The 60,895-nt window shown below is 45.4% G+C and overlaps 1 protein-coding gene across 1 annotated transcript; it reads right to left on the reverse strand.

Moving 5' to 3' along the window:
* Positions 1-12,577: 12,577 nt before the first annotated feature.
* SLC30A9 (solute carrier family 30 member 9) lies at positions 12,578-54,613 on the reverse strand. Its single transcript, XM_060246329.1, has 18 exons — positions 54,367-54,613; positions 48,413-48,589; positions 42,008-42,064; positions 40,556-40,655; positions 39,054-39,146; positions 37,660-37,742; positions 35,819-35,877; positions 33,600-33,667; positions 31,358-31,460; positions 30,708-30,763; positions 29,839-29,974; positions 27,365-27,404; positions 25,654-25,725; positions 24,638-24,745; positions 21,673-21,838; positions 21,308-21,437; positions 15,144-15,257; positions 12,578-12,904 (listed from the first exon to the last, which is right to left on the reverse strand). Exons 1-18 carry the CDS (start codon positions 54,482-54,484, stop codon positions 12,860-12,862), a joined length of 1,725 nt encoding a protein of 574 aa, XP_060102312.1. The 5' UTR covers positions 54,485-54,613; the 3' UTR covers positions 12,578-12,859.
* Between the last annotated feature and the right edge of the window lie 6,282 nt (positions 54,614-60,895).

The raw sequence follows: 60,895 nt of genomic DNA on the forward strand, positions 1-60,895 counted from the left end.
TACTAGCGGATCCAACTCCCTAGTGCTGAAGTGACACAGTCCAAATTACTACATTTTTCATTGCATTCAAGGAAATCTGTCATGGCACTGATGAGGCCTAGACTCACTGCTTTCCAGTCATATTCCAGAATCACTCTATCTACCTGTTAGCATATACTAGGCCTCAAAACCAAAGCTCTTGGGTTAATGGAGCTACAGAAAACAGCACCTTATTGAACTGGTCCATGGTTTACTTTCTGGGTCTAAATATCACAGGTTGAATAACTGGCAATCCTTGATTTTAATTAAGATGCTGTATTCTGTCAGGGCCACCTCACTAGAATCTCATGGATACCACATAGATTTTTTTTTAAACTCAGGTTCGCTTCACCCAAAAGACAAATGCCATCCATCCTCACCAACTCTTCCTGAACATCTTATACGCACACCCCTTACTTTGTCTAATCTACTGTATACATAGAGAAATCTAAAATAGATTCTAATACCACATACTACTTCCAACACCCTTCTGGATAATATATCATTGCCTTATACTCTCATTTCTTTGAAAGTTTGTATTCCGCTACTGCACACACACCAGTACCACATGCCTTCATTCTATTTTCTATGACAAAATAATTTTGTGGAGATACTGTGATCAAGAACTCATGCCTCCTAATATTTTTATTGTTATAGTGCTGTTAATTTTATTAACAATTTGTCCTGTGTAGAATAAAAACTAGGGATAAGTAAAATATCTGATTCTGTACAAAGTGAATAGTGTAATACAGGCTAGTATGTTTTGGTGAGAATTTCTATAGGACCTGTGAATTGTTTTCTATGTGACATCAGGACATAACATTTCTTTTAAAGGAAGCAAAAACAGAGTTAGACCGTTTTTTAAAAACAGTGATATTTTCTGATTCTAAAAGATGCATTTGTTACTAGAGTTTACTATTTCAGGCATTAACTCTTATTTAAATAATGGGTTTTATTACTACATACCTCCAAATCCATGTGTTCTGTTGCACAACCGATGCACAATAAAATGTTACGCCTCTGCCTGGTATGGGTTTGATATCGATCGATCAGGGACTTGGATAGAGTTGATTAGATACCAGTTTGCTTGCAGAAGACAAAGAGAATGCAGTGTAGCCGACTATCTGGAGACTTTGAAGAATAGGATTTTCCACTTTCCCGTCCCGAACTCCCAAAAACTTTGTTCCTGGTGGCAAAAGAAGAGGCTGCAGGAGGAATTGGGGGAGGGAGGGGAAGAGAAGGCAGAAGAAAACAATGGCAAACCACCTCTTTTCCTCTCTTCCCTTGAAGGATCACCGTAACTCAGTGGGGGCTTGACAGCACTTTTATTTCAAGACTGAAATCTTCAAAAATGTGCGACAGAAAGCATACTACAAAGATAGCTACACTTCAGTCATTGCATTCTCACCAACGTGAAGAAAATTCAGTGCTTTAGACTACTAGCACATGTTCTTCCTGAGACAAATGACATTTGGGTAGCCCCTTTTTATACTCTTAATTTCAAGAAGTGTTTGCAATAGTGCGACCCCTGGGCAGAATTTTTGCTGATTGGGGTCATCTGATGGTGAGGAAGTTTATCTTTTCTTTGCCCCACCCTTCTTTCTTTCTTTCCCTGCAAGTGATGCTCTGTCTGTATTCTTGGTGCTGGGGGGGGAGGAAGCAACAGTGGGAGGGCTTCTAGTGCCCTGGCCCCACTGGTGGACATTCATGGACACTAGTGGGCTTTTTGGGCATTGTATGAGGAAATTTTGGACTGGATAGTCCACTGGCCTGATCCAACATGGCTCCTCTTATGTTTATGTTCTTTCTTTCCATGTCTTTCTTTTCTTTTCCTTTCCTTCCATTTCATTCTTTCCCTTTCTCTTTCTTTCCTTCCATTTTTGCTGGATGAAACTTTTCTGTTCATTATACTGTTGTTGCAGACATAGGAGCTCTGCCAATGAAAAGCTGGCACCCTCAGTTGTAGCCAGGTGGCCTTCTATGAGATTTCTGTGTGAGAGTAAGAGGTGTGGGGCAGAAAGAGATTGAATATTACGGCAGTATATCTCAACAGCACTGGAAGAGATGGTACTATGAACATGGCACCATTTTACTGGTCCTGCTTTACTGGTCCAGCTGTCTGACACCAAAATTAAACTCCTCCTGTAGATATTAAAAAAGGATGAAAGTAGTTCACTGACTAAGTATCTGCACAACAGGTTGCTTTTAAAGGTATGGGAAACACAGCCAGTAAAAAGCTGCAAGCCCTTCATAAATATCCTTTTTGGGATAGCTGCAGAAAAGCTTGTATGAACTTGAAATTAATTCATTAATTGCAGTACAATTCTCTGCTACCTTTCACAGCAATTTCTCAGTGTTTCAACAAAGAAAAGTATGAAAAAAAAGCTGTCAAAAGATTTTCTTGAAACCAAGCAAGCTTGGTTGTAGCTTGAGGCAGGGTTCCAGTAGTAGCAGCTGAAGGAAGGGGTCAGTGTGTCAGCATATTTTGAGGTGGAGCAACTGCCAGAGCCCAGTTTGGGTGGTACACAGTGCTGGCATTCCTGATGACAATGGCAACAGCACTCCCAACTGCATACAGTGGCCAGTGCTGTTGAGGAAGGGTTGCGTAGGTGGTGCAGGCAATTGAACATGGCATGAGGAGTGCTTCCAAGCTGGAGAAGACTACACAAACAGATAGGTGCATGCAGGTGTGGGGATGAAAAGAGAGGACTGCCCACTTTCCACCCCCATTTTGGCTCAGCATGAGTTTCAGAGAGATTTTTCTGAAAATGAATTTATTTCCGAAGAAGAGGCAGGTTTGGGGGAGTGCCCTGGAAGTGACATCACTTGGTCCTTGACACCACAGGAAATGACATAATTCCTGGCTCCACCCCCAAATGTTAGTGGGCCACGAAGAAATGTAAAAATAATCGGGCCACGGGAAAGAAAAGTTTGGGAAACCCTATCATAGCAGATGCCCAGGTCCAAAAACAAGGAGTCCCAGTGCAGCTCCTTTCAACACTTGATGCAGGAAGCTGCAACATGGTCTCCACCCACAAGGCCCAGGCTTCTGACATTACCCTCATAGTGCAGGACAGAATCTAACTGCAAGAGCTCTAAGGCAACAAAAGGAACAGAAGGGCCTTGAGTTATCATCCTAGACAGTAGAAAGAAAATACCACCAATACTCCCTGTAAGCTGTGGAGTCTTGTGAACAAAAATTCTACTTCATGAGCTACTGGCATTAAAGTTGTGAACTACTACATAAATCAGTTTGCTCTGGGGTCATCCTTCCTGAGCTGAGACAAAAATGTATGAGCTGAAGGTTTTAAAACTGAGCTTGCTCACACTAACTCAGCTTAGAGGGAGCACTGATCACCACCAGCCAGCTTCCTGACAAAGTAATGAGGTAAATATTTTCCCTGACATGGAACAGGATGGTAAAGACAACTTTGCTACCCCAAGGGTAAACAATTCCATGTAAAGTGGTGTAGCCATCTTGTGACTCACGGAGGTGTCTAGGCACAATGTGGTCAGGCATCATTTACATTGACTTTGTGCCATCTGTATTTTCCAACTATGCAGCTCAGAACGCGGCCAGAAATAGTAACTTCAGACACCACAGAGTGAATGCAGCAGTCACCACTGGACAATGTTGTCTCCTGTAATTGGTCAATTGAATTTCAGTGCTTTTCATCAGCGTTCTCTGGAAGCTGCAAGACAGTCCAATGCAGCACAAAAACCCCACAGAAACGCATACAGGCCCATGCAATGGCCATTTCTTCTCAACACAGGTTTTACAATGACAAAAATAAACTCAGACGGCATTTTTAACATTTTTACTGAATATTTTACAGTAACCAGGTGGTTTTACAACCAATATTACAAAAATAAGGTAACCCACATAGGTAGCCTATTTTTTTTAATTGTTCCCCCATTTAAAACGATCATTACCAAAGATGGAAGAATGGACAACGTTTTAACAGGTATTTGTAGTTACATAAAGGAAACTTTAATGTTTAGTCCTCTTTCTCCCACCCCAAGCATTAACCCATATGTATTATTTCCCCTTACTTTGGATTTGTAATAGGCAATCTGTGCTTCTATGGCAATTACATATTTTCTTTTAAAAACTAGTTTATTACTTTTCTGCTCATTGCTCAAGATGTACCGGTCAGAGGAGCTCTAAAAAGGAAAGGCTGCTCCTAAGAAAACTGGAAAGGATCCCACTGAAGTTCCACTGAAATTAAATAATTGTATATTTGATTTGACCTGAATTGTATAATTGATTGACTTCAGGACTTCAACTGAAATTAATGTGGGATCTTAAAACTGGATGTCTTTACCCTATTATTATTATTACATTGTTTTCCATGTCCAAGAACAACACAGGGCTTAGCATTTCAGGGAGAACCAGAGTATTCCACTGATGACATTAAGAACTGGAGAAAAATCTTGGTTTTTGTTTTAAATACAACTAACAAAATGGATGAACTGCCTTGATGCCTCTTTGAAAAGTGAGGTAGCTCCAAAACAAAAACAAAAAACCCTGAAGAGATTCTCAAAATCCAGGTTGCTAGATATCTTCAAGTTTGCTGTAAAAATGGACCCGCTTTTAAAGAAATCTATTTCATCACTTTCCAGTATTTCAACAGCAACAACTCTACCCAAAGGCAGCAAACCATACAAACTTCAGGTGTTGCAGCAACACTGGGACACAGAAGCATTTCATTGCTCCAGTTTAAGGTGGCGGCCACAAGACTCCTCTCATGACGGATCTTGTGTGTGTCCTCTTTATCTAGCCAGTCTAGTGCAGGGATTCCCAAGAACAATAAAATCGTCTGTGCATAAAATTCTTAAAGACTTCTACATAAAGATCTTAACCACACCTGTTGGTGAGTGGAGCTCAACCCAGGAAAAATGTGGGGTGGACCCATCCCCTACCCATCTTTCCTTCTAGCTCAACCTTGAAGCCTTCCTCTGATCGAAGGAGGCTTCCTGCATTTTAAGTGCCTCTTCTGCTAGAGCAGGGGTGGCCGAACTTGCTTTACATAAGAGCCACATAGAATATATGTCAGATGTCTGAGAGCTGCAAGACAGGAAAGGTGGAAAAAAAACAAAGAGATGGGGAGGGGGCAGGAGGAGAGGCAGAGGTGGAAAGAAAGCAACTTTAAATGCATTCTTCAAGCTGCCGGTTGGCTTGGAGAAGTGATTTTAAAAGAGTAATGCCTTTTCCAAGCTGGCCGACAGGGCAGTGGTGGGGGCTTCGAAAGCCACACAATATCTGTGAAAGAACCACAGTTTGGCCACCCCTGTGCTAGAGGAAGAGCCACTTAAGTTAGAGAAAGACTCCTTTCGCTGGAGAAGGGTTGGACCCACCCTATCATTGGGGAGAATTCAGGATTACTGAAGACCTGTACTAGAAACAATGAACTTTCAGAATGGGAATAACATAGAATAGTATTTTCATTGTTCCGTTCCAATTCACATTATAATTCAAAATATTTACACAGAACAACCTCAATAAGGCTGCCACGGGAGAGGGGAGATAGCAGAGGTGTCATGTACACTAATCTTCCATTAGTGGCCAAATGTGTGGGTGCCTGACATTTAGCTATAAAAGCTATAATGGGAGGCCAACGGTAGCTCTCTAGATGTTTTTTTGCCTACAACTCCCATCAGCTCCAGCCATTGGCCATGCTGGCTGGGGCTGATGGGAGTTGTAGGTAAAAAAACATCTGGAGAGCTACCATTGGTCACCCCTGAGCTATAAATAAGATAAACGGTTCAGACTGTTTATCTCTAAAAGGAGCTCACTATACAACACCAAGGGGAAAACAAAATGCATGGGACATTTACTTGCCACCAAGCAACCTTTTGATTCTGAAAAGCCCAAAACTTTGAGGACTATTCTTTGCCCAGCTACTACTGGAGCTTCTAACATGGAAACAGGCTTACTAGACTGCCTTGCCCAAGCTTGTCCAATAAGATAATGGAGGAGGTAACACTGGAACCAGGGAGTGCTCTGAAGTTTAGCCAATAAACACAAAACATAATCATACTACTCTTATTCTTGAGAACCATGGGAGACAGATCCCAGATTACACTGGAACAGGCCAACACAAGGAGTGATCCACCCAGCCAAAAGCATCCCACCAAGGGTTTTGAGCACCTGGCAAGTCACCATACATGGTTGGTATGCCCCATTAATCTTGGTAAATTACAAGTGGTGCAGGATTGCACGATAGCAAAGTTTTAATCCAGTGGCTTCTTTAAGACCAACAAAGTTTTAGTCAAGGTATAAGCTTTCAGGTGCGAGCCCACCTCTTCAGATACAGTGAAACAAGAATTTCCTCAACCATTTGCTCTGTATCTCCCCACACAGAAACCACTTGTAGTATGTACACAAGAACTGATTTCCTGGATTACGTACCAACTGAACTCTCAAGAGAGTGGTTAGTGGCCTGGCTCAACACAGCCCAGCCCAACAAGGTCTCATTTATGTCAGATCCGACCCTCATGAGTTTGACACCCCTGCTGTAGAGTCATTTATGTCAGATCCGACCCTCATGAGTTTGACACCCCTGCTGTAGAGTCCATTTTCTCCAGGTAAACTGATCTATCACCCGGAGACCAGTCATAATAAGAAATCTCCAGCCACCACCTGGAGGTTGGCAACCTGAGTTTGGTGTGCTATTACTAAGAAAACGGGGAAGAGAAGAAGGGGCATTAGCTGTGAAGATGCTTTGAGTGTTAGAGAGCATCGCTGGCTGCAATCTGCAGAACACACAATCCAGGCTGTAATGACTTAGGAGGGGAAAGAAATGCAAAACAAAAGGCCGAACAATGTTACAGAGACAGCAGCAGAACAAATGACGTTGCCGGAGGGAAATTGAGGAGTTCCCATTGCCTGCAGTATTTATAGAAACCAGACTTAAAAGGCCCACACAATTTTGTGACTGGGGAGCTATGTGTGTGTGTGGGGGGGGGGGGGGGGTTGTCCCCTTTTGTAAATAATAGCAATTGGGGGGAGGGGGTGTATGTGTGCAACTGTTCGTTCGAATTTCCCTTCTAGCTTCCAAAGCTAGATCCTCAGATCACACTGATTCCTCCCTACTCCAATTCCTGCCTTTTGTTGACTAGATATATTCGGACTGTAAAAGAAGAACACTGAGAGTTAATTCTCAAATATGGGTGAGTATGAAGCAAGAAACTGCTCATACTACCTAGCAAGTTAAAGGCTGCAATCTTCTTTTCCAGGGAGTAATGCTTGTTGAATAAAATGGAAATTACTGTTGAGTAGGCCTGCTTAAGAGCTCCTAAGGTGCTTCACAGCAATGCCATGGCCGTTGCAATGTTCAGCTAAGAAAAATTACATAATAATATGATTCTGGATTTATATCCCACCCTCCACTCTGAATCTCAGAGTGTCTCACAATCTCCGTTACCTTCCTCCCCCACAACCAATGCCCTGTGAGGTAGGTGGGGCTGAGAGAACTCTCACAGAAGCTGCCCTTTCAAGGACAGCTCTGCGAGAGCTATGGATGACTCAAAGCCATTCCAGCAGCTGCAAATGGAGGAGTGGGGAATCAAACCCGGTTCTGCAGACAAGAGTCTGCACACTTAACCACTATACTAAACTGTTCAACTGCAAAGCTGAGAGGTGACCTCCTTGAATCATATAACCCACACAAATTCTGGGGAAATGACCTGGATCTGCAAAAAGAGCATCAAGAAGATAAATAAGTATGTATTTCATTCCACAAACTGTTTAAAAACCTGCAAATTGGCAATTTTATTTTAAAGGAAGGTTTTTAACACATTAGATGCAAACTGTTTGGAAGAAACTAGAAATGAGTATCTTAAAATTTGGTTATAATTGCCCTGATTGGTACACAAAAAAAGAGGGAAAGAATATCAGATGGGTCATTCTTTTAAAACATTTTTGCATAGAAACTCAATGCCACATCTCACACATGAATGAAAACAAACCAAAAAGCATGTAACTTCAAGCATGGTCATCAGACTGAGCAAAATGCTACAACTTAATTGGAGTAACACTTTCTACTTACGACTTTGAAAAATCTATTAAAATATGACATCGTATAAAGAGACACTGTTATCACATGCCAAAAGCCATCATTGTTGCCTGTCTCTACCAAAAAGGATATGGAATTGCTTCACCCATTAGCATTCTAAGTGTAGCCCATGAAGTCTACATGATAATTGTTACTAAATCATGAAAGTGGAGAATGGAATGTTAAGGAACAACCCAGATATTCCGGTACTATGCCAAGCCCTTATCATCACTCTAGCAAACCAAACCCTCTTGTGATATCAAAGCAAATAAGCCAATGGCATCAACAGAGATGGGGACAAGAAGATCTCAACTTGAGGACAATATTTTAAGTCAATGCTAGAACAAAATAAAGATCCAATCACACATACAGTCTAACACAGTGTGCCGTGTCCAGTCATCTGTCTGTACAAAAATTGCAGTAAAAGGTAAAGGTAGTCCCCTGTGCAAGCACCAGTCATTTCCGATTGGGGTGACGTAATCTGCAGAGTAATTTTTTTAAGTATAGGGTTAGGCAGGGCTTTTTTTGTAGCAGGAACTCCTTTGCATATTAGGCCACACATCCCCTAATGGAGCCAATCCTCCTGGAGCTTTCAGTAGACCCTGTACTAAGAGGTTTCTTTATGGGGAGGTTTGCCATTGCCTTCCCCAGTCATCTACACTTCATCCCCAGCAAGCTGGGTACTCATTTTACTGATCTCAGAAGGATGGAAGATTGAGTCGGCCTTGAGCTGGCTACCTGAGCCCAGCTTCTGCCGGGATCAAACTCAGGTCATGAGCAGAAATTGGACTGCAGTACTGCAGCTTACCACTCTGCGCCACGGGGCTCATTGCAGACCTCCTCACTATTGCTAAGCAGCCCACTGACCAGCATGGCTATTTCTCCACACCGGTCCTATGACCTTGGAAATCAACTTTCCCATTGACAGAGGGATAGATCTGCTAGGGAAAGTGGGTAAGATCAGGGACTATTCGCACGGGTGGATGTGGAAACAATTATATATTATTCTAACTCAGACATTCGTGTCCCAAAGTTTTCCCTGTCCACCACCGAGGCAGACTAGTCAGTAGCAAATAAACTCCCAATAGCAGGTTTATTTAATATCCCTGCATATGCCCTAACCCTAATCCCAGGGCTTTTTTGTAGCAGGAAATCCTTTGCATATTAGGCCATATCCCTCCTGATACAGCCAATCCTCCAAGAGCTTACAGGGCTCTTCGTACAGGGCCTACTGTAAGCTCCAGGAGGATTGGATGCATGGGGGGGGGGGGGAATGGCCTAATATGTAGCTGTAGTTCCAGCTACAAAAAAAGCCCTGCCTAACCTTATACTTAAAAAAAAATTACTCTGCAGATTACTAGCAATGTTCCCAAGAACCCACTCAGACATGAATATTATTGGTGTTTGCACAGACACCTCCCTTTCCCTCAGTAGGAAGACCGTTCTTGGGTTTTTTTATTCAGAGGTAAACACTATATAGATCTGTCAAGAGTAGCCAATAGGGAGGAAAATGACATCCACATTACATCCTGGTTTCCTGCCTTGAACGGACACTCTACCAACAGTCTGTTCTGATTTAAGAGTTGTATGCAACCTGTGGAATTGCACCCAACCCACTGCCGTTAATGAGGACCAAGGAAAGTAATGCCATGCTTGCCTCAGAAGACAAACCCAACAGGACATCTCTCATTTCTTTCTAAAAGCCTGCACAGCAAGACATCAGAACAATGCAGCAGTACTTCCTGGGCCAGACCGAGATGACAGGCAGCGTTCCTCTCCAGAATCCTATGTGGATCAGGAGGAAAGTTCTACGTCTATCAAGATCCTACCCCTTGGTAGAAGTTTATGGCCTCCAGACATCGTAGGCCTGCTGGAGGGGACTTCACCCTACAGTTTGAGAACCACCAGTCTCTTTCACAGACATGGAAGTCACCACCACCTTACAAGGACATGCATTTGTTCATTTAGGAAGACAAGATCGGTTTATGATGACAGAGGAGAACGGAGTACCTATTAAAGTCGCAGCTTTATACAGATATTTACAATCTGCCTTCTTCATTACGTATTTTAATAATTTAGTTGTATCTACATTTCCAATCTAAGATGCAGCTCCAAGACAGCCATGTGCATAAACCTAGAAAAGTTACTAACCTGCCTACCCATAGAAATGTAAATAACTTGTGACCCCAAAAACAAAACAAAACAAAAAACCCCTCATTATCTTCCTTACCTGGTTGCCTGGAGAATGTTACATATATCACCAGGTGACTGACTGCAATCCTATGCATGTCTACTTTGAAGTAAGCCCCAGTATGCTCAATGGTGCTTACTCACAAGTATGCACGGAACTGCACCAGTGCTATCAGGTGGAATCCTCATTCAGGGCCAGTGAAGGGACCAACCCATGCCTGAAGGGAAGCCCATCCCAACAAACAGAATACTTTTGCACACACAGGAAACTCACATGCACACGGAAGCTTGGTGTATACAAAGAATGGCTAGTTTACAGTAAGCATTGCTTAAAATGCAATTACTCCAGCCTTCGACTAGGAGCAACTGCAGAGCAAGGAAAGTCTATTTATAATAATTATACATGGGGTGGGTGGGTTTAAAGAGCTGCAAGTATTTAGCAATTGCCCTGGCCAAATTAGGACTTTAAAAGTAACTCCTTCACCTTTAAACTTCTGTAACAAAGTCATAGTTACACTAATTACAATATGTACAACAATCTGTAAAAAGCTAGAATTCGGAATGTTACTAGGCTTAAACGCTATCCGTTTTCAGACTGCCCGACGACATGTCCTCTTAAGCTCTATTTATGTAACATGATGGATTTTAAATTATTACAAACCCCAAAGCTGACATTTTAAGTCTCCACCATCATTTCCATTGGCACAGACTGCATCCGCTAGCAGGATATCCTGGGGCCACGCTGCTCTCAAGACGACAGCACTGCTGACATCTCCAAGGATCTGCCTTTGAAACACAGTTTTTCCAATAAGCAACTGAAATACATTTAAAGTGCATAAAAATATTCTCTTTGCAAAGCGGATTGATTATTTTTACTGATGTTTCAGTTACTAAAAGCCAGTTTTAAACACAAGTGTTCCAGCTGCCTTTGTTGCATAAAAGAGCTATCACAGATCAACTGCTATGCAGAAAAGCTATACGACTCCCTCCTTCCAGTCATCTCAAGAAACGTGTTTTTCAAAAGGGCCCATTCACACATCAAGCTTTAAGTAACCAAATGGGTGCATACATGTCCACTAGCCCTTAGGACTGAACGATTCATGCTCACTTTGAGCCAAGGCTACAATCTTCAGAGGACCCTTGCGCTGTCTGTTATTATGATCTTCCAAACTAAATGGTCCCAGGATTGTCGCAAAAATACAAGAATCTGGATTCCCACTTTTTCTTAGCTCCCGTTTTTCATGAACATTGAAAGTCTAAATGTCGACTCCCTGGCTCAAAGGTTATCAAACGCAACCGCCACGTTCAAGATGGCTGTTTTATGCCTCACAGCCAAGATGTTCCGTGCAATAAAAACCCATCTGCCATTTACAGACGAGTAAGCAATGCCGGTTACAAATAAACAGCCTGACGGGGACCCAACAGAGCTTACTTTAGCTGCTGCTTAATCAGATTTTGACTATTTTCATTATCGAATGGTAGGGTCAGACCATTATTGTACATGGCATTTGCAACTCCCCCCAGTTTCAAAGAGAGTTCTGCTGAGCGGCAGGCTGGTGTCTGAGAAACAAAGTCCCCTCTAAGCACAGAACTAGCTACATAGCATTAATAAATCAAGAGAGGATGCCAGATTTTAAAGTATTTCCAATGCATTTCAGAGTATGTCAAAAAGTCCTCCTTGCTGCCTCTACCAAGACGTAGCATATGGCAAAGACACACTGAAAATAGAAGGAAGCGACAGAAGGGATTTTCAGAGCAAGCACAGGGTGGATCCAAAGCTCATTAAATGGGACAACCCCATTTTTCTACTGGACACCCTGAAATTTTGCCTGGGGAGGAGGGGTAAAACCAGCAAAGATTTACCTCCCTCCCCACCAATGGAAATTCCGTTCCACTGGTGCAGAGTGTCATTGTGTCAAAAGAGCACCTTTGGAGTTAACTCCTTTTAACTAGTTAGTTTCAATTCTTGTAGTGCTATATACTACAGAGGATAAGGTAGCAAGTACAAGGTTGTCAGCTGGATACAGAAAACTAAGATTCAGAAGAGAAGGAGAACCACAGCCCAGGCCACAATGTCATCTCCGTGGCACAGCAGTTCCACTGTTGCTCTGGTTTCCCTCCCTGACACAAAGGGAATCAACGGACACAGCCAGAGAAAGGCTACAGAGCTGGCATATATCAACAAGGGCTTGAGAAAGACCTGTAGTCTTTAAAGGGGGGGGGGGGGACAGGAAAACTCCCAAGTCTCTAACTAATGCTAGGAAATAGCAGCCGAACAGGAACTGATACAAAAATGGAAACTGGACAGCAAATATATGTATACTGTATTTTCAGAAAGTGACGTTTCAATAACTTAAAAGTATATAGTCCCCAGAATTCAGTCTCCACTACAGATTCATGTGTAGAACAGAAGGCAGAAGCAGCTGTCCTAGCAATCCAGTTCAATACACGCCATCGCTCTTCTGTCAGCTCTAGGAAATTGGGAAGCTTGGGTGAAGCGGTGTCTCAAAAGCCAGGCAGGGTCAGATGCTGCCTTGCCCCTCCACAAAGCTGATCCAGAAGGAACACCTCTCTGAAGACGACCTCTGCCAAGCTTATAGTATCTCCAGGTCTACGTGTCGCACCTCCGGATTGCGTTGCTAAAACAAAAGAAGATACAATTTAAATAAACGCGTAACAGCAGCTGAAAACGGACACATGGATCATGTTGAATTCAGTCCCTGAGCAAGTTGCTAGCTCTCTAGCTAGCCCACTTCATGGGATTCTTGAGAAGACAGGAGATAACCCCAAGTATTCTGAAAATGATCCATCCCACTCCTGACACCATGTAATGTTAGTCATTCCTGTCTGCCGGACAACAACACAAAGTTGTTGTTTATAGAACAGCTTTATTGGCAGAGACGAAGCACCACAAAGGAGAGCAAAGGACAACCAACACACAGCAGGAGAGATCTGAGATCCTTCCCACTCTAAACACATTAAATACATAACAATGGGATGGAGACCCTCCTACTTAAATACATATACATCACAGGTTATGAAAGTATGAAGCTGCCTTCTACTGAATCAGACCCTCAGTCCATCAAAGTCAGTATTGTCTACTCAGACTGGCAGCGGCTCTCCAGGGTCTCAAGCTGAGGTTTTTCACGCCTACTTGCCTGGACCCTTTTTAGTTGGAGATGTCGGGAATTGAACCTGGGACCTTCTGCTTACCAAGCAGATGCTCTACCACTGAGCCACTGTCCCTCCCTATATAGGTTTGAGGGACTGGTCCAAGGTCATCCAGGAAAGTTCATGGCTGAGTCAGGATTTAACCCAGATCTCCACAGTACTAGTCCTACCCTCTCACCAAATTAGGTCTTATAGCTTCACCAGTCTCAGCCTTCATGATGTTTGGCAACTGAAGAGAAGAACTGCCCCAGGACTGCCAGCCAGCCAGCCAGTTAAAAGCCTCTTTCCAAGCCCTACACTTCAGCACGGCCGCTGTGTCCATAAGGCAACCTTGGGCTGTTGCCTACTGGCATGACCCGGGGGGGGGGGGGGGCTGCTGAATTGGGCACCCCCTCCCCAGGACAGCAGGTGGGGGGGGGGAGTGAGAAAGCAAGGAAGGGACAGCCACTGCCTTTCCTGTTCACAGATAAAGGCCCCGCAATCAGCTGATCAGCAGGCCCTTTCACCTGCACCCTCCCACACATTTTAAATCGCCCAGGAGGGAGGGAGTGACAGAGGCAAAGGCGGGGTGGATGTATCCAGCACATGCAGCCAGGCCATACTGCACCAGGCCATGGCGAGGAAGGGAGCTCCACCCCGCCTCGCAGATGCCCTTCAAGTAAGGCAGCTGAGGCGAGGAGAGGCTAGCAAAGTGCCTGTGGGGAGGCGAAGACCAGGGGGTGGGGCACTTTGCCCATGGGTGGGTGGGGGAGACTGTGGATGGGGCCTCACCTGGAGTGCCTTATAGCCTTGCACCAGTGCTGCTCTCTGGACCCCTTACAAGCCAGTGGCAAACAAAGACAGGGCTTTTTAAGTGGTGGCGCCTTCAAGTGGAACGCTCTCCATTGTAAGGTTCATCTGCCCCCCCCTTTCATTTAGACACTAAGCCAAAATGGTTCCTTTTTACCAAGGCTTTAAACTGACCAGTTTCATCTTTAAAGCCATTTTAATAGTTTGCTTCTGACTTGAGTACTGTTCAAAAGATGTGGCGGAAAGTGCCTTCAAGTCGCAGCCGACTTATGGCGCCCCTGGAGGGTTTTCAAGGTAGGAGACGCTCACAGGTGGTTTTGCCTCTGCCTGCCTGAGTCACAACTCTGGTCTTCTGGGCTGACCCTACTTAGCTTTTGAGATCTGACAAGCTTGGAGCAGCCTAGACCACCCAGGTCAAGGCCATTTAGACAGATATGCACTCTAAACAAACCACCGTCGGGGAGGGACGGTGGCTCAGTGGTAGAGCATCTGCTTGGGAAGCAGAAGGTCCTAGGTTCAATCCCTGGCATCTCCAAAAAAGGGTCCAGGCAAACAGGTGTGAAAAACCTCAGCTTGAGACCCTGGAGAGCTGCTGCCAGTCTGAGAAGACAATACTGACTTTGATGGACCGAGGGTCTGATTCAGTATAAGGCAGCTTCATATGTTCGTATGTTCAACCCTTAACCAAGACATATTCAGCTACTACCTTCATGGATCTCTTGTGCGTTTCTCCCTTTTCACTGAGCAGGCTTGGTTCAGGAGGTTTGTGCCCCAAAACCACGCAGCAACGCAAGGAAGGTCAACGCAGGTTTTCAAGGGCCATCATGAGCCTGAGCTGCTTCCGTACTGAAGTTCCCCAATTATGACTGTTTCAGATACCAATGCCACGTGGTAAACCTCCCGCCAGTCACCTCTTACCTTCAGCTCCTTCTCAAGCCGATCCACTTCAGCTCCTAGCGTGTCGATAATATTTTCACCGTGTTTAAGCATGAAAACCTCCAACTCCTCCAGAGTCTTCACCTGCTGGATTTCCTGCCATGAAAAGAATGGTAAGAGGATCAGAGCAAAATGCAGAACACAAAAGTCAATCTATTTTTTTTTTTATGCTGAGACCACAGCAGGAAATGACCTGCTCGGGAGACCCACACAGAGGTGTTTCAGTTTGTTCACTGCTTCAACCAACTAATCACCAACTACAAATCTACAAGTATCAGCTGAGAAAAAGAAAACAAGTAGGATGAGCAGTTTGATGTCTGTCATGGACAGGACACACACGAGAAAAGCAGCATCTACAAAGTGACTGCATTCAGGGCTCGGAGTTCCGGGGATGCTGCACAAGTGCAGAAAAGTCACAGTATCATGGGAATCATAGCCTTAATTTTTAAGCATAAATGAAGGCAAGTTTGTAGTCCTTATAGATAGAAGAAAAATCTACAAGTAACAACTGCTGTAATCTCTACAGCCAGAAGTGAAGCACCTTCAGCTTCCCAGCAGGAAGAAAAAAAGGGATGTATCTCTCATTGCTAAACTACACAAAGGAGAACAAATTACAAAAACCAGGGAAACCTGCACAACTTTGCAGTAAATAAAGACAGGCGAAAAAAATTTCAGTGCTTCTTCAAGCAGAATTTGGGTTATCCTGAAAACAGTTGTCATCCCTCCCCCCCTTTTTCCCCTCAATGTAAAATAATAACCGTTCGGGTTATATTTTCATTACTTAGGAACTAGTTTTAAAACATGCTTTACTTTTTAAAAAGCAATCCTTAAAGGTAGGAAAGACTCTTTTTGAAAATTAAATGCCTGCTTTTATGCTGGCAAAATATAAAAACATGGCAGAACTCCGCAAGCACGAATCTGTCAAAGTTAAGCAGTTTTTAAAGTCTGATTGGAGCAAGCACTAATTCTATGGACTCCCACTGAAAACCAGCAGAGTTTTAACGTTGCCTGAATAACACCTTAAGACAGGGATGTCAAACTCACTTTTTACGAGGGTCGGATCTGACATAAATGGGATTTTGTAGGACCGGGCCATGCAATGCCAGGTAGTGGACATATAAACTTTATAAAGGACACAGACAAAAAAAATGTGTGTTTTTTTAAACCTTAAAATAATACATGCTTAAATAAACAAAATATTGCAAGAATACTGTTTTAACAGTCTCTGATAACTGACACCTCTTGCTCTGAGGAGCCTCGGCCAATAGGAAGAAGAAAGGCTTGGCTCATTAGTTCTGCTGTGTGATTGAGGGAGCCTGACAAAGCAAGCTCCCCTCCTCCTTTCCCAAGGAAGAAGCCTCAGCCAATGGAGAAAATAGAGGCTTTGCTTTGTAGCTCCTGTGCAATTGAGCAAGCCTGGTAAAGCAAGCTGTGATGCAGAAGGAAGCAAGAGAGAGAGAAGTGTAGGATGCAGATTCAGATTTGCATTAAGAGCATGAACAGAATGCCAAATAGAACTGCACTAATCCAGATCACAGAACTCATTTGCTCTTACCTACTTTGCACTACCGTTGCATTTGAACTGTTACCTTCAAAGTATTAGATCTGCAGGGCTTGCTTTAAAAGTACATAGCGCTTTATCTCTCTCTATCCCAGGCCTGAAGTGGTCTGGAACAATGGACAATAGGCCTCTATTAAGAGTCCTTGCTAAGCATAAAATATACGAAAGGAAGCACATTCCCTTGCAAGAGAACGTTATCAGAGGTTTGTTAACATCCTTTGATAAGGGAAGCATTTCTCCTTGCCTCAAGGAAGGGCCTCCTAGTCTGAAAGGAGCCATCTTGCCCACACAGTAGAGATTGTACTTATTGACGCATTCTCTGGAACGAAACCAGAAACCGGGAGGATGCTGGATGCCAGGAAGACGGGAGATTGGGAGTAGAGAACAAAGAACAGCCTAAGGAATTACCTCACCTGGTAAAGACGGGTTTCTTTAAGCCAGTAAGACACCACAAAAGGCTAAGAGCAAGGATTTGTAACCAATCAACGAGACCTGCTTTGTTATCAGAAACTGTATAAATATGCTATGTTTTGTAAAGATAGGTTTGAGGAAAAACGCAGGAAAGATGGTGGAGATAGACAGATACGGGTCTTTCCTCTTGCCACTAGTGGTAATAAAGGAATCTCTGGATCAACTCACTTGGAACTCTGGCTGTTGAGTCTCTTAAATTGGGCTGGAGGGACTCAACTCTCGGCACAGATGGTGTGTGCAACAAAAGGAATCAGATGACAGCCAGTTGCTCAGGAGGCTGACAGGACCTCTCTGAGAGCCTGATGATACCCTCAGGCCACATGTCTGACACCCTTGCTGTCAGCTGAAGATACAAAGCTTCCCTTCTCTCACTTCCTGCCCACTTATTTGCTTCATGTATACCCCACTTTTCTCCCCAACAGGGATCCAAAGAAGCTTACAACATTTCCCCCTTCTCCGTTTTACCTTCACGGCACCCCTGGGAGGAGGTTGAGGTCTGTCTGCTCCAAAAAAACCCTACTCTGACTGGCTGGAGATCTCAGAAGAGATTCTGTGTCCCTGTTCTGAAGGAAAAGGGACTGGGAGGTGCACTGCAGCCCTGCACAGATCAGCGGCCACTGCTGAGCTGCCCAAAGTTGCCACTCTAAAGAACACACTGACCAGAGGGGCTGCAGTCACACCTCATGGAAAAGAAAAGTTGGGAGGGATGGTGGCTCAGTGGTAGAGCATCTGCTTGGTAAGCAGAAGGTCCCAGGTTCAGTCCCCAGCATCTCCAACTAAAAAGGGTCCAGGCAAGTAGGTGTGAAAAACCTCAGCTTGAGAACCCTGGAGAGCCGCTGCCAGTCTGAGTAGACAATACTGACTTTGATGGACCGAGGGTCTGATTCAGTAGAAGGCAGCTTCATATGTTCATATATACATTCAAAACAACACACTTGTTCCCCTCGTCTGATGAAGTGTGCTTAGAGAGCACACGAAAGCTTACGTTCTGAATAAAACTTGGTTGGTCTTAAAGGTTCACTTGACTCCTGCTTTGTTCCAAAAATGTTACACATTTATAGGTGGGCATGCAACAAAGCAGCAGTTTCAAATAAACAGGCATTACTAGGGGGGGGGGGGGTTGGAGGCAGGAGTATTTGTATATGTGTGCATGCCTGGAAGTCGTGGCTGACGCTTCTGGCAACCCGTAGCGAGGCTTGGACATTTCAGGGAGGTTGCTTGCTACTGCCTGCCCCTGTCCTCCAAGTACTTGCCAGGGTCGGCCCTGCTTAGCTTTGGAGAGCTGACAAGATCGGGCTTGCCTGGGCTATCCAGCTCAGAGCTCCTGCAACTGCGGTTCAGATGGAACCATCACCGGCGTTTTGTTTTGCAGGCTTTAAATCGGAACAGATTTACTTGCGGTTTGCAAGTCACCTTCAGCCACAAGGAAAGGTGGGAAACAAAGATTTAAATAAATATCTGCACTAATAACAACTTTGCCTTTTTTTAAAAAAATGAACAAAGAAACCAGCTCTGAGCGAATCATCTCATGGCGAAGGCTTCGAACTGATCCTGCCGCCACAGTGAACACATAATGCTGCCTTAGGCCAAGACGGGCCATTGGTCTGCCAAAGTCAGCATGGTCAGCTTTGACTGCCAGTGGCTCCCTCCGGGAGATGTCTTTCACCTCACCTGGGTCCTCAGAACCAGAGTGTCAGAGTGGTTAAGAGGAGTAGCCTCTAATCTGAAGAACCAGGTTTGATTCCCCACTCCTCCCTATGACACCTGCCGGGTGACCTTGGGCCAGTCACAGTTCTCTCAGAACTCTCTCAGCCCCACCTACCTCACAAGGCGAGAGAAGGGGAACGAACACGAGAGGACGTCGGAATACATGTGCAAGTGGAAAAGCATCTAATACTGCTTTGAGACTCTTTAAGGGTGGACAAAAGCAGGGTATGAGCCACCTTCTCTTGATTTTTTTTTGTTTTTGTCAACTGGACATCACGAGGATTAAACCAGGGACCTTCTGCATACAAAGCAAACCCTCGCAACCAGGGCTTTTTTTTGTAGCAGGAACTCCTTTGCATATTAGGCCACATACCCCTGATGCAGCCAATCCTCCTGGAGCTTACAGTAGGTCCTGTAAGAAGAGCCCTGTAAGATCTTGGCGGATTGGCTACATCAGGGGTGTGTGGCCTAATATGCAAAGGAGTTCCTGCTACAAAAAAAACCCCCGACTAACAACTCCTCCCCCAGCAGACAAGACAGAATCGAACAGGTAGATGCGACTCCTCCCCTCCTGGCCCCTGCAGCCCAAACTGCATCACTCTGGGCAAGTGATCTCCTGCACCTAAAAGCTAGCTCTGCATAAGTGCAAAGACAAGCTGTGGGGTGAACACAGACCACAGCCCAGTCCACAAGTTACAGGGAACCCATGTACAATCTTGGTAGAGCGTATACTTGATTTTTTCTTTATATACACATGTTGTGACTGTCATGTTACATTCAATGCACATACAGCTGAACGTGCGATTCACACCCCACGTTTAACTGGGGACTGCATATGCAAAGGAGTTCCTGCTACAAAAAAAAGCCCTGGTTGCAAGTGTTTGCTTTGTATGCAGAAGGTCTTTGGTTTAATGCCCACTGGCTCTTTCTCACAAATGGATGCACGTGTCATCTATGAAGGATGTATGTGTGTTCACTGTAATGTGTGAACAGGACCCAGGAATAGGTGGTTAAGTGTTATCTAAGTAAACTGCTGGAGGAAAAGGAGCCTGAACAGCTCTCCTACAATACCTCGGGAAACTACTTCACAGTGACACGGATCCAGTATGTTTCTAATCTGTCATCCTCGTCAAAAACTCAGGTTGGCATGACTTAGAAAACGGTGAATGACTAAGTCAATGGCTGTGAAAAACACTGCTTTTTGCCTTGAAGAACTGACATGCTCTGAATTTTCTCTCACTTTACACAATAAGCAGAATCAGAAGGCAAAGCTGGTCTTGAACTACAACATCAGGCTACAAAGCTTAGGGAGAGCCCTACATTTTATAATAATAATAATAGATTTTATTTATATCCTGCCCTCCCCGCCTAGGCGGCTCAGGGCGGCTAACAACATTTCACACGATTAACATAAATAGATAAAACTTTAAATTTAACAATTAAAAAGGAATTAAACATAAAAACCAGTTAATTAAGTTAAGATACATAATTCAAATTACATTAAATATATCTGGCAGCAATAAAATTGTTTGGCACTGGTTCTGCCAGTTTAGATAGTTCCGTGATCGTATTATAGATGGCGGTTCTTTATTCTTAGCAACTCAGCAGTCGATATCAGCATAGGCTTGTCTGAAAAGGGCGGTCTTGCAGGCCCTGCGGAACTGGTCGAGGTTCCGCAGGCCCGCACTTCCTCCGGAAGTTGGTTCCACAGTGCCGGAGACGCGGCTGAAAAGGCCCGTGTTCTGGTGTTTTGAAGTTTGACCTCTCTCGGCCCAGGGATGGTCACTTTATTTTTACCCATTGACCTCAGTGCCCTCTGGGGTTCATATGGGGAGAGACGGTCCCTTAGGTAGGCTGGTCCTCGGCCATATAGGGCTTTAAAGGTAATAACCAACACTTTGTACTGGACTCAGTAGGTAATTGGCAGCGTTTTAAAGTGTTCCCACATGCAAGATCTCCATATCAGGAGGGGGGTAGCCAAACGTACCATTTCCCGCCCAGGCCCTCCTTCGGCTTGAAAGTGGACATTCCAAGGAAAGGTTTCTTCCCCCTGATTCCCTCAGGGAAGGCACCTTGCAGATATCCTGCGTGGCCAGTCTTTATCCTCCAGCCCTTGGAACATTTGCAAACATTTGAAAATCTCACATCAGCTCAGCCCAAAGCAACAGGAGCTTTGTCGCCACCACCAAATCCTCCACCACCCCCCCCAAAAAATCCCTCAGAGTTCATCACAGTACGTGTGGAATATTGCTGCAAATGTCACTCAAGTACCGTACAGCTACACCCACGAACATGAGAGGAAGTTGAATACATGTGCAAACGGAAAAGCATCTAAGACTAAGCAAACCTGAGTGAGGGGGAGGAAAAAACACACAGTTCATAAATCAGTGTTATCTTCAAAACATACTTGTAGCAGCTGCTCAATGTCTTGTTTCTCCAAGTAAGACCGAGTCACAACCCGTCCGTCAAAATCTACTTCTGCCTTGAATCTCACTTGGCTCATCCCCATATCTGTGGCTTTAACGTCATGAATTGCTCTGAGGGAAACGTTTTGTGCGGCGAGACAAAGCGAGACAAACAAGCCATTAGGTGCTTCGGACTGACACAGAAGTCGGCCACCTGACAAAAACAGTTCATTTCACAGTAACACTTTCCCTTATTAGCTTAAAAGTAAACAGTCGCTATTCCCCACCACCACCAGACATACCTTCCGTTACTATTCTCCCCTGATTAGCTGAACACACATCCTCAGAGCTCATCAGCGTCTCTCACCTTACTGCAGGGTCACTTTCCAGTAACTCTGTCAGCCTCTGCAGCTGGTCAGGCTGGATGGATCGCCCCAACAGTGCTTCCGTGTTCGTATAGATGAGAAACGCTGAGACGGCTCCCAATAGTGTCCCCACGCCCAGTGAGCCCAGGCTGTCGTAGTACGGATTACCTGAAGGACACACAGCAAATGTAAAAAGGCAAGCCTTTGGTATACTTTGTACATTTTCTGACTACAGAGATGATCACCTAAAAGTTGCCTACATTGTACTCAGGGCTTTTTTATAGAAAAAGCACAGCAGGAACTCATTTGCATATTAGGCCACACACCCCTGACATCATCCTATTCAGGGCTTTTTGTAGAAAGAGCCCAGCAGGAATTCATTTGCCTATTAGGCCACACCCCCTGACATTACCATTGTTTCACATAGGGCTGTTTTGTAAAAAAAGTCCAGCAGGAATTCATTTGCATATTAGGCCACACCCTCTGACATCATCGTACTCGGGGCTTTTTGTAGGGAAAAATACAGCAGGAACTTATTTGCATATTAGGCCACACACCCCTGACATCATCCTATTCAGGGCTTTTTGTAGAAAGAGCCCAGCAGAAATTCATTTGCCTATTAGGCCACACCCCCTGACATTACCATTGTTTCACATAGGGCTGTTTTGTAGAAAAAGTCCAGCAGGAATTCATTTGCATATTAGGCCACACCCTCTGACATCATCGTACTCAGGGCTTTTTGTAGGGAAAAATACAGCAGGAACTCATTTGCATATTAGGCAACACCTCCTGACACCACCATTGTTTCACAGGGCTTTTGCAGGAAAAAGCCTGGCAGGAACTTATTTGCATATTCGGCCACACTTCTGATGCCAAGCCAGCCAGAACTGTGTTCCTGTGCATTCTTACTCAAAGCCGATTATACTGATTTATGTACCAAAACACCAGTTTGACTCCAGTGGCACCTTTAAGACTGACGAAGTTTTATTCAAGGTATAAGCTTTTATGCGCACGCACGCTTCCTCAGATACAATGAAACAAAACTTCTTCAACCATTACATATAGGTGGGGGGGTTAGTTGCCAGGAAGGGCTAGTTAGAATCAAGATGCATAAGTAACTGGGCGATTATAGCTGAGACCAGATTAAAGCAGTTGGTAAAATCTGTGAATAACAGTAAATTAGCATACAATTACAAGAGTTAAACAGATGTGAGAACTGAATTTGAGTCCAGTGGCACCTTCGAGACCAACGAAGTTCAGTTCCGGGAGAACTTGGAGACTTAGCATGTGTAGATGCACACTCCTTCAGATACAATATAGAGGGAGAAGCACCCTCAGCTCCTTGGGGGGTGGGGGGTGGAGGTAAAAATGAGTAACTGGGCTCCAGAAGACCAAGTGGGGACTCGAAACAAAAATACCACAGAGAATTTTGAACTGGCTGCAGTGGCAGCTCGCTTCACTTGATGCTGAAAACAACTTGGGAGTGTGTGAGTGAAGGCAGCTTGCCTCGCGAAGCCATGGGCAGTCTTAAAGGAACATTTCCCCATAACAGTGGCGCTGAGACATGAGGAGGTAAAAGCAGCTTGCTTTTGACTTCAACCACCAACACCACAAAACTGCAGCATTCTGGGGAAATTTTGTGTCCCCCCCCCCTCCCCGCAAACCCCCTGCCAGGCAAACAGCAAGCTAATTTCTTCTATGTTCTGCCACCATGCTGCCAGAGCTCCAGGCCACTGGACATTGCATATGTTTCTGGAAGGTCTCTCGCCCCGCCCCCCATCCTCCAGGTGTAGGGATCCTCCCTTCTTCTCTGTACATTTTTAGTGATGAGCCACTCATTTCCCTAGTAAAAGAAAAAGACTGCAGATTTATACCCCACCCTTCTCTCTGAATCAGAGTCTCAGAGCAGTCACAATCTCCTCTTACTTCCCACCCCCACAACAGACACCCTGCGAGGTGGGTGGGGCTGAGAAAGCTCTCACAGAAGCTGCCCTTTCAAGGACAACTCTTGCAAGAGCTATGGCTGACCCAAGGCCATTCCAGCAGGTGTAAGTGGAGGAATGGGGAATCAAACCTGGTTCTCCCAGATAAGAGTCTGCACACTTAACCACTACACCAAACTGTCTAAAAGAGACAAGCCAATGAGCAATGGGGGAGGGGGAGATACTCTGGAAGTTTTCACCTCCAGGATTCTAAAAGCTTCTAGCAGGTAAAGGTAGTCCCCTGTGCAAGCACCAGTCATTTGTTTCCGACTCTGGGGTGACATCTTATCACAACGTTTTCACGGCAGACTTTTTACGGGATGGTTTGCCATTGCCTTCCCCAGATCTACACTTTCTCTTCAGCAAGCTGGGTACTCGTTTTACCGACCTCGGAAGGATGGAAGGCTGAGTCTATCTGAACCCAACTTCCACCGGGATCAGGTCATGAGCAGAGAGCTCAGACTGCAGTACTGCAGCTTTATTTTTTTTAATTCGATTTATATCCCGCCCTACCCCCACTTTACCCCTTTGCGCCATGGGGCTCTTTTCTAGCAGCAAAGAATAGGCCGCTATCCCCCCCCCCCATTTATTTATTTGTATTTATACATAAAAACATTTATACCCCCCCCACCTTTCTGGTTGGCTCAAGATGGTTTACAGATTTTATTTATTCATAAAATTATTTATACCCCCCCCCCCACACACACACACCTTTCCTGTTGGCTAAAGGCAGTTCACAAATAATGACTGCTTTTCCTTTCACCTGCTCTCAACACTGTATGCCTCCTAAAACACGCTCAATTCTCTAGGGGCCAGTTTTGGTTTCTTTGGGTGGAGGACGCAGTCTCTTCCCTTTGTGTTCCTTTTTAAAGTCAGTTTCTTTTGCCTATCTGGGTAAGTATGTAGAAATGCCTCTCTCTTTTCCATGGGTAAAACATTTCATCACGATTAACCGTGCCAGCGTCTACTTGATATAGGTGCTCACCTGTTAAGGATGTCAGACCCATGCAGGTAGCCGCTAACATCACACCCAGAACCGCTGCAGTATCTTCTAGCAACACGACGTTTGTGCTGGGGTCCCGAGCCTGAATGACTGAACAATGAATAACTAGTTAAGCCTGTGCATGATTTCCCTTGCTCTGAAGTAACTATGTCTTTCTCTAGTCATATAAAAGCCAGTACACTTAACGGAAACAAAAGTCTGCTATGGTCTTTTACTACACAATGGCTAGGATCCTGTGGAGGGAGGGGTTTGCCAATTGCACCCTCCTATGGCTGCCCTCCAATCCTCCCCATGGTTTCAGGCTGCCGTGGGGGAGGGGAAGGGGGGGGGACATGCAGAGAAGCAACACTTTCACGCACAGATCTTCCTGACCTGATGCAGTCCAATAAGGACTTATTGTTATGGTTTATAAAGGGGTACTATGGATGCTTCTTCAGGTCACCGGAGTTAAGGGCTTATTTACTACCCAGAGAAACTACTGCAATAGCCATTTCCTGAGCTGTTACAAAAAAGTTGGGGACTGTGAGGAATTGGGCCGGGTGAAACAAAATGGTAATTTTCCTTACTTTATCCAAATCCCTTCCTTCCAAAGACAACACTTTCAGGTCAAGCGAATGGTCTAGATTGGGTTATGCCCAATTCAGCCCCTTCTACTTTCTTCTCCCGTCTTTAACCAATGCTCATCTCTCAGAATCCCATGATTCCTAGGGTTGGCACATTCAGTCTTCATCAGGCAGCTGGGGCAGATCTTTCAGTTTACAGGCTAACATTTCCCCACAAACTTGGGGAACACAAAAAACCCTGTCTGCGAATGGCCCTTTTCTCTGCCCTTCTGATTCCCATGCCCTTCTGACACTCGATACTAATTGCTACTCAAGGGGATGAGGTTGGGAAGCGTAAGGAACCCAAGAGATTTTCTTTCCTAAGTATTAAACTGCATCCATTCAAAAGGAGATAAAAGCAGACATCAGCAAAACATGTTTGCTAAGGATACATACCGTATTGATAGAAGGACAACCCTCTCGCCCGGGCACTTCTTCTGATTTCATTGATTGCTACAAGAAGGGTAGCTAAAAGAAGAAGAAAAGAACATCAAGGAGGACAACAGGCAAAGCAGGAAATTCATTCTTGTGCCCTTTCTAGCCTTAAAGTTTATCACGAGCATTGAGGGAGTGCTTTAAAATGATGCCGCAGCTCAAGACAAAGAATCTGGCCCCCATCCCCGCCCACTTATTCAAGGAAGTTTCCTTTGAGTTTAAACAGGAATGCTCCCGATAAAATGGGTTACAGACCCCAATTTAAGTTCAGACAAGCCTGTATCCAAAAGCAACTCTGACTTGCAATAAGAACAGAGCACCTGTTAAGAGATTCTGGGCCACAGTTCTGGAAGCCGCTTAAGGCAATCTGAAGGACTCAGGTGTACCCAGTGAAATTACCTTGTCCCTTGAATGGCACGGCCTCACTCCATGTCACCAACTAGGGCTGTGCTTTTGGATACTTCCTGTCCAAATATAACTTACTGACATTTGAATGTCCAAATGGTATCTGGGATTTTCTGGGATAATGGTAAATGGTTCCCAAAAATTCCTCAAAAGCAGGGCTTTTTTTGGTAGAAAAAGCCCAGTAGGAACTCATTTCTATACTAGGCCACACCCCGACATCACCATTGTTCCACACAGGGCTGCTTTGTAGAAAAAGCCCAGCAGGAACTCATATGCATGTCAGGCCGCACCCCCTGATGCCAAGCCAGCCAGAACTGCATTCCTACTCAATAAAAGTCCTGTTCAAGAATAACTAGGAATGTTGGAAGCCAGCATGTATAGCACCACAAAAATGTTTTAAATTGTATTTTATTGGTTTTAAATTGTATCATAGATGTCTGAACTGACTGCTAGCCACCCTGAGTCCACTTGTGGAGAGGGTGGGATATAAATCTAAATAAATAAATAATAAAGGCTCCCAGCACTGCCTTTTTTCTTTATTTTTATTGTGTCACTGTCTTCTTGCCAGGGCCTGGTATCAGCTTGCCAGGTTGGTTTGGCTTGGATGCTGTCTGAAGAACATAGCTGGTGCACACGAGTACAACTGGGAGATGCTGTTTAGGAGGTATGAGGGTCCCAGGTCGTGGAGAGCTTTAAAGGTAAGCGACAACACTTTGAATTGGACCCAGAAACAAATAAGCCATCAGTGCAGTTGATGTAGCCCCGGCGTGATGTTTCAAAAGAGCCCTCCAAAGAGCCTTAAAATGTATTCAGGTGGGCAGCCGTGTTGGGCTGAAGTGACAGAACCAAGTTTGATTCCAGCAGCACCTTTAAGACCAATGAAGTTTATTTCTGGGTAGAAGCTTTCATATCTGACATGCATTCAGTGTATCGGTGGGATAAATGAACCGCTGCAGTACAATTCGGCAAGAACATTTGTGGAGAAACTCCATGTCACAGCTTTGTGAAAAGCAGAGCATGTGTCAACCTGATGAGCAAGCGGAGGGGAGGCCCCCGGAGTCTCATGCAAGCAGTTCTGGACTTTCTAAAGGGAAGAGATGGATGCAAGGACAACAAGCCAACATCCTTAGGCCATCTTATTTCCTATTTTGGTCTACTTTGCATTCTAAACCTTTACCCTGAAACACAAAACTGCTTATGTGCTCAGCAGCAGGAGTCCTCGTGCTTTGGGAAAAGGCAGAAAGCAGAGCAATAAAAGTTAGCATACCTCCTTCCGATACCAACGACCCGGCTAATATGCAATAGGCCTGAAAAACAGGGGAAAGAGAAAATTTAGTTACATAAACATACAACGGAAAGTCTTGTAAATGACACAAAACTTAAATATAGCCTCCTGTGAGTCAATTCAAGTAACTCCCCTTCCATTAACTGAAGAACCTTCCACCAGAGGTGGGGGGAGGGGGAAGAGTCCTTCCTCCCTCAGCAGCAGGGAACATGGGGATCTAACGCTACAGCTGCATCACAAAAATAACCGCCACTAAACAGAAATCTGCTGGCATTAGGCAGGAACATAAGAACATAAGAGAAGCCATGTTAGATCAGGCCAATGGCCCATCCAGTCCAACACTCTGTGTCACACACCGGCCAAAAAAATTATATATATATATATACACACACACACACACACACTGTGGCTAATAGCCACTGATGGACCTCTGCTCCATATTTTCATCTAAACCCCTCTTGAAGGTGGCTATGCTTGTGGCCGCCACCACCTCCTGTGGCAGTGAATTCCACATGTTAATCACCCTTTGGGTGAAGAAGTACTTCCTTTTATCCGTTTTAACCCGTCTGCTCAGCAATTTCATCGAATGCCCACGAGTTCTTGTATTGTGAGAAAGGGAGAAAACATGGATAGTTCGCTATGTTCACACAGCTCCCCTTTTCTCTCCCAGTTTGGTGTAGTGGTTAAGTGCGTGGGAGGAATGAGAGGAGCGTTGCAAAGTCATGTTCATGAGCACACCAACAAGCCTCTGGCTCAAGTTTCTCATGATGTCTGAACACCGCTGTTATCTCAGACTGGATTAAGGTACGAGATTCAAAACTATTAAGCCAGGGGTCCCCAACACGATGCCCATGTCCCCTTTCCCGGTTTTAAGAAAGTGGGTGGGGTCAGGTGCGGCTTTTGCCCATCAAGGTTTCTGATTGGCCCCTGGAGATTTGATTTGCTGTGCAGTTTTTTAAAACACTGCTTTGGCAGCAGCCGCTATCACACTGCATGGATCTTTATTGGGGTGGCCAAACTGTGGCTTGGGAGCCATATGTGGCTCTTTCACATATATTGTGTGGCTCTCGCAGCCCCCACCGCCCTGCATTTAAAGTTAAACTTGCTTCCTTTCCACCTCTCTCTCCCTTCCATAGTTCCTTCTTTCCAGCTTTCAAACATCAGACGTTCATGTCTTGTGGCTCTCAGACATCTGACATTTATTCTATGTGAATCTCACATTAAGCAAGTTTGGCTACCCCTGATTTTTACTGAGTGACTGAATGTAAGTTGCTGTAGCTGGGCTGCCTCCTGGGGTGGCCATTTTGTGTCTGCATGCACCATGCTATCAGAATTCCGAAGGTGCCCACAGGCTCAAAAAGGTTGTGGGCCCCTGTATTAAGCTATGTTAACTGGAGACAGCCCACTTCTGGCATTCACGTAAGTATGTGTTCAGTCACAGCTGGCACTCAGAAAGGTTTCAGGGGCCACCAAGAAGCACCTGGGTCACACACACAGATGAAATGCCATAGATCCCTCCTGCCCTGGTGATTAAAAAAAGGTAAAGGTAGTCCCCTGTGCAAGCACCAGTCGTTTCCGACTCTGGGGTGACGTCGCATCATGACGTTTTCACGGCAGACTTTTTAATGAGGTCGTTTGCCATTACCTTCCCCAGTTATCTACACTTTCCCCCCAGCAAGCTGGGTACTCATTTTACCAACCTTGGAAGGCTGAGTCAGCCTTGAGCCAGGGACTGAACTCAGGTCGTGAGCAAAGAATTGACTGCAGTTCTGCAGCTTTACCACTCTGTGCCACGGGGCTCCTTCCCCAGAGATTAGGTTGCTTCATCTACTACCTGAATTTTGTATCTGAGAAATGAAGAATCGTAATTCAATGCATTGTGGGCTGAGTTTGATATCCTCATTTTGTTCTGGTTTTCAGTTTTATGCTTTTTTGTATTTGATATTATACTTCTAATAATTTTTTTGAAAAGTATTGTGGGCTGGACTGCACAGCTCTGCTGTATTAAGGGTGCTTTCCTCCAGAATAATAGTAATTATTATCATCGTATGGCCTTGTGTGTAGAATAGGCAGGAGATCCTAAGACTGGCAGCCAGAAGTTCTAGCTCTTTTAGCGTTATGAACTGCTAAGTGGTGAGCTAGACTTATTTTTTAGCCAAAAGAGATTGCAGAGGCAGGTTTGCCTGCATCACAATGACTCTGGTATTCCTTGGTCCTCCCTACACATACTAGCCAAGGCTGACCTTGCTTAGCTTGCATCAGGATTTGACGAGATCGGGCTTGCCTGGGCTACCCAGGTGAGGGCTCTGCCTCCAGAACAAAAAGCCTTCAGATCGCGTTCATGGGCTCCTGCATCAGCAAAAGGCCCCTCGCTCCAAAAGAAGGCGCCACCCTTAGCAGGACAGACCTGCGGGATCCTAACCCCGTCACGTTAATCGCACAGCAGTTCCACTTACCCAAAGGAGCGATTCTATGGGCTGAGGATGCAGCAAGCCCATCACCCCGTGATACCACGAAAGTCCTGCGCCCATCATGAAAATGCCAACGCCGCTGATCAGGGATGCGATGTAGCGCATGTTTGTGAAACCGTATCTGGATGGGGAAGGGCCAGGGAGGGGGAAAGCACTTTAGTAAACTTGAATGAAACGGAAGCAGGGAAAAGTCCCTCCCTCCCCAAAATTACCCAGTCAGCCGGGTAATTAACATGCCGTTGTGAGCTGATCTCAAGAAGAGCTTTGTAAAGACCCTGAATATGTCAAACAAGCAGCAAAGTCATAATGCTACTTCCCCCCCCCCTCCAAAAAACCCCCCTTCCATTAGTGGGAATCCAATCTCCAGTCCTTTTATTGGAATGCTTTTAAAAGCAAGCTGCTTAACAGATGCCTCCTTTGGGTACCTGCAGAATCCCCCAGGGGGCATCAGGCTAACCCCTTCAAGCCTTTCTGGGTTGAACGAAACAGCCCAAACTAGTAGGTTTTTCATCAGATTTTGCATGAGCAATAGTCATGTGCAGGGCTCACTCTGTAGTAGGAGCTCCTTTGCATATTAGGCCTTGCCCCCCTGATGTAGCCAATCCTCCAAGAGCTTACAAGGCTCTTCTTACAGGGCCTACTGTAAGCTCTTGAAGGATTGGCTACATCAGGGGCGTGTGGCCTAATACGCAAAGGAGCTCCTGCTACAAAGTGAGCCCTTGTCATATGTTAGGGTGCAAAACCAGAAGCATGCAGAAGTAAGGAAATAGAGGCTGAGGCTGTGATCAGTTTGACAAAGGCAGTAACGGCCTCAGAAACTAACACTGAACAGGAGGGAGGGGGAGAGTCCTTACGGATGACTTGGATCTGGCGTCCTCACAGACTGGCTGATTCCAAGGGCTAGCAAAGCCTGTATACAAAAAGAGAACAGATTAGAATTTCTGCATCTGCCATCACTTATGGAGAAGTTTAAATTGCTTGAAAGTAACTTTAGACTAATGCCCTGGATAGCCTGGGCAAGCCCAGCCTCGTGAGCGCTATTTTTATTTTTATTTTTAACTACACTTATATCCCACCCTCACCTGACGGGCTCAGGGTGGCTAATAGGAATTAAAATAACATAGAATTAAATCATTACAATAAAACCACAATAAAATCCTTAAAACATCTCAAACGTAGTTCTAATCCCTAGATGGAATTATTATTAGTTCTTGATTAGCACTCTTTACTATGATGTTTTTAGATGTTTAGCGCACTGCACTTCTGTTTGGGTTGGGGCAGGGCATCAGTGCTCTGTGGTAGTGAGGCACTGGTCGCCTCCATCAGATGTTAAAAGCCTGTTTAAACAGTTCCATCTTACAGGCCCTGCGGAATTGTGGCAAGTCCTTTGCAGTCACCCCCTCCATCAGAAGCCTGCTGATTTCAAACGGGTTTATACAGCTAGGAGGAGTAACTCTCCTCCACTGAATGAGAGGAGGTAGAACTGGAAAGAGAAAGTACTCACTTGATTGCAAGTGTCTGCCAAAGAGTGAATGGCTTCAGAGAACATGCTCGCGGAACCCGTGTAAACCCAGGCAAGAAGCTTGAAGAAGAAATTCAAGCCATTTCTGGAAGATGAAGAACACAAAGGAGTGAGCGAGCAATACAAAATTCAAAGGGCTAGCTTCACCAACAATTTTTTTTAAAAATGAGGGGGGTGGAATAGAAACACAGGCAATGTTACATCCGCGGCGGGCCTTGTGCTAAACTTTTCAGCCCTGGCCTCTTGCCTGGTGGAACATGCTCCTGGTTGAGGATCAGGACCCCGCAGGATCTACTACAATTCCACAGGGCCTACAAAATGGAGCTGTTCCACCAGGCCTTTGGCTGAGGCAGCAGACGTCTAAATGATACCGGCCTCCCCTGCTTTGTTCGATTAGTTGGCCCAATTTTGCCTCCCTACTTTAGGGCACTGCCTTCACTGGCTTGGCAACAGTACCAGCCTGACTAGGGTCTCTGTAAGAGAAATGGGCCCTCCCTAACATTAGCACAGCAATCACTGAAATTGGAAATTGTTAATGCTGCCATCCAGGGCTTTTTTTTGTAGCAGGAACTCCTTTGCATATTAGGCCATATCCCACCTGATGCAGCCAATCCTCCAAGAGTTTACGGGGCTCTTCTTACAGGGCCTACTGTAAGCTCTAAGAGGATTGGCTACACCAGGGGTGTGGCCTAATATGCAAATGAGTTCCTGCTACCAAAAAAAGCACCCTGCTATCAAGAAGTTAATTGTTAACGGCTGATTGTATAAACTGTATTTGCTGTTGAAAAGATTAATGATTGTTTTATTGAATATCATATGCCGCCCTGAGCCTGCTTGTGGGGTAGGGTGGGATACAAACCGAATGAAATAGAATAAATAAATATAGCTAGGAGAAAGAAGCTGGGTCTTGAGCTCCCCTTAGCTTTCCTGTGCAAATCCGCTCCATGGCTTGCTGTCTACCTGCTATAGCGTCACATCTACATCAATACCGAGTACAGCTAACCAGATTCCCTCACCATTCCTGGGGCTCATGTTTCAAACTGTGAATAAGAGGGGAAACCTGATTAATGCCAGTGCAAACACGAACACTACCCTGTAGTTAAGGCAATCAATGGAAAGGGAAGGGAGGATTCTACATGACCCTGGAATACTCCAGATCACCCAGGCACCACATCTGGCTTGGGCCAAGGAATCTGTGTTTGCAAGCATAACATAGTAACTGAGTAGGAAGGATCATGAATTGCATCTGAGTAAGGCAGGTGACTAGCAAATATGCTAGAAGCATAGCCTCAACTGAAAACAAAGGGACAGAGCAGCCATAACCCCCAAAGCTTCAATAATTAAGAGAAAACAAAGGGAATTTTTGATACTTCCTCAGTCTTACTTTTGATACTTCCCTTCAGGGCTTTTTTGTGTAGCAGGAACTCCTTTGCATATTAGGCCACACTCCCCTGATGTAGCCAATCCTCCAGGAGCTTCCAGGGCTCTTCGTACAGGGCCTACTGTAAGCTCCAGGAGGATTGGCGGCATCAGGGCATGAGTGGTCTAATATGCAAAGGAGTTCCTGCTACAGAAAAAGCCCTGCTTGTTTTCATTTTATATGGACTCAAGCAAGCACTGCTGAACTTCAGAAGTCAGGTCGATTTTAACACCTGTGATCCTCCTTGCAGGGCCACCAGGGCTCTTCCTAGCACCCACCTACTTCTTCTCCAGTGTGTAGAGTTAATCCTGGCTTTCCTCCACTTCACTGGAGAAACACATGATGGTTCAGAAGAGATTCTGAAGTCTGCAGGGAGCACCATTCTGAATCAGCCACCTCCAACACAGGTAGATGTTTGGCTTGCAACCTCCTAATGTTCTGTGGAAACGCTGACATTTCACAATTGGACCCAGCCCCCATGGCAGCCATTTTGTGACTGGTCCCACCTCACTCCTGGTGACCATTTTGTTACAGTGCACAGAACCTGTTTTCAGCATTCCAAAAAGGGCCCACAAGGTCAATGAATGGGAATCCCTCCTCTGGGGCTGAAAACTTGGGCCTAAGTCCCTCACTCCAGGTTTCCCCTTTCATTGAAATGGTTGCAGTGTCTTCATCTAGTTTTTCCAGAATATAACTGCAAAATCCACCTCTTGCAGAATAAAAATACATATATTTTAGTCCATATGCATACACCACTAAGCATCTGGTTTTATAAAATGTACATCTTTAAGAAAAAAAACTTACATGCAAATAGCAACCATCACCACTTTTCCAGGTCCCCTGAGAAATACAGCTGAGGCACTGGAGCGTGGCTGAGTAAAAGAAAACCCCAAATACATAGTTTAAAACCCTACATTCCTGCACAGATTGCCTTCGACAGCATAATGTTAAGCAGGTAACAATTCCAAGTACTATAGTTATATCCAGTGCATGGGGGGGCGGGGTGTAGAAAAAGCCCAGCAGGAACTTATTTGCATATTTGGCCACACCCCCTGATATCGCCATTGTTTCACACAGGGCTTTTTGTGGGAAAAGCCCAGCAGGAACTCATTTGTATATCAGGCCACACCTCCTGATGCCAAGCCAGCTGGAACTGTGTGCATTCCTGCTCAAAAAAAGCCCTGGTTATACCTAATTAAAGCTCTTGTCCAATTAAAAAAAATATGCAAAATTTGCTCTTAAGCGATAAAATTCTGAAAGGGTTCCCCAAAGGCTGAAGATCAAATTCAGCCACCACCGGGGTTTCCTCAACAGTAAGCAGGCATTGTTCACACAGTTTGAAGCTTATTTTTGCATGTGGAGGGGTGAGGGGGTGAGGTTGCTTGAAATCTTAAAAGAAATAATTCTTGGAACATTGGAAACTAGAAATGCTGCTGTCTTTCTCCACTTCCTATCTCAAATTAAGCTCAACCACACTTGTTCTCCTCAGAAGTGTTGCAAGAAGAGCTTTGCTCGCCCCCAAACTCTTCTGTTCTCTAATGAGGTCATTCTTTAAAAACTATGTCCATATGCTTAAAGCTCACTGTTCACATGGTGTGAAGCTAGAGGGATTCTCTGGTTTATGAAGGTTGCTAGTTAGCTACAGACAGATTGTGGTCTGAGGCTTGTTCACCTCGGAATAAGCACCAGTGAACAAAAGGGGATATACAGGGATTACGCTGAAAAGAAAGGGCATGACTCATCTTTCAAATGACAGGAAATCTCTGCTTGGTCTAGCCAGAGGAATTCTTTGGTATTTGAAATCTGACAGCTAGCTGAATTTGAGTGCTCAGAACGTCAACGGATTACACAAGGCATAAAACTATTGATCTTCAAATAGCTCCGTTTGAGATGGGGGGGCTGCCCTTTCAATCCTGATCCTCAGCGTGAGTCAGGCCCATAGCGCCCCATGGCGCCCACAAGGCCCAGCCTTCTTGTGGGTTTTACGGGCCCCCCTCCCCAAGCCTTGGCTTCCTCCTCCCCCTTGAGACCCCTCAGCACCTGAAGCAGGTAGTGGCACAGGCAAGCTCTCCCCTGAAGCACTCTGAGCAGAGTTGGGTGGGTAGGTGGGCAGATTCCAAAAGCTGGGTGGGTACGTGGGCAGCCAGCCCCACCCCTGCTCCCAGCAGCCCTTAGTCTGGCCATGAAGAGCTAGGGGCTCCATGTGCTGCCTTGCTTTCCATCGCCATGAGCCTGAATAGGAAGTTCTTGGGTGGGTGGGAAGAGAGGCCCTAGACTGCACAGGCTGCAAGGGCAGCTAGAGTCCTTTTGGGGTGGGGAGTGAGGGAGGAGGGCAGCCAGGACATGTCTCCCCCAGCCAGCGTGTACAAGCCGTGCGCATTCCCTGCTGCTCACGGTTGGGGAAGGGCGCAGGAAAGCAGGGAAATGGGGAGGCAGCACAGAGCTACAAATCCGCCTTCTTTTGAACTTCGGAACTGGAAGTTGATCACTGCAGGCTGAGCTCCAGGAAAGACAGAAGGGGAATCGGAGCTTACATGCAATTTAAATCACACTGGAGGGGAAGGGAGGGGGGTGGCCCCCAGCCTCTCCGGCTTCTTGCTCTCACCCCCATGGCCGCCCCTACAGCCCCCGTAGCCTCCTCCCCGTGATTCTGAACCCATGAGCTAGTGTGAGCTTTCCTGGGGCTTTTCCGCATCCTCATGTTCCTTGCTTGTAAGTTCCTGTTCTTTACGTGTTTTGCTCTCTCTAGTGGTCACTGTGATATTATACTGTTTTGCATCTAGTTTAAATCTTCAGGGAGATGTGTCAGACATTAACTGGTTTAATATCAACCGCTAGAGGGAGAAAACACATGTGGAACAGAGAAAAAATAAAGAAAACAGGAACTTACACACAAGGAAAACGATAATGCAGAAAAGCCCCTATTCTCCTACAAAATCCTATAATGCAGACAGCCTTGTTTATAGCTAGAACTGTGCAATAAGGGGCAAGATACAGGGAAGAATGTTTAAAAATTCTCTTACCTTAGTTTCTCCTAGGAAATCTTTGTATTCCTTCAATAACTTCTGGTTTTTGAACAAATCTGTAACAATAAATTTATTAGTGCTATTAACCGAGAAAGGGACGAGATGAAATTTGGCAAGAAAAGAACGCTACAATGTCCTGACAAAGACATCAGCAACCCAGAAATCTTTAAATTAGAAGCTGAGGGGAGGGGGGCAGTTTAACACCACACCCAGGGCTCTTTTTCTAGCAGGAGCTCCTTTGCATATTAGGCCACGCATCCCTGATGTAGGCAATCCCCCAAGAGCTTAGAGGGCTCTTATTACAGGGCCTACTGTAAGCTTAAGGAGGATTGGCTACATCAGGGGGTGTGACCTAATATGCAGAGGAGCTCCTGCTAGAAAAAGAGCCCTGACCACACCCCTTGTCAGTCAGGGTGGCATAGCAGCCAGAGTGCTGTAAAAGGTAAAAGTAGTCCGACTCTGGGACGACGTTGCTTTCACAACGTTTTCACAGCAGACTTTTTACGGGGTGGTTTGCCATTGCCTTCCCCAGTCATCTACACTTTCCCCCCAGCAAGCTGGGTACTCATTTTACCAACCTCGGAAGGATGGAAGGCTGAGTCAACCTGGAGCCAGCTACCTGAACCCAGCTTCCACCAGGATTGAACTCAGGTCGTGAGCAAGGAGCTCAGACTGCAGTACTGCAGCTTTACCACTCTGCAGCACAGGGCTGCAGATCTAATGGGACCAGGTTCAAATCCCTGCCTGCTGTGAAATGCACTGCACGTCCACAGACCAATAACTTCCAGTCTAACCTAGACCTCAAAGGGTGATTGTGAGGACAAAATGGAAGAGGGGAGGGAACGAGGAGTGCTGCCCTGAGCTCTTTGAGAGGAGGACAGGATAAAAATGCATCAAACATATAAACATCAAACATATACATAAGAAATAGAATGAGCCATTCAGCCATATGCCTGGAAGCTGGGACCAGTCAGAAGCCCTCAACAAAAGTGCACTTTGACAAAACGTATATAGCTCGCCACGAACCAATAATAATAATAATAATAAGATATTGGATTTATACACTGCCCTCGACTCCGAATCTCAGAGTCTCAGAGTGGCTGACAATCTCCTTTATCTTCCTTCCCCACAACAGACACTCTGTGAGGTGGGTGGGGCTGGAGAGGGCTCTCACAGCAGCTGCCCTTTCAAGGACAACCTCTGCCAGAGCTATGGCTGACCCAAGGCCATTCCAGCAGGTGCAAGTGGACGAGTGGGGAATCAAACCCGGTTCTCCCAGATAAGAGTCCACGTGCTTAACCACTACACCAAAGTGGTTTGAAGCAGCTCTTAGGCACAAGCAATAAACCTGAAGGAAAAACAAGTGGTCCACCACAACTACTCAGAACACAAATGTGGTAACACCATCCTCTTTGCGTCATAGCATAGGTGGTGTTTATAGCAGTCATCGTGTTGTACAGGGACAACTGAAACCCAAATTCAAAACCCTACTCAGCCATGAAACTCACTGGGTCACAATCTCTCTTGCTCAGCCTCACCTACCTCACAGGGTTATTATAAGGGCAAAATGGGGAGAGGAAGAACCACAAACATTGCCCTGAGCTCCATGCAGCAAGGGAAGAATAAAAATGCAATAGATAGGAAGAATAAAAAAGAATGCAACAGATTGGTTGATATCGAAGTGATAACAAGCTACAAGAAACTTCAACCCCAATTAGATTATCACAGAATTCATTTTGATGGAAGTATATTGTTGTCCACCCGCCTCCCCCACCCCCAAAGTGATTATTACAGGCATTAGAATGATTAAGAGTTCTCTGAAGTGTTTCAGCACTTACTCTCTCGATATTCTATTTCTGCTTCTTTACGCTTTTTTCTCTCTCGAGCAAGAGCCTCCAGGCTTCCCCAAACTTCTAGAGACCTGTATTAAGGGGTGGGGGAGGGGGAGATCAGAAACAAAAAGTTTTCCTCAGTGGATGCTTTCCCAATCACTACAATTTGACTTCCAAGAATGCTAAGCAAACGGGCTTCCTTGGGGTGGGGGAGACGGTGGGCTCTCTTTCTATGGAAGTTTTTAAACAGAGGCTAGAATCTGACAGCAATGCTGATTCCGTGAACTTAAGCAAACCATGAGAGGGAGGGCAGGAAGGGTTGCATCGATGCTTAGTTCTCGTGGCCCCTTCTTACATGCCCAGAGAAATGCCAATCAATCACCACTTTGAGGTAGGGCAGCAATTTTTCTCCAGGCCAGTTTAGCCAGGTATCCCAGAGGGTTTTTTGCCATCTTCTGGGTGTGGAACAGAAGTCACGGGGTGATGGGGGGGGAGGTATTTGTGAATCTCTTGCACTGTGCAGGGTTGGACTAGATGACCCTGGAGATCCCGTCCAACTTTATGACTCTATGATTCTAAAACAGAACCGTGTCCAACCCGTACTTGAGATTTTAAATTCAGACAGAAACATGATACCACTTTGCTCATACTGCAATCTATGAGTCCATTAATACGTGTGGGGCCCTTTTTCTGTTCATTTTCATACAACAGCATGGATGTAGGCCACGTCCCTGCTCCTAGATGCCCAGAAACAAAATGAATGGCAAAGATACCACCATCAACCTCAAGTGGCAGAAAGAACTACACACAGAAAGGCATCAGGAACTAAAGTTGTATTTTGAAAACATGAAGTGGCCTCCTTCCAAGTCAGACCGCTGTTCTATCAAGGTTCATACTCTCTACTCAGCCTGGTAGCAGCTTCCCATGGCCTTGGGTAAAGAGGCCTTTCATATCACCTGCGTGCTAGAAAAAGGAAAGGTCCCCTGTGCAAGCACCAGTCGTTTCCGACTCTGGGGTGATGTTGCTTTCACAATGTTTTCACGGCAGACTTTTTACGGAGTGGTTTGCCACTGCCTTCCCCAGTCATCTACGCTTTCCCCTCAGCAAGCTGGGTACTCATTTTACCGAGCTCAGAAGGATGGAAGGCTGAGTCAACCTCGAGCCAGCTACCTGAAAACCCAGCTTCCACCGGGGATCGAACTCAGGTCGTGAGCAGAGCTTAGGACTGCAGTACTGCAGCTTTATCACTCTGCGCTACGGGGTTCTAACCAGTCCTTTTAACCAGAAATGCCAGGGACTGAACCTGGGACCTTCTGCAGACAAAGCTGATGCTCTCCCCTCTGACCCCCAGTCCCTCCAGCCCCTTCTGGACTGCCCAAATCAAACAGTGACATCCTTACTTTGCCTCCACATCCGATCTCAAAAACACGGTAAAAGCCTCAGTGTCATCGTGAGGACTCCGCCGCCTGATTTTCCTGAGCTGGTCTAGGTCACTGTAGAAGGATGGAAATAGTAAAGACAATGTTCAAGTTGGACAACTGATCTGGGCCAGCTACTGTGAGCATGTGACCCTGATACTACAGCAATTACACTAGCTGCCGATCTGTTCTGAGCCCGGTTCAAAGTGTTGCTTTGTCCTGCAGAGCCCCAAATGGCTTGGGACCAAGGTATCTGAAGGACCATCTCCCCTCATACACTCCTGCCTGGGAATTAAGATCCCAGGAAGAAGTTCTCCTAACTGTCCAGCCAATCAAAGCATCTCATCTGGTGAGCCCACGAGACAGGGCTTTTGTGGCGGCAGCCTCCCCAATTACGGAGCAACCTCCTCTCGGAAGTGTCTCCAGCCTTCACTTTAGATCTTCAGGAGGCAACAGGAGATAGTCTTATTAATGACCGCATCTGCCTAATTTAGCTTTTACATGTTGGCAGTCCTGCTTGGGAGATTTTAAATTGTGGTCTTTTATGTGCTTTTTATTATGGCTGATTTCTTTATATTGCAAGCTACCTTGAGTTCCACAAGGCATCTTATGAAAAAAAAATGAATATAATTATACTCTGCTGAGGTTCTTTTCCAAACACAACCCCCCCAAAACTCCAGGGATTTTCCAATCTAGAGCCAGCAAGCCTCTCTCCAAGCCCTGCAAAGCCACCAGTCACTTCTGGTCGGTTTTGAATCCTCAGCTGCCCTGACAACAAATCCCATTCATTTTTTTTAAAAATCTGGCCTATATTGCAAGGTTGACGAGCAGGTCCCTGATGTCCCATGAAGCAATTTAATCTAATTCCTGGTGGCCCTATCAAGAACATTTTCAAAATATAAAAAAAGGTTCCACTCCCTTCTGTTCTCACTCCTGGATTTTTCAAGGCAGGCAGTCCATGTACACACTTGAACTAATGCTATGCCTCGGTGCTCCGTTAATCACGAAGCTCACATTGCCAGGATTCGTTTGGAGAAGCTGCCCAGGTGCAGTCTGGGAAGGCAATGCGACTTAGGAACCAGCTGTGCTAGGCGCTTGCTGTGGCGCTACAAGCCAACGCTGCGGGAGCCGTTCTGCTCAGGCCGGCAAGAGCCAATGACTGGAGGGGCCAACGCCCATCCATTGAAGCCGGTGGCCAAGCCCGAGTAGTGTAGCAGAGGGACTGAGACTTGGCTCTGCTTGCTTCTGGCTGCGCAAGTCTCTCCAGGGAAGCAGCCCACCGGGAACTTTCCCTGCAAGCTCAATGACTGGTCTCTCTCTCTCTCTCTAAAACTCACTGCTCCTGGCCTCCAAACAGAGCAGCCTCCAAGATCACCCAAACTGGCCACCTCTGCACTGCTGCCTATTCTCTGCCTGGCTAGCCTTTAGGAATAAGGAATAACTACACGTTTCAGCAAGCAGGTCATGCAAGAGTTTCCGCTCACCTGGACTTCAAACAGAACTCATTTATGGCTCTGACGCCTGTGATGAAATTATTCTTCATGTACTTTGGTCCGTATTCTCTCTTTTTAAGCACTGCTTTCACTTCCAAAAAAAAAAAGGGTGTGTGTGAGAATAATAGATACAGGTCACAATAAGGGAGAAGGAGTCACTCTGCACCCAAATCCTCACATTTATGAAAATAAAGAAGCAAGCATGAATGTATGTGTGTGTGCGTGTGTGTGTGTATACACACACACACACACTTGGCAGCTCAGGTTATGCCCATTGCCTTTCAAGCAGCTATTCATTTCTACACACTCCTCTTTTTTGGCATTTGTCCTCTTTAATAGGCTTCAGATTCAGATTCTGCACTTTACAGAAAGTCATCCCCTCCACCCCAAATATTTGGGACCTTCTCCTGTCTCTGCCAGATCCAGCTGGGCAGATTTCACTATCTAAGCGAAGGGCCAGGACTTTGAAATCAGACACAGCAATGATGGGTTATGATCCTTCACAGGGCCAAAAAAACCAGAATCAAATGGCTACAAGTTATGTTGTTTTATTTTTGCGATGATGAAGAGTTCTGGTGAACTTGAAAGCCTGCATACAGTTTTTGTGTTGTTTTGGCAGGTCCTAATAACGGGATTACATGGATGGTGCTTTGTTTGCACGGCTGTAAACATTTTGTCTACAAATAAAAAAGGCCGAGAAAGCTCTTTTTAGTTCCCTGCGGTGAGTTAACAATGTAAAGATATTGTAGAAGTGTCTGAAATCAAGGGTAGCGGTTTCAACCATTGTGCTGATATGCCAGTCCTTTCCACCTTTCCCTTTGTCCTCATTCCCTTTTTGTCTGTCTCCCCAATGTCACTGAAGGTTGGAAGACCATGGGTACAAGCAGAAAATGGATGAGGACCACCTATGTGCACACATAGGGATGTTTCAGGCACACCCCAGAGATCCTCTGGATTTCAGGCTCCTTCCTCTTTCACTCTCAATGTGTGATGTGACCATCACTCGAGTTTCCCTTCTCACACCAATGGCAGCCACTGAAGCTCAGTGGAGAACATTCAATGCGTGGCCATGTCACAACGTACACTGAATATCCCTAGAAATTACGGGGAGAGACAGATGGTTGCTGTTTTCAGCAAAAGCCTTGATGTCTGCCACAGTGGCTCGGATCCCACCTAGAATTTCTACTTCTGCAGTAGCCCTAAATGGCCTCTAAAATGTTATTCCTTTGGGACAGGAGACCCCCCCCCCCCCCAGGAATAGTTCGGAGAGGAAATAAAGCCTCCTATAGGACAAAGGAATCAATAAATATTCCCACCTTCCACCCCATGCCCGGAAATTCTAGATGGAATCCAAGGCAGCACCTGGTTCCAGCTGATCTTTAAAGAAAATCTTCTGATATCTTCAGATGCTCCCCAATGCGAAAGCAAGAAAATACTGATTACCTTTTACTTGGATTGGCTGCTGTAACAACGGTGGCGTTTGACTGCCAGCATCTCTGCCTGTAAATCACAAGAACCCATTTGTGGAGGAGAAACTGGTTTCCTGCTTTATAACAGTAAAACAGAAAGCCGTTCGGAGACATTTTATCACCAACGAATTAAAAGCTGAACAGACATGGTCAGCAATGCTCAATCATTATTTTGTCAGATAATTAAGATATACCAACGCCAGCAACTTGGGTATTCCTGAAAAATCAGAATTGGAAATTTTTCTGGGAAGTTTCCTCAGGGCCTCAATACAGCGTTACCTGATTTAGCATCCTTATCTTGACATTCTTAGTAAACATTAAAACCATCCAGTATTATTTTTATGTCCTAGTATAGCAACAAACACTTGAACCAAGTACTTAAGACATAAAAAGTGTTCTAAATATTACTTTCGCACAAATTCAAAGCTTTGTGTGGAATTCCTTTTTATTGGAATACTACCTGAACATTTTTGAAGATAAGCTAGCATGCAATTCCCTTATGTGGTTTAAATTGGACAAGAAACTGACACCACGGAAAACAGTTGGTAACTTGAGTGCTGTGCACAATATACAATGGATATAGTTGTCCTGTCATCTGTTTCAACGGAACATCACTCCAGCCCATGGAGGTCACTGGAGCACCTTATCACTGGAATTACTTGTTTCTTATCAGTTTAGTAATTACAACATCCCTTCCACCACAAAATTTCAGCTCTGGCCATACAGATCAAATCAATACCAATCAGGAGAATTCACGCCTTGGTTTTTAAAATTTGGACTATTACATTTGCAGTTTTATCCCCGCACCTCCCAGCAACACTGGTTCATCAGTGGGGCCAGGACACTAGAAGTCCTACCACTGTTGCCCCCCCCCAAGCACCAAGAACACAGAGCATCACTTGCCCCAGACAGTTCCAACAATACACTGCGGCTAATAGCCACTAATGGACCTCTGCTCCATATGTTTATCCAGTCACCTCTTGAAGCTGGCTATGCCTCTCAGAAAAACATTTTCTCCCAGAATAACACTGCCACTAATAATTTGGGAACAATAATGAAGATTAATCAGGATTATCCTTTGAATATTAGGTGAAACACCTCTGATGTAGCCAATCCTCCAAGAGCTTACAGGGCCTACTGTAAGCTCCAGGAGGATTGGCTACATCAGGGGTGTGGCCTAATATGCAAATGAGTTCCTGCTACCAAAAAAGCCCTGATTAGCACTATATGCCTATTGTAAAGGCACACAACTAAAAGACCTTTTGGAATGGGATCAAAATATTCTGTTTATGTTTATTTGATTTATATCCTGCCCTCCCCCACGAAGCCAAATGTGTTGAGTTATTGGTTTGCAGACACAGCAGATATGACAGAATGCCTTAATACAGAAGTTATAATCTAGCGTTCTCTTCTTCCAACCTTCCAGACTATTTCTCTATATGAAACTGGGGTGCGAGGGGGAGATATTCAGAACTTGCCACAAGGGCAGTAAAAAAAAAAAAGTATTTTAACAGAAAAGAAGCAAATTTCCCAATAAAAATAATAAAGGAGAATGTCTCCCAAAGCAAGAGAAATAAGTCACCAAGCCCTGAAATATTCCGGTGCAAACAAAAGCTAAATATTTCTAAGCACCACTGATTTCATCGAGAGAGGTTTAACATAACACGCATGGGCTTCCCCCTGCACATTCCAGCCTTCTCAATTAACTGTACTAGAGGAATTAAGTTCTTATGATTCTAATAAGAGGAGCCAGACGATACTCTGATCTGTTCTCTAGATCTGGATCCTTTCCACCCATCCACAATAATTCAATAAAACGGAAGCAATTTTCACTGAAACTGCAAGCGATTCAGTTAGCCCTCAGAACTCAATGACGGGATGAGGAAGTTTCGTGTTATTAATAAAAAACTGGACACGTGGCACGAATTATTTAAAAGCTGAACAGGGTACTCTTTGTCTACACAGCAAACCAAACAATTAGTCCCAGACTTAACTCCTAAAACACAGGCAGGCCTAATCTAACCTCTGTTTTAAAGAGGCAGAGAAGAAATGTTGCTAGCTTTACGGCACCAAAGTGTCAAGTTTTACACCAATAGCTCATTGCCGAAGGCAGAGGTAATGTTACTGCCGGCAAGCCAACTTCTATTAGGAGGAGCGTCTTTCTTGTGAAACTGAAAGGTCAAGCCATAAACTTTGATCAGGAAAAATGATCTCCATGAAATGTCAAGATTTACTGTTGAACATTAAGACAGTGCTGAGCTATACAGCCTTTAAGGGAGAGAATTTTTATGCCCTCACACGCATTGATTAAGGGTTAACAAAAATATATCCATTGATTTAATGAAAATCTGACCAACTGAGATATAAGGCAGCTGATGTCAGGATCAAGCAAGGGTTGAAGGTAATAAAGATTAATGCTTTAAACATATTACAGCCCCCACCCCCCAAACATTGCTATTCCATACAGAAGGGGTCTAAAGAAACTGAAGCAAACTGCCTTTGTCTTCTAAGCAGCCAAGAAGAAGAGGAGATTGGATTTATATCCTGCCCTTCACTACCGGAAGGAGTCTCAGAGCGGCTTACAATCTCCTTTCCCTTCCCCTCCCCCACAACATACACCCTGTGAGGTAGCTGGAGCTGAGAGAGCTCTGACAGAAACTGAGAGGAACAGTTCTGCAAGAACTTGTGACTAACTGAAGGTCACATCAGCAGGTGCATGTGGAGGAGTGAGGAATCAAACCCGGTTCTCCCAGATAGGGGTCCACACACTTAACCTCTACACCAAACTGGCTCTTAGCTTCCCGGTGGACAAGAAAAGCAAGCTAAATTTTATGGTATTACCCAAAGCTTGTTTAACAACCCATGCATGTACAAAAACAAGCAGAAAGTTGAAACCCGCCATTAACTGACTTCTCTGCATCAAGTTCTAAATGTTGATGCTAACTATGAATAGAAGAAGACTGCAGATTTATACCCCGCCCTTCTCTCTGAATCAGAGACTCAGAGCAGCTTACAATCTCCTCTGACTTCCCACCCCCACAACAGACACCCTGCGAGGTGGGTGGGGCTGAGAGGGCTCTCACTGCAGCTGCCCTTTCAAGGACACCTCTTGCAAGAGCTGACCTAAGGCCATTCCAGCAGCTGCAAGTGGAGGGGTGGGGAATCAAACGCAGTTCTTCCAGATAAGAGTTCACAAACTTAACCACTACACCAAACTGGTTCGAAGCAGCTCTTAGCAGAAACAATAAACCTGAAAGCGAGTTTGTGGGGGGGGGGGGGCCTAATAACTTTCACCAGGCTAACATAATGTCTGGCATTTGAGAGTGGAAGACTGAAACTAAAGCTTCTGATTTGCCATGAACTTCCTAGCCTTGGGGAAGTCTCTTGGATGCCAGCCTCAGTTTTCCAGCCTGTTAAAAAAGGCCTGCTGATCTATTTCATAGAGGATACAAAAGACTGGATGAGGCAGAGGCTGCAACATATTCTAAGTGCTACAAAGAAGATCACAGTCCAACTGCTATTATATATCAAGGCAAAAATTCCCAGAACTTTTACCAGCAAGGAACCATTTTCTACATGGTCTATGGACCTCGGGGGATTCTCAGTTCACGGGGCAGTGACCTCACATGTCACACTTCATCCCGGACATGTACCTTTATATCATCTCCCTGACAGGCAGGGGCGTTTGCAGCACCTTCTATGCATCCCTTTCCCCTGTCCTACTGCCCACAAAAGGCGGCAAGGAGCACTCCAACTACACCCCGCTGGAAGCAAGAGAGGGGGACACAACAGCAGGACAGAACAGAGAGCAGATGGGAGCAGCCCCCAAGTCTGGTTAAGACACTCCCGGTCTGCGGAGTGCGACCACGCAGAAGAAGTCACCGCACGTCCACCTTCTCCCCATGATCACCAACCAGGGAGGAAGGCGTGCCATTTCATCCACGTGGTCACACTCTGCAGACGCCTGTGAGGTTTTGTCAAGTAACAACCAGGTAGACTTCAACTATGAAGACATTTGTTGTTGTTCAGTCATACAGTCGAGTCCAACTCTTTGCAACCTCATGGACAAAGTCACGCCAGGCCCTTCTGTCTTCCACCAGCCTCCAAAGTCTGCTCAAATTCATGTTAGTTACATCAGTAACGCTGTCCAGCCATCTCATCTTTTGCCATCCCCTTCTCCTTTTGCCTTCTGTCTTTCCCAGCATCAGGGTCTTCTCCAGTGAGTGCTCCCTTCTCATTTGGTGGCCAAAGTATTGGAGCTTCAGCTTCAGCATCTGACCTTCCAGTGAACAGTCTGGGTTGATTTCTCTTAGGACTGACTGATATGATCTTCTTGCAGTCGAAGGGACTCTCAAGATTCTTCTCCAGCACCACATCTCGAAAGCATCTATTCTTCTGCGCTCAGCCTTCCTTATGGTCTAGCTCTCACAGCCATACATTACCATTGGGAATGCCATCACTTTGACTATACGGACTTTTGTTGGTGGGGTGATGTCTCTGCTTTTTATTATACTGCTTAGGTTTGCCATAGCTGTCCTTCCAAAGAGCAAACGTCTTTTAATTTCATGGCTACAGTCACCATCTGCAGTGATCTTGGACCCCAGAAATGTGAAGACATAGGAAAGCTTTATTGATATAAGTGCATACTTCTCCCTTGGGAGGCTCTGCCTGAAGTGAGAGCAATAAGCGCTGGACAGCATGAAGTAATTCCAAAAAGCATGGGCTTCCCCCCCCCGCAAAGACCTGTGAAGGTCCCAGTCTGAGAAACGAAAGTTATCCTCAGCCAGATAGTACACAGAAGGCCCCTTCATTCCCAGGCAGCCAATAACATCGCCACAGGCGAGTTTGAGAGGAGGGAAACCTAATAACCTTCACCGGACTAGCATACAGGCATAACGTTCAGCATAGCAAGATAACGACACAAAGCAAAACATGACAGGAGACAGAATATGGATCCTGACAACACCCAGAGTGGGGGAACCAGCATGCTCAGGCCCAGTCTACCAGGTCATCAGTGCTCCCTCTAAGCTGAGTTGGCGTGAGCTAGCGCACAGATTTTTAGCCTCCAGCTCACACATTTTTGTCTTAGCTTGGGAAGGATGACCCCAGAGCACTATGATTTATGCAGTCGCTCACAACTTTAATGCCAGTCGCTCACAAAGTAGAATTTTTGCTCACAAGACTCTGCAGCTTAGAGGGAACTTTGCAGGAGTATAAACTTGTGGAAAGTTTCAGAGACATTTAAGGGCTTCCTGAAACCCAACTTGAAGATTACCACCTTAAGCTAACATTTTCACTTTTTTTAAAAAAAGGAAGCAGGAAGACTGACGTACCCTTGGGCTGTAATAGAAATCAGCAGACTGTAATTCCATGTAAACATGCTCAGACTCTGGAATGCAGATTTCAACTCAGGGCTATAAAGGAGACGTAGGAGTCCTTACGCAATTATTTCAGAAACTTGTTTCTCTCTCCAGCAAATGCCTTTAAAGCCAATCTCTATTCATTCTCAATATGAAGTGCAACAACAGCCATTGGCTTCACTGCCCCAACTCACCTGCTCCTATCAGCGCCACCGATATGAAAGTGACTTCAAAATCAGAAACAGCACAAGGCAATTTGATCTGTGCTTTATGAAGCAGTGCCTACTGAGAACCAGAGCCAGAAATTCTGCAACGGCATCTGCAAACTATTCTCAACAAGAAATGAGGCAAGGCCTAGTAAGAAACCAGGTAGAAAGAGTTGCTGCAGCAGCAGCAGCAGCATCACCCACTGCGGCAGAATTAAAGATTGCAACCCAAGAGTACTCTAGCTCAGTGGTCCCCAACCTTTTTGACACCAGGGACTGGTTTTGGGAAAGACAATTTTTGCACAGACCAGCCGGGGGGCGGGGGGGTGGATGATGGTTTTGGGATGATACAATTGTGCACATTATTTTGGTGTGGTGGTTAAGTGGGCAGACTCTTATCTGGGAGAACCGGGTTTGATTCCCCACTCCTCCACTTGCAGCTGCTGGAATGGCCTTGGGTCAGCCATTCTTGCAGAGCTCTCCTTGAAAGGGCAGCTTCTGGGAGAGCTCTCTCAACCCCACCCACCTCACAGGGTGTCTGTTGTGGGGGAGGAAGATAAAGGAGATTGTGAGCCACTATGAGATTTGGAGTGGAGGGCAGGATATAAATCCAATGTCGTATTATTACTACTACTGGTACTATATTGCAATATGTAATGAAATAATTATACAACTCAATGTCCGGTTGCTAACAGGCCACGGACCGGTACCGGTCCATGGCCCAGAAGTTGGGAACCCCTGCTCTAGCTTGCTAGTCCCCAGAAGACATTCCCAATAAGACCTGAAAGGACAATTAAACCAAAGTCTGCACACCTGTTGCTGTTCTCTGCGCACCTCCTTCAGCGACTGAGGAGCTTGCATCAGGTGCCCCTGTGCTGTTTTTCTGACCATCTGAGGTATAAACTCTTACTTGACTGGTTGGAGAAACAGGCAGATGGTTACACGGCAGCAGACGGGAGAAACTTCCAAGTCTGACAGGTACTTGCCATCCTGTAGAAAGCAAGGAAACAGTCCTGTGTTAGAAAGAAGCAGCATGAAAATAAAAGTCATTTTTTGCCTGAAGCACTGTTTCTTTTCTATCACAAATAACTCTGAAATACTGTTGCCTCTGCATCCAACATGGTGCAGGAGAACTCCAGAAAATTCCAATTTATTTCCCTTTTTAATGCACTCACCATACTCAGAACCCAAGTATCATAAATTACGCTCTCAAGGTTCACCAACAGGCTCCTTTAAGATTAAAAAAAAGAGTAAAGGATAGTCCCCTGTGCAAGCAGCAGTCGTTTCCAACTGGTGATGCTTTCACCTTTCCATGGCAGACTTTTTACGGGGTGGTCTGCTACAATAAACCCCACTGGCAGGCACAGAAGGTGCCAGATGCTCCTGCATAATGAAGCAGAGCTCTTACTAAGCAGAAGATGTGGGAAGTCCAATCCCTGCCTCCTTCAGGTAAGCTCAATCTTGTGTCATCAGGCTAGGAAAGACCTCTTTCTTCAGGTTGGAGGAGGAGGGAGACAGAGATGCATGGGAATCCCAGGGCTACCCATACAAGACTTCAAGTTCTGCTAGGACAGGGGTGTCAAACAGGTCCCCGGAGGGCTCCTATCAAGCCCCTGGGCAACTGGCTGTCATCTGCCTCCTTCTCACTTGCTTCCTTTTGCATCACAGCTTCCTTTGCCAGGCTTGCTCAATCGCACAGGAGCTACAGAGCAAAGCCTCTATTTTCTCCATTGGCTGAGGCTTCTTCCTTGGGAAAGGAGGGGAGCTTGCTTTGCCCTGCCTACCTTAGGGACCGTCTCTCCCCACATGTTCCCCAGAGAGTGCTGAGATCGTGGTCTCAGAACCTCCTTACAATCCCTGGGCCAAAGGAGGCCCGTCTGAAAACAACTAGGGACAGGGCCTTTTCGATTGCAGCTCCCTGTTTGTGGAACCAGCTTCCAGAGGAGGTGAGGGCCCTGAGGAATCTTGGACAGTTCCGCAGGGCCTGTAAGACAACCCTCTTCCGGCTGGCATATAACTGACCGATACCTGATTATCCGAATTCATGAACATCAGCATATTTGAACATTGGAATACTTGAAGAACTGACTTAGGGAAGATGTAGCATGGTATATTGATAAATGTGTTTTTATGTATTTTATTGTATTAACTATTAATGTATTTTAAGCTGATTTATTGTTAGAGTTTTATGTTGTAAGCCGCCCTGAGCCCGCTTCGGTGGGGTAGGGCAGGATATAAATCAAAATAAATAAATAAATAAATAATAAAATCGAACAGCAGAGCTACTGAGCCAAGCCTCTCTTCCTTCTATTGGCTGAGGATCCCTCCCTGATCCCCTGGGGAAGGAAGAAAAAGCCAGAGCTTCCTTTGCCCAGTGCCCTGGATAGCATGGGAGAGATACAAAGCACCATTAAGACCAGCAAGTGCTAAAGTTTTAAGTATGTTTTATTTTTTAAGTTTTTTTAAAAACATCTTTGTGTTCACGTCCTTTATAAAGTTTATATGACACACATGGCCCAACCCGACAAGAACTTATTTATGTCCAATCTGGTCCTCATAACAAACGCGTTTGACACCTCTGTGATAGGAGATCAGTGTACTTGTGTGAGGAGTGGTTGATGCTAAAATGGGTTAGCCATATGCTTTGCGTGCAGAAGCTTCCAGGTTCATTTCCCAGAATCTGCCGCTGAAAGCATCTCAAGTTATCTGGGCTGGTGAAAACCTTACTCATCCAACCTCTTGGGAAGCCATTATGAGTCAGAACTGACATTTACTGAGCTAAACAGTCCAAAAGTTTGACAACCTGTCCCGGTGACAGGTTGCCATGATGCCTATAAATTTCACTGTGGTGCCCAGTATTTTTTTAGCAATGATTTTATTGTAGAAGATGATGATGATGTTGGATTTATATCCCGCCCTCCACTCGAATTTCAGAGTCTCAGAGCAGCTCACAATCTCCTTTATCTTCCTCCCCCCACAACAGACACCCTGTGAGGTGGGTGGGGCTGAGAGAGCTCTCACAGCAGCTGCCCTTTCAAGGACAACCTCTGCCAGAGCTATGACTGACCAATGGCCATTCCAGCAGCTTCAAGTGGAGGAGTGGGGAAACAAAACCAGTTCTCTCGGATAAGAGTCCGCAAACTTAACCACTACCCCAAACTGGCTCTCTTGTAGTATCTCTCAGTGAGATATGCAAAGCTTATTTTATCATTCGTTTTATGAACATGGACATTTCCATCTTTTTACTGTTTTTTCTTTCCCTTTCAAGCTGTTTACATTCCCCAAATGACTCATGATGGGATGTACTGCGCATGCAAGCTAGCAGAAGCCGGAGGGGGAGAGAGAAGCATTAGCTAATGAACTTTCTTAGACTATTTACAGGCCTAAGAAGAACTCAGCAGTAGCAGATTACTGTGGGAAGTTGAATGTGACAGAAAATGACTAGAACTGCCAATACATTATTTCAAGGGCTCAGGGCACCGAGACATGCCTTTGCTAGTTTTCCATTAAGAAAAAAAAATCACTGAATATACTGTCAAAGGATATCCTTTATTTTGTCTTTCAAGGGTATCCTTAGGAACTTAGCACAGGAGCCACAAAAAAGGGTAAGAACACAGCATCTCATGAAGAACTAGAAAACCTGACTCAATAATAGGAAGAAAGGCAATGCAGTGAGCATATCAGGGCCCTTGAGGAGACATATACCAGAGAGCCTGGAAGCAATGAATTATGCAAGGCAGAAGGAAGGACGAGCAATGTTTGGGTAGACAAGAATGCAGCCAATCACACATACAGCAGGGGGGAAGGATACTGCTAAATGAAAAGGAAACAACCAATCAAGAATTGCAGCCTGAGGGTCCATGAAGTCAGGCTGTTTTGTTGTCAGAGTCCCAGCTTTAAAGAACTGGCTTTTTAAAACAGCCACAGATAGAGATAAATACTCGCAAATGAGATTTCTCTGCTCTCTCCTCCCATCTTCCACACAGGTACCAATCTTATTAAAGTGAGATTAAAGGAACATAGTCTTTTCACACTATTTTAACACCTTGGATTTCATGTCAAGCAGCTGCTAATCTGAAAGCTGCACACACACACCCTTAGAAGCTTGCTAAAGATCAAAGGTGGGCTGTAGTTTTCAAATTGGGTTCTTTCAGCTTCCACCCAGAATGAAATCCAAGACTGTACCGTGTCGGAAAACTGGTATCTGAACAGGTCCCCAAATCCCCAAGGGCAAGATATTGGTACCAAAACTGTCAAAGTATTGGCAATGAACCCAGAGTTTTCCAGAGATACAATTGGAGTCCTTTGACCATCTGGGAAGCATCAAGTGTGTGACTGTGGTGTAATTGCAGAGGGCAAGCTGGCATGTGGAGGGGGCCAGAGTTCAGCTGTGTCATGCACAGAAAGTCCCAGGTACAATCACTAACATCCCCAGTTCAGAGAATTCCAGAAAGCAGCTTGGAGACAAAGGTTTGCCCAAGATGGTCTCCCTGTCAGAGAGCTACTGGTCAAATTAGGCAGTATTGCAGCGACATGAACCAGCAGATGGACTCAACATAAAACATCCAAGCCCAGAACACTGGACTATTCGTGTTCCAGACCATGAATCAGATGGCACTACAAAAGATAGAGTGGGACATAAATATGGATCTCAATGCAATGGTTCTTGCATTGCCTCCACTGAAATTAAGCCCTATAAAGTCACAAATAAGCCACTTGCTACTTTTGAAAAAGTGGCTTGTGTGTGACAGATAACAAAGCAGCATGTATGGTTTTTACCATGCTAACACTAGTCTTTCTGCTAGTATAATCTCCAGTTCTTGCCTAAATAAACTTCAATAGTATGGAGCTTCCAAACACAAGGCATAATGAGGCCAAAATCCAGAATGATTTAGATCATGGCACAAAAAGGTAGGATTGGAGAAGAAGCTTAACATCCAAATACAATGGAATTACTTCTAGTGAAAGACATTCTACTGCACTGTTGTACAAAGCAAAACAAAAAATCCAGGATGTACCTATGTGCACTGCTGTTACAGACTCCTCCCTAATTTTTTGCTACCATGGAATTAAACAGCTATATAGTCCTACATATAGAGAAATTGTTCCAAGAGATGAGAAATGGCTTGGCCTGAGCTAAGACCTTGGAGCAGGGATGGCCAAACTGCAGCTCTTTCACAGATATTGTGCAGCTCCCGTATGTCAAGGAGGAACTTAATGCAGGCTTACTCTTAAGTAAGCATGCTTAGCATCAAGACCTCAGTCAACCTCTGAGCGCTGACCAATAGGTAGGCAGCTATTTCTGCCACGTGTGAAGTGGGGAAGGAGGGGGAAATAGGCAGGCTTGCAAGCTCTTCTTCTCCACCACAGAGGTCACCAGGCGATCTAGAGTGGGGAAAGAGAATACAAGAGCCGAGGGAGCCACTGGAAGGAGGGACAGAACTAAAGAGTTCAGGGTTCCCCCTTAGTTTCATAGCTCTTGTAGTAGCTGCATATACTAACCTTGGTGTCAAGGCAAAAAGAGATGCATAATAATGCAAACAGTGGTCAGTTATTTATGTGGTACATGTGTTCTTTTCTCCCTCTCGTGCCAAAAAATCCCTTAACCTTTCTTTATGCTGGTCTTATGGGGACTGTTCTTCCCAGCTCTTTGTTGTTGTTGAAGTCTCCTCTATGTTGTTAAGGAAAGCCCCGTGGCGCAGAGTGTTAGAGCTGCAGTACTGCAGTCCTAAGCTCTGTTCACAACCTGAGTTCGATCCCCGGAGGAAGCTGGGTTTTCAGGTAGCCGGTTCAAGGATGATTCAGCCTTCCATCCTTCCAAGGTTGGTAAAATGAGCACCCAGCTTGCTGGGGGGAAAGTGTAGATGACTGGGGAAGGCAATGGCAAACCAAACTGTAAAAAATCTGCCGTGAAAATGTTATGAGAGCAACATCACCCCAGAGTCGGAAACGACTGGTGCTTGCACAGGGAACCTTTCCTTTTTCCTGTGTTGTTAAGTGGACACATATGAATTTTATCATTCTGTGCAAAGAAAGTATTAAAAGTTTTAATAAAGCCGTGTGTGTTATTTGTTCACGTCTTGCTGCTCTCAAGCATCTGACGTTTATTCTACGTGGCTCTTACATTAAGCAAATTTAGCCACCCGCCTTAGAGACCTAAGGCAGCTTCAGATGGCAAGAGACTGTCAGCTTGTGGATAGCAGGTTCACATCACCGTTCTGCCTGAAGAGGCCAAGAGCAGGAAAAAGATGGTCCCAGGTTCCACCTCTGGCATCTCCAGGAAAAAGACCAGGTAACAGGTGAGTTGAAAGACCTTGGTCACTGCCTGTCCCAGTAGGTAAGCCTAACCCTGACGCAGCAAGGCAGCTTCAGGTATTCATTTATAGCCTCCCCACCCCGTCCATGAGGACAGCGGCTTATCTCAGCCCGACCAACAGAGGTTCCGATGGCTGAGCCAACCCAGGAGCCGGAGCCAGCCAGCAGGGCCCGGCGTAGACTACCTGGCAACCTAGGCGAAGCTAACTTCTGGCACGCTCCCCCACCCCACACTGATAACATCACCGAGTCACAAGGAGGGGGCACCCAATTTGGTGCCCCCAGGAGACCAGCGCTCTAGGTAATCGCCTAGTGGTAGGACCGGCTCTGCCAACCAGGGAACCCTCCGCGTCCCCCCTTCAAAGCAGAGCATGTTTCTAGTCTTCCTGACGGCAGGGCAACCCAAACCCGGCCGGGGGCCGCTGCAGCGTCTCCTTGTCTCCCCCACTCACCGTGGCAGCCTGCCCGACCGAGTGGCACCCCCGCCGGGCACCAGCTCCGCCGCCGCAGCAGATGGAGCTGGTAGAGAAAGCCCCATCCCCGGCGCTGGGCGGCCAGAGCTGGCAGCATCCTCCCGCCGCTCTCTCAGCCGCGGTGGACGGAGGGAGGAGGAGCCGCCGGAATCCGCTTCTTAGAGGCACGCCCGGCCCCGGCCGGCTCCGGCGCGGAGCCCATTGGCGCAAGCGGAACCGGATGTGCTAGGACGCTCTAGTGGCTTCTTATCTGTGCTCTTTTCCTCCGAGTCCGCCAACAGGACACCGCCTTTGTGAGAGCAGTATTGCGCATGCTCTGTGACGTCCGCCATTCCCTATCTCATCTAGGGATGAAGAGACGCGCGATCCGGGCTCACCTCCAATGAAAGCGGGTGGGCGTGGCGAAAGAGACGTCATGCTTTCCCCGGTCTCGAGCCGTAGGGTCTTAGCGCCGGCAGATTTCAGCCGTTCCCGAGAGAGCCGAAGCGGACCGTTGCATATAGGAATGGGGGAAGGTTGAAAAGTGCTCCGCTCTATTAAAAACAAATCTTTGCAAATAAGATTATTGTGTTTCAGTGCTGTGCGAGGTGGGTTTCCAAGGAATTTTTGAAAGTGCAGAAATGGGCTGGCCTCACCAACAGTTTGAAGTAGTGCAATCTAATATCCTGCCACCGCAAGGGTGGATCAGGTCACTGAAAAAGGCAAGAGGAGGCTCAATGAGAACGTGCCAAGAGAAGCCCGACTTCATTCTGGATTAGAGCAACCTGGACTTCAGTTCTGTGCACGTTTACCGGGCAGCATATTCTATGGAGCACAGTGATGATGCTCTATTCAACTATGAAACTCACTGGGTGAGCTAGGAACAGTCACCATCTCTCGCCCTGACCTACCTCGCGGGGTTGTTGTGATAATAATATGGCAAAGGAGACACCCATGCTTCCTTGAGCTCCTTGTGGGAAGGGCAAGATAAAAATGCTCCAGATCCGTGGGTAGACTTAGGGTGCAGCCATACTACACTTAATAATGTGTTTTGCAACTGGATTTTTACTGTGTAAGAATAGCAGAAATCCAGTTGCAAAACACATTGTTTAGTGTTATGTAAATGCACCCTTAGACTGTGGATGTCTGGTGTCACATTAGTCATCTGCAGTCGTCTACCCTCAGAAGTCCTATTTAACGCAATGGTTTTTTGAGCAAACGTGCCCAGGATGGATTTGCTTATTTCAAAGGGCTGGGGGAGTCCAGAGTTGTGATCAACACAATGAACCATCTGTGCTTAACACCAAACTTTCTATTGGTATTGACAGCTTTGTTGTTATAATTAAACAAAACCCTTTTCTTGAGTCTTTGCAAGACAGGCTGAATATGTATAACCAACCAGCAAACTAATGGTTGGTTGGTACCAGCAGAACACACTGAATGGCTCACCATTATAATTAGCCATTCACATCACTGCTTGCTATGTTGGAGAGATTCAGGCTTTATTCCCCAGTTCATAAGTATTAGATGGATATGCATAGAACTACCCAGTGTTTTGTTTCAAGCTGGACAGAGGGTCAGTCTATGGAGCAATAGTTTCAATGCTTCAGCTGTTCCAAAATGCATTGGCAGCAAAGCAGTTCTTTCCCCAGGGGTCAATGTGCACAGCAGGCAGGATTCTGAAGTAGTCAAGAATGTTTAAACCAGATAAATGGCTACAGCAGTAAACCTAACAAACTATTCACTATGAGAATGACTTCCTGGTCCTCCTTTGGAGTAGCAAAGTCCAAAGCATTCCCTAAAACTCTGTAAACATCTGACATTCCAGAGAGGTTTCCTTATTAGTCTTCTGCAACCAAAGCACTTAAGAGTCTTGTGGCACCCTAGACTTGCAAGCAACACAAGCTTTATTATGACCCAAGTTCAAAACATTGAAATTGTGAAGCCGCCAAGTTGGAATTCGTACACAGGGTTGACACTATGAGTTTGAAGTTCAGTATGGAGTAGGATCACTACAGAAAGTAACTGTTCCTTGTTCAAGGCTTGTGGATGCTATTAGATACTCACTTTGATGAGAACCATTCATACCCTTACATACTGCACATTTCACTGAGTGGTGGAAAGTTCTAGGGGCAGCAGGTTGCTGAGTTTGCTCCTTTTGGAGGAGTGAGCACCAGAGACTTACCTTTTCTCAGAAACAATGGCATTATTTTCAAATATACAAAGGTAGCACAGTTAAAGGCATTCCAATATGGCATTGGATCCCACAAAAACAGAGATCTGTGCCTCCAAGGTAGATCAACCCGCTCTCAGCAGCAGTGTGGTGGTGGAAAGGGCTGTCAAATCACAGCCAACGAATGGCATCCTCATAGGGTTTTCAAAGCAAGAGACAAAGCTGGTTTGCCATTGCTTGCCTTTGTATAGAAATCCTGAACATCCTTAGTGGTCTCCCAACCATTTACTAACCAGAACCATCTTTGCTTAGCTTCTGAGACTTGACAACATCAGGCTAGCCTGAGCCATCCAAGTCAGGGTCAGCAGCAGCATTAGAAGAAGACAGCATTAGAAGAAGACTATATCCCACCCTTCTCTCTGAATCAGAGACTCAGAGCAGCTTACAATCTCCTTTATCGTCTTCCCCACAACAGACACCCTGTGAGGTGGGTGGGACTGAGAGAGCTCTCACAGAAGCTGCCCTTTCAAGGACAACTCCTGCGATAGCTATGGCTGACCCAAGGCCATTCCAGCAAGTGCATGTGGAGGAGTGGGAAATCAAACCTGGTTCTCCCAGATAAGAGTTTGCACACTTAACCACTACAGTAAACTGGCTCTTACAGTGTCTGTTTCCAACTAGAGGGATTCCGCAGTCATCATGACTCACCCCCATTCCCCCTACAATGAACAGAACTGAGCCAGCATTATTTGTCATTGAGGCTTCCTCAGCACATTGCCAAACGTGCAGTCTGCAAACACCCTATAGATTAAATGGAGAAGCAGGGCACATTCTTGGATCTTTTGCTAAGTAGTGCACTAGCTTCCAGCATGTTCCAGATCTGTTTGCTTCTCTAAGAGTTTCATGTTGGAAGAGCCAATATAAGCTGAAGTGCGGTCCTAGGCCAGAACACCATGACTGTAAACCTCATGCAGCCTGCAGCAAGGGAGCAGTGCCTGGGGCCAGGGAACTGTCCGTGGTCCTGAGGCTCATGTGGCTGATGTTGCTGTGCCGACCACCACCCTTTAAGTGCCGCTTAGTTGCTGAACGTTCAAAGCCCTTGCTGCTAGCTGTGGTTCCTGCTGGCCCTGTGTCTGATCTGCCCCCCTCCCAAAAAAACCCATAAGTCCTGTTGGATCAGAACAAAAGCCCACCTTATGTTTATTTATTGAAGGATACTTAATGTGATGAATTTGTTGTGGACAGTAAAATCAATTTTTACTTATATCTTCGCACCTCAGCTTTTGCCGCTGCTGTTGTTCAATCCAGTACCTCAACAGCACATGTGGTCTCGTGTGCTGGAGAGGACCTTAGGCTTCTGTTTCTTTTCTTTTCTTTTTAATTGAATAAGTTTTAATGATTCATTCAATAATAACTGCAATGAGGGTGTTTTAATTTAGGTGATGATTGGTGCTGATGGTGCTGATATTTTAAATTTTATTTTAAACTTTTTGAGGGAAAACAGAATAGAGGAAAGGGATAGGGGGAAATAAATAAAAGGTAAAAGTGCAGGCTTATGTTTCTTGAATAGCAGTTTCTCCTAGTATGGAACAAAACCTATCTTGGAGTTAGCTAAAGGGACTTTCCAAAGCAATTTAAGATAACAGCTTGGGAGAAAATATGCTGTTCAGTGGGGAAGAAAACTCTGTGGGAGATTATTGGCATCCCTCAAAGAGCTCCTTGGTTTTTGATCAGTAGTGATGACCCACCCTAAGTTACCTGTGCCTAAGACTGCAGTTTTCTGCCTACTTGGAAATATGATTTACTGAATACAGTGGGCGTTTGTCCAAGTAAACATGTGTGGCATTGGGTCTCATGTGACACTAAAAGAACAAGCTGCTCAACATCAAATTGAAGCGTTTATTTAACTGGGCCTTTTGCCAGAACTTGTTGGGGGGAAAGTGTAGATGACTGGGGAAGGCAATGGCAAACCACCCTGTAAAAAAAAGTCTGCCGTGAAAATGTGAAAGCAACGTCACCCCAGAGTCGGAAACGACTGATGCTTGCACAGGGGACCTTTCCTTTCCCTTTGTCAGAACTCCCTTTCGATGTTTTCTGGCCAGCAGGCTTAGGAACAGACAGTTTCAGCCTTATGCAGGCATTTTCCCCACCCCTCCAATGTGAAACTAGGCACAGCATGTGCTGTAATTCTCGGACAAAAAAAATGTACAGTTCTAAGAGAACATTTGTGCCACTGATGAATTCATGTCTTCAGTACTAGGACTGCCAAATGCCCTGTTCAAAGATTTCCTCCCACTATGCACTCTCGAGCAGAGTTACACTCCTCTAAATCCACTGGAGTACATGGGTTTAGAGAAGTGTAGCTCTGCTAAGGATGGCAGTGTAAACGTTGTGAAAGACAGCAGGTATGCAAAGACCAGGAAAATGCACAGGAGTTTTAGGGTGGTCCATAATACATGGATGAATTAGTCACATGTCCTGGGGTCAAATGAGATGCAGCAGCAACGCAACACGCCAAATTCCTATTACATGCCACACAACATGCCAAATTCCTATTGCAGGAAAGGGAGGTTAAAGCAGAGCATTAGCAGGTAGGAGGCATGGACTAAACCATTCTCCTCCCTGCCCCCCCCCCCCAAAAGTCTTCCTCCAAAAGCTGCTTGTCCTTGGCAGTTTTTCTGCCAATGGGAAGTTACTTCTACTTATCTGGCATAGTTTTTATATCCCACCTCACCACCACATAGTTCAGGGTAATGTACATTATTCTCCCTTTTATATCCACACAATAATGCTTGAAGGTTGGTTATGGCAGAGGAGACGTCTGAACCCGAGTCTCTCTGATCCTAGTTCAACACTAATCACCAGGACTTTTTTTGTACCAAGAACTCTTTTGCATATTAAGCCACATGTCCCTGATGTAGCCAACCCTCCTGGAGCTTACAGTAGGCTCCTGCTTTAAATTTTGCCATGCTTTGGCTCTTCAAAGATAAAAGGTTGGGTTACAGTGTTGATCTAGGTTATAGCGTTGAACTAGGATCTGGGTTATAGTGTTGAATTAGGATCTGGGAGACTCTGCGTGCATTCACATTACACTAAATACTTGCGTTTTGCAAGTGGATTTTTGCTATTCTTTCACAGTAAAAATCCAGTTGCAAAATGCATTATTTAGTGTAGTGTGAATGCGCCCTCAGGTTCAGCTCCCCGCTCTGCTGTAGAAGCTTGTTGGGTGACCTTGAGCCAATCACTGGTTTGGATCCAACCACTTTTCCACTGCTGAAAAAGGACAGGTTCCTTGTGGACCACTGAAAACAGTTATGCTGCAGACCATTGGACCTGCATGGATAAAAGTTGACTGGAACAGGAGTTGTGAAAAGGAGGGAGATTTGGTCAGACTGAGCAGAAAAAGTAGCTGGATCCAACTCACTCTCTCTCAGCATGATTCTTCTCATTGGGTGGTTGTTAAAATAAAACAGGAGGAAGAGAGAATGGTATTGTGAGTTGCTTTGAGCCTTCAGTGTTGACTAAAAGTAGGGTAAAAATGTAGGCTGTTGCATGTCTTCTGTCGTCCTTTGGACCTTGTGGTTGTCCTTTTTATCTCTCACTCAAACCACCGTGACACATATACCCACAGACTAGGTAAAAAGTACCTTGCAAGGGCGGGGAGGGGGGAGATCAGAAAAAGGTAGAGTAGAAACTGCACCAAAACCTCAGAGGAAAATTGAAAGTTTAATTGAGAACTGAGCTCTGGTTAGAAAGCAAAAATTGGCACGTGTGCTAAGATAGCAGAGGGTACAACAGCTTGCTCTTTTCTCCCATAGGGTGGGTATATTTGCAATTTGCTGGGACAAAACTAAGGCATTCATAAATGTTAAATTCCATAAATATGGCAAATATTGCAATTTTATTTGCTAAATAAGCTATAAATGAGACATTTTATGTTGTTAATGTTTAGGTTAGATAGGGCAGTTAGTATTGTAGATATATCAATTTCCCCAAAAAATTCTGAGGTTTTTTCCCTGAAAAAAATGGGGAAAAAACATTTCCCCTCATAGGTTCAACACTTCCAGAAACTCCACAGCTCTATCCACAATGTACTCACAGTAACCACTGTCTGGACCATGGCTTTATGGTAGAAAAAGCCCTGCAGGAACTCATTTGCCTATTAGGCCACGCCCCTGGCATCACCATTGTTTCCCACATGACTATTTTTGCTGGAGAAGCCCAGTAGGAACTCATTTGCATATTAGGCCACACCTGACACCAAGCCAGCCAGAACTGTGTTCTTGCTCCAAAAAAAGCCCTGGTCTAGACAATGCAAAGGTCTTTGCCCACTCACTACATTACCTGTCTTTCTCA

Source organism: Heteronotia binoei, chromosome 9, assembly GCF_032191835.1.
Source record: "Heteronotia binoei isolate CCM8104 ecotype False Entrance Well chromosome 9, APGP_CSIRO_Hbin_v1, whole genome shotgun sequence".
Classification (NCBI taxonomy): domain Eukaryota; kingdom Metazoa; phylum Chordata; class Lepidosauria; order Squamata; family Gekkonidae; genus Heteronotia; species Heteronotia binoei.

Excerpts from the sequence above, each read along its gene's own strand:
- SLC30A9 (XM_060246329.1), bottom strand. The coding sequence starts at position 54,484 with ATGCTGCCAGCTCTGGCCGCCCAGCGCCGGGGATGGGGCTTTCTCTAC. Across the intron at positions 35,878-37,659 it reads AGAAATAGAATATCGAGAGA|ATTTGTTCAAAAACCAGAAG; the intron begins GTAAGTGCTGAA and ends TTATTGTTACAG. Across the intron at positions 33,668-35,818 it reads ATTTCCTAGGAGAAACTAAG|CCACGCTCCAGTGCCTCAGC; the intron begins GTAAGAGAATTT and ends TCTTTTACTCAG.